Below are 60,948 nucleotides of genomic sequence, written 5' to 3' on the forward strand. Positions count from 1 at the left end.
GTGTCCGTTATACCCTGGGAAGTGTAGTCCATACAGAGTGTGTAGAATATTCCCTTACACCTTTCTAAGGTTTATAAATATGTGGCATTTTAAATAGTGTCGCCTCAAATTAATTAATCGCTTTCTTATCATTAAATGTATTTTGGAACAGCAGTTTTGAATAAGGGAGTTACTTTCCAATTTAAATATGATGTCTATGTTGATATGTCTAATTTCACTACATTATTAGTTAAACAATCATGGTATCAGTTTCAGTGAGTTGACATCAATATAAATAAAAGAAATATTTTGTCTGTACATTGGCCAGAACTCACACTTTCAATGATATATTTACGTCTTTCTGTCTGGATGATGGTAAGTTTGTCTGTCTGTTTGTTTTTTTATGTCTGTTCAGCCAGATTTTGTCAAGGATCATGCAAAACTGGCTGGACAGAATTTAATGAAACCATTTGCCAGTTAAACTTGTGGCAAAAATTCAATCAAAATGTTGCGTAGAAGTGAAGTTATGAGCAGTTATGTGCCAAATTATAAACTACAAGTTTTGTCAGAGTGCTGTGCATGTGTTAAATTGTGGGCGTGTCTTAAATTGACCGCTCCTTAGATCTCTGCCTAAAGTTTAATCTGCACCATCAGTGAAATCTAAATGTGGAGTAAAAGTGATGTTATGAACAGTTATGTGTGGGATTTAATAATCTACTGTAAAATAATCTACTAATGCGCTCCTGTCTCAATGTAAACAAACACCTGCACCAATAGATATTAATTAGAAAAGATAAAGTAAATATTTTGACTGGGATTAGTTCATATTTTCACTTTGGCTGAAATAACAGCACTGAAGTGGTATAAGTGAATTTTAACACGCTGGAGTGGTTTTAAGACAAAACTTCATCTTTATCCTTTTATCTGCTTTTTCCATTTCTCATCTGTGATTCACTCTCCGATTACCGAACAGGGAGTGTATTTGTCTGACCACCAAAGAAGGACAACTTAGTGTAAACAAGGCGTAAGATACTCAACCTTACAGAATGGGATTTCTTTGTATTAATAAGTTAGACAGAGAGTTCTGCTGTACAGAGAGACACACAGACATGGACATGGGCTTCAACCCCAAATAATAATAATAATAATAATAATCATATCACTGATTACATTAAAGATCAGATTATTATTATTAGATTTAACATTTTAACTTTCTACAAACTCTTAAACTGTCAACAATGTAAATGTCTTCCTAAGACTTTTATTTTTATGATAATCACCACGTGATCGCTAGTCCACGCGCCCAATCAAACGCCACCCTGTCATCCGGGTATTCTGAATATACGCGCCATTTGCTAGTTAGCCAAACAAGAAAAACGATATGGTCCGGAAAATATTACTACTGCTAATATTACCACTACTTATTAAATATATAAAAGTTAAACAATAGCACAATAGCGGAAAAAGCGGTTATTACTTGGCGAGGCTTAGCCGCTCGAGCATGCTAGCTGGCTAGGCGAGAGAACGCGGGGGGTTATGGGATGTGTAGTTTTTTAACTGCATAAATTTGCTCGAGGATTTATTATAACACGTTATAAATGCGTGGAACGGGAATAACCAGGCATGGACACTGATCTAAATTAAGTTATACAATTTCGCGCACCTTATTTATTCAGAATTACATTATAAATGTGACTTTTGTTAGAACTATGACTGAAAGGTTTCAGATGGAAGAATTAACTTCCGGGATGTTTCCATGCTTGTTGCCATGGTTACCCGGGCTCGCGCTGTCGGTCTGCCCGCCTCAGCGCTGAGAGTTCACAGGTGTTCGTTTATTGTTTTATTATTTAAAAAAAATAGGTTTTTATTATTTATAAAGTGTATGTGCTGTTCCCGGTGTTTACACTCTCCTCTCTCTGACAGAGGTCTCAGCGGGGAGAGACTCATTTTCCTGCTTTAAGTTGTTTTAGAGTTTAGTAACCTGACAGAACTGAGATGCTAAATGCTAACTGCCACAGCAGAGCGCGCGTGAGTCCTGAACTATTCCTCCGTATTTCACTCACAAGGTTTAGAGTTTATAAATTCATCAGGAAGTAAAAAGAAAGATTTCATTAAAGCTGTTAAATATTACATTTTCCCTTAAAAATATATTTATTAGAATTATCATTTGAATGACTTAATTATTTTTAAAATACGTATTTACTAAAAACAATTCGGACACGACAAATTCTCCCCAAAAATCTGATGGTACTGACGTGCTCAGTCATGTGACTCGGGCTCATTATAATATGTAAATCAGAAACCCTAGGGTTAGGGTTAGGGTTAGGACTAGGGATGCACCGAAATTTCGGCCGCCGAAAATTTTCGGCCGAAATAGCATTATCGGTTTCGGCCGAAACGTAAGAAAGCGCCGAAAATAAAAGCCGAAATTGTCGCCACGCCTCTCCCATCCTCCCGCCTCGTTCGCGCTGTCATTACGCATCAAACACGGAGTATGTCGGCGGTTTGGAAGCACTTCAAAGTTTCAGATGAGGACAGCAAAGTTGCAATGTGCAACGTTTTTTAATACAAACAAAAAGAAAATATTTTAAACATGTTTTTTAATGAAGCCATTTTCGGTTTCGGTATCGGTTTTCGGCCAAGTGCATCCAAAAATTTCGGTTTCGTTTTCGGCCCAGAATTTTCATTTCGGTGCATCCCTAGTTAGGACTAACCCTGGACTACAGTGTGAGACAACTTTTACACACACATACAAACTAACGGAAACACTGCCTTATCTGGAAAATTAACAAGAAACATCTCTGACACTCTAGTACTCACACACACTAACAGAATCACTGCTGTAAAGTAGAAATAAAACAAATTAACCTTCAATTTACCTATAAAAAGAATCGCGATAGAGCAGTGTTTCTGTTTGTGTGTGTGTGTGTGTGTGTGTGTGTGTGTGAAGGCAAGCAGAGGAGGAAAGGGACACTGTCCAATGACGTGTGCGCACACATTAACAGATTCAGTGCAGGCTGACACTGAGAGGGAGAGAGAAAACGGATCTTTAACCTCTCTAATGACACTTGTTTTTGCTTTACACGCACACACACGTGTTATAATAAACAGTACACACACGCTGTACACACATACAAACAAAACATAAAATATGTTTTACGCATACACATGTGGTCACAGTGTTATAGTAAACAGCACACGCGTGCATGGATGTTAATTATACCAGTGAGAAATGCTCACTAAGATCCAGCAGGGGAGACGATTACCCACAATTGGTAAAAAGAGAGAAAAACGTTGGCACAGATGTGATTTCGGCATCAAAACAAAAAGTGCATGCATGATACGTGATATTCGGTACTCGTAAACCAAGACTTGCTCATTTTCCAAGTCTAAATTTATTTTAAAAATCTTTGCTCATCTTGCGGAACACTCGCAAACCGCGTTACTCGCAATCCGAGGTTTCACTTTACTTGTGCTTGTGTAGAATTCTGCATGTTATACACATATCTAAACAAAAAAGTATTTTTAATTTTTCCAAAAAGCATTTCATCTGTTCCATTTGTACACAACAAAACCATATAATATCCAAATACATCTTTAGTTTTTTCACCTTTAACATCTTTAAACGCGCTCACAGCCATTTAACCCTTGTGCTTACTGTCAAGTTGTGTTTTGAGATTTTGGAGGCATTTAAGGTGGTAAAACAACACTGTTTCTTTATAATCCTACAGGTGGCGCTCAGTGGTCGAATTGTAAAAAAAAAAATTGTGTGGGGGGGTAAATTATTGCAAAATAGTACAGCTTTATTAACAAAATGTAAGCTTAATTAAATCAACTTGGAGCTATCAAAACAAAACACATGCCATTGTCAAACTATCATTTGATCCTTTCCATGGCTTTTATCTGGGGAGGATTATAAGAGTAGAATAAAAATATACATAAACAGTAATTAAATTTAATAGTACTGTAGTTTCGTATGACTACACACCAATTATTCTCTATCTCTATCTCTCTCTCTCTCACACACACACACACACACACACACGCACACAAATAATCTAATTATTATTATGGCATTTAAAAAACTATTTTTGACCCTTTTGTACCAAAAGGTCTAATGAAGTGTAATGAAAAAACAAAACCTCTTCTTTAAAATGAAAATGAAATTACACAAATGGGTAAAAAATTAGTTTTTTATAATCATGTCGGAAACTCCAGTGTTAAACTAAATGCTTTGTGTTCATCATGTCTCCGCTGAAAGGTTTCGTGTTTATGTATCATACCTTCAGTTCTATTCCTTAAAAAAAGTCAAAAACTGTGCTTGAAATGTTCTCTTGGTCGTTGCGATGACGCGAACAGCGCAAAATATGACGCAAACGTGCGTGAGCTCGTGAGCAGTGCGTTACAATATTGAGGTTTGATTGGCTATTAGTTTATATATAAAGAGAGTTTAAATATTTAATTTTTATGACAAATGTTTATTTTTTGTGACAAAGTTTAAGACAAATTTTTACAAAACCATCCCCTCTGCAAATCGTACCCTGGTGGTGCTCTCAGAACTTTCTTGTTTATTAATAATAATGATGAAGAGATACGCGCTGCTTAGAACGCTGAAGCTTTGTATTTAATTTAATTTAAAGTTAAATGTTAAACTCTTGTATTTGTAGTTAGTTTGTAGTGTTTAAATGCTGCGCTGGGAATTTAAGTTAAAAAACTAATGTTATAAGGAAACAGCTACATTTAATTACTCATTAAACTTTTTAAAAGGTTTAAAATCTTAACAAAATTAAGGAAAAATGTAATATAGAATCGGGATATTGAAGTATTGTGATAATATCGTATCAGGAGGTGACTGATAATTCTTGTCACAATTTTCCCACTTAAATCAAATGTTTTCTATGACAGGACCCCTGTATTATATTCAAGATTCAAGATTCAAAGAACTTTATTAATTAATATCCCAAAGGGAAATTGTTTATTTTTGGTTACAGTTGCTCACAGTTCAACTTACCTAATTTAAAAAAACACCTTTTCATCCAGCATAAAGTCTTGTGTTTAGTGCGCAGCCCCTAATTCTCTCTCACTGTGTGTGTGTGTGTGTGTGTGTGTGTGATCGCAGTTGTGTTTTGGTTTAGCCGGACGCGAGCGCAGTCAGGCAGGGAACACAAACCGCTGGAAGTTGGCTCCGCCCCTAGCAGGTGATCTCCTGGGACAGGCGCAGGTAGAGAGAGCGATGAGGTCGGGGGTCAACATCCACACACCTCAACGATCCATGAAGTCAGGAGAGCGAGCGGCGAGTTCTTACCATGTTGTTGATGATGAAGCTGATGGAGGTGAGAGAAATTCCTGTAGAATTAAATGGTGTGTATGTGTGTGTGTGTGTGTGTGTGTGTGTGTGTGTGTGTGTGTGTGTGTGTGTGTGAAAGCTGCTTGACAGAGTGAGAGTTGATCCTGAGCCCCGCCGGTTACGCACCATCAGCGTCTCTCTGTGGGCGAGGGGTTTGGCAGATGGCCGTGCCGTATCAGTGCCATGTCACAGAGGGCGAGCCCAGACCCCACTCTGTGTGCGTGAAGCAGCTCTGCCAACACGGTGCCATGGAGCTGGCATCAGCTCCGACCCGGGCTTCTGGAAAGCTGGCACGGGAGTTTATATTTAAAAAAAAAAAAAAAGGAAGAAAAAAATGCAAATAATCGCACAGAGACAGAAAAGAAGAAGACAATATGGCTTTGATCCCAGTGCCAGGGTTTAGCTGACGGCTGTGAAGGGGGGTGGGCAAACCTCTAAGTCCAGCATGGACACAAAAATATACAGAGCGTGTGTGTGTGTGTGTGTGTGTGTGTGTGTGTGTGAGATATTGGGTAATGTCAGTGACAGCACTGTAGTAATATGAACATGGAGGTATTTACCATCGAACACACTAACATCACGCTGTGTACAGAGAGAAATATACACCCTATAAACATCTCATCCTTCTTCACTTTTGGGGAAAATAACATTTAAATTATTAATAACTCTAACATGTATTCTTTCAATTAATAGGTATATTCCCCCGCCCCCTGTGGGTGTATCTTGCTCTGCAGTAACGACTCATTAGTAGTAAACATGGCTCATGGTTTAAGTCATCTTCACACACAATGTTCCTTTTTAAAAATAAGAATAAATGGGTGGAGTTGACACCTGTAAAAGGGGAGGAGCTTGTGTGAGAGTTTACCTTTGCTGAAATGACACATTCTTTCTTCACCATTAAAGCTCTGTAATGTCATGTTATCTCTCAGTCTGACAGACTTAGACATCTCGCTCAGGCTCTCCGTCACCATCGCTCGACCTCAACGTAACCACGGTCACCATAACTCCAAACACAGAGCTGCTGTGCCTCGTCATCTAGGATTAAAAGGTTAAAGTGAAAAGGCGTGGGTGAAGGTTGAAGCCAGTGCTGAGAGATCCTCCACAGCTGATTAATTCTGATTTACTCTCCTTAAAACTCCTTACTGTTCTCGGAGCTTAGCTGGAGACAGGTGTGTTTAGATTTGGCAGGTGGCAGGGGCGTGGCATGGCACATTTTTGAAGCTTTTAACTGTTTATGCAGTTGCGTGTACAGGATCACATCTCAGCTCTCAGGATGCTTAATGAGAACATGCAGTGTGTGAATGAAATCTACCTCTTTGACACACATGTACACACACACACACACAGAGCAGTTTCTTTTACATGTATGTTTGTGTTCCAGCGGACACACTCCAGCAGCAGCAGGACGCCTACTCCAGCCAGAAGCCGCCCCCTCTCCAGGACCCCCCGCCCGCCGCACTCTGGTACGATGCCCGGCGGGCCGCACCTCCCGTTTAGCCCAGAAACAGCTCCTGCTCTCATGGGGCAGATTTCACGCGTACGAGGCCACATGCTATCGTTCTGGACGAGGATCGTCTTTAATTTGGCGTGTCTCTGCACACGGCAGGGGGGCAGAGTGTACAGAGGGAGGTGTAGAAGTAGGGGTTGGACGAATCAAGTGCCAACTGTACTGGCATCAGAAGATCACACGGACACAAAAGAGAGCAGGAGGGTCTAGAAACCCTGCAGCACATCATCAGACATGAAAATGTATTTATTTATTTATTACAGACTTTAATCTGTTTATAGTCACAGTGAATCTTATTGAAGGTCAACAAAACAAAATTTTTTTTGTTCATGTAGAAGCAGACATGCCTTCACTCTTCACACGCCTCTATTTTACTTCTCTTTCAAGAAGTTAGCAATAATAACTTAAATTTTTTTTTTTTATCTAAAATTCAGAGAGAAAAGAACAACAGATGCTCCACTGATGATAAACGTTTATTAGGACGCATTTACAGTATGCACAAAAATATTCAGTACTGAAATGAATAGATGAACAATATCACCTTGTTGTCATCTTTAGGTTTATTTCTCCTGAAAGAAACTCACATACACACTATTAGTGTGTTGATTTACTATGGTGTGTGTACTGTAAGTGTTCGGAGTGTGTGTACTGTTTGGAGTGTGTGTGTGTGTGAAAGCAGGAACTATATATCTTCTACTTCGTGCACACAGTCATTTTTTACTGTGTGTGTGTTTGTAAAGATTCAGAGAGCCAGAGTCAGAGTGTAACTGCTCACTTCTGAATCAACGTGCAGTGAGATATTTATCAGAAGGTTCCAAATCCTTTCAGAATCTTAAACACACTCAGACTGAGTCTGTTTAAGTTTCACACCTGTGAGTGTATTTAACTTCAACTTTCTCTGCAGTATGTCACAGAACATCCAGCTGTCAGGCACATCTGCAAATCCTGAACACCTGTTCTACATGGTGTCTCAGCAGGTGGTTGAGAACGCCCAGCCAGGTAACGAGTCCACTCGGTGTGTCCCTACATTGGCAGAGCTTCTGCTTTCTTCTACATCAGGGTTTAATGCAGGTGTTTTTAACGTGTGTGTGTGTTTGCCTTTTCCAGACGCAGTGCTGGAGTGTCTCGGCAGCATCTGGGAGCTGCACTGTCCCTACCTGTGTGAGTCCGGGACCCTAACCGAGCTCTACAGGAAGTCCAAGAAGCAAAGACACACACTGCTCCAGGAAAGAACCGGTGACGGCATGAATACCAACACCACACTGTTTTACCTCAGACACACACACACATACACACACAGAGATGTTTGACAGGGTCGGTGTAGCACAGTGTGTGTGTGTGTGTGAGAGGAGGAACAAAGCTCATTATTCAGTAAGGATCATTCAGTAATGCTGATATTATTTATCACCTGAATCGCAGCCAGCCTCCGGGCCTTTATTTGCAGATAAGCCTGATTTTTTTGGCGAATTTAATTTTCAGGATTAGTCTTCTGAATCTCACAGAAGGAGCTTCACGCATAACTTTGTGTTTTTTCACAGAAAATGAGCTCCCCTGAGCACTCCGCGTCCACAATAATTCATGCGCTTTCTGCACGGATTTGCATTGGATTACTTCTGTGTTTGTGTTTGTGTGTGTGTGTGCGTCTGTGTGTGTGTGTGTGTGTGTGTGTGTGTCTGTGGGTGGATGTGTGTGTGTGAAGCTATTCACATTATAAACCTCATTTCCAGGAACAGCTGAGATCTCTTTTTTTTTTCAGTCATCCAGATTATTTTATAATAAACGTGACACCAGTGTAGAGCTCTGTGTTAGCGAGTTCAACAGCACCACCTGCAGGTCATAATAAAAACACTGAACTGTGTGAAAAAGCAGGCAATTAGTCTACAGTAGGATTAAATTCCTTCTCTCCAAGAGCGTAGGTTCATACAGCCAATCAGGAACTGCCATGGTAGTCACGTGATCACACAGAGGGACACGCCCCTAGATGTAGCGCAGCTGATGTTTCATACATTACTAGTGAAACAGAATCGACCTGAATTATTCACTCGGTCATTTTCTTTTTATAAATAGGCCTTTAGAAGGAAAAAAAACAGTAAAAATCCATAATCTAAACAAATATTGTCCAAAATAAACAGAAGATAGAGCTTTTTTTCTTGTTTGTTTTTTAGTTTTTGGAATAAACACAACATGAATTGACATTTCACTGCACCAAATATGCCGCCTAGTGTGTGATAACACAGTTTATTGGCTAGTAGCTGGTGAGAAACAGGACTTGGTTCAGGAATGCTTAATTTTCATTATTGATCAGAATGCTTCATTTTTCCTGTCTGTGTTGTCCTCAGTACGCTGTGAGCTCAGGGATATCAAGGTGACGAGCGATAATAAAAAATAAAAAAAACATTGGAAGGAAATACAGCCTCAATCTGGTGTTATAAATTGTTGTCGTTTTGTTTTAATTATTTTGTGTGTGTGTGTGTGTGTGTTCTTGCAGAGAGCAGTGTTAGAGAAAGGTGTGTGTGGCGAGGAGGCAGGGCGACAAAACTGAGACATGATGGAGAAATGGGGAAGAGTCGAGGCAGCCTCACACGTCCCATCCTGATCCGGCTGAACATAAACGAGCCCTCCATCACTAAAGAGTGTAAATCTCACACAGTAAAAGTGTGTGTATGTGTGTGTGTGTGTGTACATGTGGAATAACATGGGAGGGTTTAAAGCCCTCTCTTCATTTATTAACATGTGCTTCCGCCAGCGAGGTGCATCACACACTCGGGGGAAAACGCTGCCGACCTTCTGTATCATACCTGAGCTCGCACACAGGACAGCGGAACAAACACTCAACACACTCACACACAGAGCATTTTTATTAGTTTTTTTTAAATCCCAAAATATCTGATTGTAAAGCTTCAGTTATCAATAATTATACCAGTGTGATGTGTGTGTTTAGTTACTGTTCATTATTCAGTGACGCGTTATGTGAGAGGCTCAAGCAAAAGTGACCAGATCAGCAACAACACTGAGAAATCATCTTTATGGAAGGATTTTAAATGCACTCTCCCTCTCTCTCTCTCTCCCCCCTCTCCCCGTCTACCCCCTCTCCCTGTCTCCCCCCTCCCCCTCTCAGCTCTCTCCTTTGCCCTGAGATCTCTGTACAGGAGTGATGAGTGTCCTGATCAGTGGTGTGAGGCCGTGCTTTCTACCGCCACTCTGCTGCGTCTCCCACGGCTCAAACACAGGTCAGAGTTGTGTTTATTTACAGCATAAACTCACAGATTAAGCCCTGCACACCTGCACACCTCAGTAATCTCATACCTCCAAAGTACATCATTCACAGCAGTTAAGGTGTTTGTGATCCCAGAGTTTGGTGCGAGCAGGAAGGACAGGAATGTTACAGAAATATATATTAAATAAAGTTCTTTTCGTATAGAAAGAGGAACCATTGGAGCCAGACAGCTTCCAGGTGCTTCAAACTTCAGTAGTCTGAATGAACCTACCTGATTTATTAATAGCGCTAGAGCAGAGCTGAGTCGAGAGGGTTCGCCTCCACAGGTGCAGCTTCTGGCTTTTTATATGTCTTCCTGTCAGACGCCCCCCTCGATGTTACCCTGCGGGGGTTAAGATTTCCACAGGGCTTTGAACAGAATTATTCATTTGTAAATTTATCCAGTGATATTTAACTTTCATCCAAGTGGATTTAAACCGTCAAATAAAATGAAAAGTGGTTGTGTAAAACTGCAAAAGAATGTACAGTATTATTTTTAAGTGTGTGTGTGTGTGTGTGTGTGTGTGTGTGTGTGAGGGTGGAGAGTATTTGCAGTACATTTAGATCCTGACCGAGTCGATGTCACATACTTTTCATGTGAAATAATCTGACATTGAGTGAAGTGAGGTAAAGACTGACACCCATGTTCCATCTGTTTTATTGACTCCACCTACACATGACACACACACACACACACACACACACACTGCATGGTAGGTGGTCAGGGGATTTTACTCTCACATCCATGAACATGAAGCGAGTGTTAAAGATGTGAGCTAATGGTGAAGAACACTGAGCCACGCCCTGCTTTAAATAATACTGTTATATCACACACACACACACACACACACACAGTCAAATGGACAGAAGGATGAAAAAATGGACGTACAGACAGCATATTGATGATGGACAGAATGATTTCTAGCTGCACTGGACCTGGACTGAGTTTATATTTAAATAAAGTTAAGCATAAAACTCTCAGCACATCAGACTGAGGAGAGGTTTATGGTGATTTATACACATGAAGAAGAAAAATACTTAAGTTCAAGTTCAAGTAGGCTTTATTGTCATTACAACCATATACAGTTAGTACACAGTGAAACGAAACAACGTTCCTCCAGGACCAAGGTGGTACATGCAACATCAATTTACAACATAAATTAACAGAGACACTAAACTAGCTAACCAAGAGGCCTAGTTAACTGGCTAGCAGAGACAGGACAGAGAGACCTAACATAAATTACAACATAAATTAACAAAAACTAACTAGCTAAGTATAACTATTTTTATAGACAACATAAAGTGCACGTGCAAATGTGCAAACAAGAGCAACAACAAAGTGACAGTGCGCAACCACGACATAACAGAACATAAAATATGGTGTTGAGGTAGTGGGTAAACATAAACATTTCTTAAAAACAGCAGCAAGAATTGAGGAATTAGTGCAAAAATTAGTCCAGTAATGATCATTGTGCTAAAGAGATAAACAGTGAAGCGTGTGTGAGAGGGGTGTGTCCGATCAGCCACAATGCTGGGGGCTTTGCGGATGCAGCGTGTGGTGTAGATGTCTTCAATAGAGGGGAGAGAGACCCCGATGATCTTCTCCGCTGTCCTCACTATCCGCTGTAGGGTTTTGCGATCCGATATGGCACAATTCCCAAACCAGACAGTGATGCAGCCGCTCAGAATGCTCTCGATAGTTCCTCTATAGAAGGTGGTCAGGATCGGTGGTGGAAGCTGGGCCTTTCTCAGTCTTCTCAGAAAGAAGAGACGCTGTTGGGCTTTCTTGTGTAGGGAGCTGGTGTTGAGGGACCAGCTGAGGTCCTTCTCTAGGTGGACACCCAGGAATCAATGTGTGTACTCAATACTCAAAATGTGATAAACAAATAAAAATACAAATAATTATTCACTTACACAGATTAAGAAAATATAAATTTATAAATTTATAAATTACTGCTCTATTAATTTAGAAAAGGACAGAAAGGAAGTGAAAAAAATGATTTGATTATAATCATATGATCTATAATTAGAGAAGTTAGAATCTCATTACTGTGAACTGTAAAGGTATTGTACCATATGGTTGTCTTTTTTATTTATTCACTTTGTAATGATATTTTAAGCACTTTTATCTTTCAGTAATCACAAGCCAGACACTCGTTACAGGCGGGTTTTGATTGAGAGATGACTTTTTATTGGCAGGTGTCTAATGGAGATGATCTCCAGCATCAGTTTTTCGACAGTGTGTGACTTTCATCGAGTTTCCTTTAAGGTGAGAGAGATGGAACAGATGGTCATTTAGGTTATTTAATTATTATTCAAATCATATAGCTTAACCCTTATTTGTTGTTGCTTGTACCGAATATCTTAGCGTGTAATGATGATATGTAAAGTGTGTGGCTGGCCAGCAGGGGGTGCAGTAACCTCAGAGTGGTTCCAGGGTCAGAGTCAGGTCTGCTCTGATCCAATCAGCTCTAAATTTAAAATAGTTCCACAAAAATAACTTTTATTCCCATAATCCAACATAAAGATCTATAAATGTGTGCACACACCCATGTGTTGTTCTCCAGTCAATAAACAACCAGTGTAAAAGGAGGTAGAGAGAGAGGTGGTGATGTAAAATCATCAGCCTCAGGGTGGCGACAGTGAGTCTGCTGCATCACACCACACTGGTGTTGATTATTTCCCTCTAACAGCACCACACAAACACACACACACACACACACAGAGTATTGTTTCTTTCATACATACCGTAGTCTCATGTCTGTGTGTTTCAGTACCAGCACACGGGTCTCCAGCGGGCGTGTGAGCGATGGCTGGAGCTGTCTCTGGTAACCGAGCTGTCACATCGCATCCACCTCAGGGACTTGACCTTTGACCTCCTGCTCAAAACCCTTCAGTGCCCCCGGTCATCATCACATCTAAGCCCTTAGATACAACTCAATGATCATTCACACCTTTCGTAGTACTAATTGTGTGCGTGTGTGTGTGTGTGTGTGTGTGTGTGTCTAGAGTGTTTACAATTAACGAGTACGAGCTCCTCAGGACTGTGCTGTACTGGATCTACCTGCAGTTAAACACCCGAGAACACTCCCTGCCCTCACACAGGACCATCATCGGCTTCTACAGCAGGCACACACACACACACATACACACACTTAGCATACACACATACCGTCAGGAAAACATTTACCTCCGGGGTGGTGACAGTAACTTCATCATCACTCCACACTTAAGTTGATTATTTTACTGTTACAGCACCACACACACAGTGTTCTATTTCCTGTCTCACTTATTTCACCCAGTGTTCCTCAGTGTTACTGTAGTAGTTTCAGGAAATTCTTTAAAAGGTCTTATGAAAGTATTTAAAGAGTAGTTTCTCTCTCTCTCTCTCTCTCAGGGCTTCTGGGATTTTTCTGGAGCAGCCTTTAGGCCAAAAGTACGCTCCTCTCTTCCAGGCTCTTCGGCTGCATGGTATCACAGAGCGTAAGTCTCGGATCTCACACAAGTGTTTGAAATACACGCCACGCTGCAGATCCACGCTATGTGTCATTATTAATCCCAATACGCTCATGTTACACCTAAAGAATTATAATTAGGGTTTTTTTTTTGGTTCTTTTTTGAGTTTTAGATCTTTAGTGAGCAGTCAGTTAGACTTATAGCAACTAAATTCTAACCATAACAACATTTATGCTGGGTGATTAGAATCTCCATCACTGTCATGTGATTTAAAAAGAGCCAGTACAACAGTGAGGAACATTCTTGATAAACCTCTCAGACCACAGTTTAAGAACCTGGTTCTTGTGTACCCTCATTAAGGTCATTAAGGCTCACGACCTTAATGAGAAAATACAAGAACCATCCTCTTATGAAAAATATCTCGTTCAGGATCGTTCGATTTAATGAGTGCGACATTTTAATGACTGCAATAAACCCAGTATAAGATTTTAAACTATATGTATGAATATTTCATCATATCTCAAGATCTGATTAATAGAACAAGACTACAGTATATCGAACATGAAATTATGACAATGTTTAGAAATAGGATAAATAATCTTATATCAACTTTATTTGAATTTTGTAGACAGGAAAAGCCACGTATTTTATTTTAAAACTTTATTTAAGAGAGTTCCTTTTTATAAGATGTTTTTGCAGTGCACTACTTTTAATTCAATTCAATTTTATTCGTATAGCGCTTTAACAATGGTCATTGTCCCAAAGCAGCTTTACAGGATCAAAAGAAAATTATAGAAATGTTTATGAATGAATCAGAATGATCAGATTGTCCCTGAGATGGAAATGGGAAGAAACCTTGAGAGGAACCGGACACAACAGGGAACCCATCCTCATCTGGGTGATAACAGATAGCAGGGATTGATCTGCACTCATACTGTGTGTTAGGAGGCTGGAAGTTCAGTATAACAGGAGATGTGGAGAAGTTCATATGGATTCCAGTTCATTATTGGAGGCTCAGGTAGACTGTAGGAAACTCCAGTCCTGAAATATCGAGCCCTGTAAAGTGCTGATGTTTCAAATTAATTATTTGAGTGACAGTTAAGTTTTATTTTGTCTTTCAATAGTGTTTAGGAGTGTACTTACTTACAGCCAACAAATAAAAAAAAAAACTTTAAAAAGAGTTTCTGTGACAGATGAACTCCGCCCCCTTGTGTGTAACCATCACATAACTTTAGAATATTTCTTAACCCTGTACTCTGATCTCTGAGTGCTGTTAATTACTCATTAGCATCAGGCTCACATAACATTATTTTGTCTTCCTGTCTCTCAGGACAGCACATGGAGGAGGTGCAGAAGATCAATGTATTTCCTCACTCCTGGCTCCACTTCACTTTCTCCAGCCTCGTCTACTCCGTGAGTCTCTAACCAACACAAAACTAACGCGACTTACCCACATGACCAGATTACTCTAGCTTTCCTCATCTGATTCATTGTTAACGTGTTTCTCATTCATCTAATCAAAGTGAAATTTACACTTTTGCTTAAATAATATTCCCGAAACACGCCAAGCGTTGAACACATGAACCGTCAAGACTGTGATCGTAGTTTCATCTGGTTTTACTCTCAGCTTTTCTGCTCGTCCGCAGATCCACAGCGGAGGCAACATGCACATCACCGACTTTCCCAGGCAGGCCGTCCGTTTCGGAATGTCCGTGACCGGGGTGCAGCATTCCCCTCATTCCACAACTCATCTAAATAGTTTTTTAGCTTAAACAGGCATTGTAGAATTATTACCTGGTAGTGAAACTACACTGTTTGGAAGAAAAAGGCAAATCAATCATTATAGGTTCTAGAACTGGCTTTTGTCTAGAAAACAAAATTTGTTAATAGGAACATCTGTGTGTGTGTGTTGTACAGGAACACTGCACTCACACTGTCGCTCTCTACGGCTTTTACTTCCTGCTCAAAGCTTCCAGAGTTGGAGAATCTGAAGCGTTTGCGTTCTCCATGGAGGTGAGAGTGTGTTCTACACTGTACACTATCATATCTACTAACTCTGGCAGAATACAGCATACAAAGTTCCCCTTACATGAAATGCGGTGCCTCAGATCGTTTTTGTTCCCATCATGTAGAGTCATAAACTCCAGTATGACATCATATCTAAAAAAATAAAAAATTCCTTTGTGGTTTTTAATTTTTTTGGGGAAAACTTTTTGGCGACTCATCCTGTACTAGTCTTGTGTGATCACGCTCATGAGTGTGTATGCCCCGCTTCTGGAGGGGCGTGTCTGGCTCTACGGTAGCAGCTTGTTATTAACAGTAAACGTGGTTTTAATGGATGGAGTTGACTTGTGAAAGGGGGCGGGGATGGCATAGGCTGGTGATCATGTGACATTTTTGGATGGAGAATTCCTTATCACCGTGTCCATCTGAACGACTCAGTGACATTATCTTCTACGACCCTCCATAGCCCAGACACGCACGCCATTACTCACAAACACACACAGCGTTTCGCCATCCAGGAATAAAGGCGCTGTTGTGTACATCAGCCAGAATTAAACGAATTCCAGCTCTTTTTGATGTTTTATGGGGATGTATGTGGACTATAAAATAGTAGTTACTCTTTCTTTTCTCTCTCTCTTTCTCTCTGTAGAGGTTAAGACACTGGGACCCTGCGCTAGCCGAGAGCTGTAGGACAACGCAGCCGTTTAGCATGAGAGCCGAGCGCTACGTGTGCTATCAGATCAGCGTGCAAAGCTGTGTCTGTGGAGAATGGCAGGAAAGGAGCAGCGGAGAACTCAATCAAGTGTTTGGCTTGAGTAAGCGCTGCTGCAGGAGCAAGGTAAACAATCACACAATACACACGCACAACAACCCGCAACAAGCCGTGGCGGTTTCCGGAGTTATTCACGTATGAATCTTTCTTCCAGGTGTTCACGGTCGACGGCGTTTGCGTGCCTGCGCTGGTGATGTTTTCCCTGGCCTTCCCATCAGCCTGAGTTACACAAATAACAATAAACACCAGTCTTCACTTACAGACCTTGCGCCACACACAACCTGTGCTTACAGTACATGGCGCGCACGCACACACACACACTCTCAGTGTCATGCCGCTACGGGAAAACAATCAACAGCCTGGTGTGAAGAAGAAACAAAGTTCCTGTAGCACACTGAAGCTGATTATTTTCTTTAAACAGCTAATAACTGAGTGTTTTATTCCTCTTAAACCACAGCAGTGTGATGTCAGATCATAGTTTCTATCCTTTTAGTCACACTTACTGTGAAATAAGTTAAATCCGGTTTTTACTTTAAGTTATAGCAGCTGATTCCATTATGATGATTATGATGATTATTATTATTATATTTTAATCAGTATTCAGTAATCAGTGGAGTGAGCCATTACTATGGAAACGATGGTGTATTAGAGCGAGTTCACTTAAATTGACCTGTACTAATGTTTCAGCTGTCGTTATAGACAATAAAAACACCTTCTGAGCAGAACTCGACAGCAGTGTGGTGTAAACCCTTATGTTAAACACAGTAATCAGTAACAGTATCAGAAATTCCACAGGGTAATTATTTATGTCTGTATTAAAAATTTTTGTTTATTTTGCACTAAAACCCCATATTTCAGCATGTTCACTCGAGGTTCTTTGGTGCGGTAAGAATAGTTTTCCTTCTTCTCTTTAAGTGCGTCAGGTCTCCATTGTTCTTATGCGCTCCTGTTAGAGAGGAAAGGAAGCAAGCTTTGGGCACGACACAGGAAGTACTCCCTGACCCCGTTTACTTTGAGCCCATCACGTTCCTCACTCCCAGACCTCTTTCAGGAGAACGAGCACATTTCATAGCAGATTAGCAGAAAAGAGACAGGCAGGTGACCTCACCTCACCATGGAGAATTTTTATCACATGCCAATATTAATATATATATCACGATAAACTGATTCTTATCAACAGCAATTTGAGCTTAAAGTTCATGCACAGTCCTGTAAAATGGAGATGAATATATTCTAGAAGTGCTTTTGTTACCTTGTGCTTTAATTGCAGGTGTCACATGTTATTACCCTTCAGAGAAACCAAACCTCCTCATTTCACTCAGAAAAGATGGACTAGTTGTACAGAGTTTTGATAGGCAGGGACTGGTTGAGGACAGTGAAGACACACACACACCACATTGTGGTGTGTAATATTTGAAGCAGGAGCAGAGGTGGTTGTAGACGGAGATGAAACCAAAAAAAGGACAAGATTTAAATCTGTACAATCATATTGTTTGTAAAATTGAAATAATCATTAGATTGCAGCTGCTAAACAGTGATACATAAACAAAAATCACTATCAAAGAGTGAGCTGGCATACAACAAAACAAAACAGTCCTCAAAAAACCTGAAAATTGGTATTGCACCACATTTCCCAGCTTATTTTTAGTGATCATAGATACAGGGTGTACTTATTTTCCCAAAAAAGTAAAGCAAACAGTTGATTTGTAGATTTCTGTAGTAGTCAACTGTAGATTTAACTGAATAATAGGTAAGGTATGTTTAGGTTGTAATCAAATGCTGAGAAAAATTGAGTTGTGCCAAATTTGAGTTCATCACCTGAGCACATGGGCTTTCATTGGCTTTGTGCTTCCCCATTAGCGATCATGTGGTTACATCACTGTTATAATTTTATAGCATATACTACAACCACAGGAAGATTGATCACAGTGTAATTATTAGATTATTTAGATTATGGCGAGTTATTGAAGTGTAAATCAGCAAATTAAATAGGGACAAGGAATAAATGTTTGCTTTGTTCCATATGTACTGAGAGAAAAGAAATAAGATGCTTGTGATGCATGAGGCTTTAATAAGCGTTGATTATCTTTCACCTGAAATGTCCAATTCTATCATACTCAGTATGATGTACTTATTATCTCAGAGCAGAAATATGAAGATTTAACCAAGTATAATCCGCAAAATTAGGGAACTGGTATGTTATTTCCTGTTAGTGTGAGCAGGCATGAAATATCTCCCTTACTTTCCAAGTTGAGGGGAGTTTTTTCGGTGATTCCTGGTCTGAAATAGTTGGTTTTATACAGTACAAGGGCACATGTACAACAACATGACTCGGCATCAGTGACCAACACTCATTACAACACTGAAACACAGACCCTGGCCTTGGTGTGGACGCCAGTGTGAACTTTACCAAAGGCAGCCCTAAGATTCTAACATCAAGCTTTCTGTGTCTGTATTCATTTTAGCACACGTAATACTGTTTACTCTCAGGCTGGCGGAGGAACTCTGTCTTCGAGAGAAGAGTGATGTGAGGGTGAGGTTAGAGGTTTGGGGATTTCCCACAGGTTCAGAAATGATAGCACATACCACATAATTCCTTTCGTAATGCTCAGCGATCATTTCCTTGTTTTGCGTGACGGTCTGGCAGCTGACTGCGTGGACTCACACATGCAGAAACACTGTGTCTTAGTCATGAGCGTCTTGGTGAAGTTGCGCAATTAGGTAAAGACCACACCGCTGTGAAGGTGGGCGTACAGTGGTGTGAAAAACTATTTGCCACCTTCCTGATTTCTTATTCTTTTGCATGTTTGTCACACAAAATGTTTCTGATCATCAAACACATTCAACTATTAGTCAAAGATAACACAAGTAAACACAAAATGCAGTTTTTAAATGATGGTTTTTATTATTTAGGGAGAAAAAAAATCCAAACCTACATGGCCCTGTTTGAAAAAGTAATTGCCCCCTGAAACTAATAACTTGTTGGGCCACCCTTAGCAGCAATAACTGCAATCAAGCGTTTGCGATAACTTGCAACGAGTCTTTTACAGCGCTCTGGAGGAATTTTGGCCCACTCATCTTTGCAGAATTGTTGTAATTCAGCTTTATTTGAGGGTTTTCTAGCATGAACCGCCTTTTTAAGGTCATGCCACAATCTCAATAGGATTCAGGTCAGGACTTTGACTAGGCCACTCCAAAGTCTTCATTTTGTTTTTCTTCAGCCATTCAGAGGTGGATTTGCTGGTGTGTTTTGGGTCATTGTCCTGCTGCAGCACCCAAGATCGCTTTAGCTTGAGTTGACGAACAGATGGCCGGACATTCTCCAGTAGAATTCATGGTTCCATCCATCACAGCAAGCCTTCCTGGTCCAGGACCCCAGACCATCACACTACCACCATCATATTTTACTGTTGGTATGATGTTCTTTTTCTGAAATGCTGTTACTTTTTACACGCACCTTCCAAAAAGTTTAACTTTTGTCTCGTCGGTCCACAAGGTATTTTCCCAAAAGTCTTGGCAATCATTGAGATGTTTTTTAGCAAAATTGAGACGAGCCTTAATGTTCTTTTTGCTTAAAAGTGGTTTACGCCTTGGAAATCTGCCATGCAGGCCGTTTTTGCCCAGTCTCTTTCTTATGGTGGAGTCGTGAACACTGACCTTAATTGAGGCAAGTGAGGCCTTCAGTTCTTTAGATGTTGTCCTGAGTCTTTTGTGGCCTCTCGGATGAGTTGTCTCTGCGCTCTTGGGGTAATTTTGGTCGGCCGGCCACTCCTGGGAAGGTTCACCACTGTTCCATGTTTTTGCCATTTGTGGATAATGGCTCTCACTGTGGTTTGCTGGAGTCCCAAAGCTTTAGAAATGGCTTTATAACCTTTACCAGACTGATAGATCTTAATTACTTTTGTTCTCATTTGTTCCTGAATTTCTTTGGATCTTGGCATGATGTCTAGCTTTTGAGGTGCTTTTGGTCTACTTCTCTGTGTCAGGTAGCTCCTATTTAATTATTTATTTAGTGATTTCTTGATTGAAACAGTTGTGGCAGTAATCAGGCCTGGGGGTGACTACAGAAATTGAACTCAGGTGTGATAAACCACAGTTATTTTTTAACAAGGGGGGCAATCACTTTTTCACACAGGGCCATGTAGATTTGGAGTTTTTTTTCTTTCTTAATAACGTAAACCTTCATTTAAAAACTGCATTTTGTGTTCAATTATGTTATCTTTGACTAATAGTTAACGGTTTTTGATGAGCAGAAACATTTAAGTGTGACAAACATGCAAAAGAATAAGAAATCAGGAAGGGGGCAAATAGTTTTTCACACCACTGTATATAAAAAAAGGATACTTAAAATAAAACAGCGGTTTACTTTTTCTTCATTTTAACAAAGACTATATTGCACTCGATTGTGACACCTTTCACGTAAACAAGTGAATTAACAGGTAAATAATCCACTGCAGATGAATGTGTTCCTAAAGCCGGCTTTATCATTTTTTCCCATCACAGATGTATTAAAGGATTCTCTGGGTGTGAGTTGAGAGCAGCACCACTGCAGACACCACTGCAGACATACTGTAGATGGCCCACCATAGTTGTGTCAGTGTGAGAAATGTCTGATGAAAATTACAGCACTGCTACAACACTCGTCTAAACTTCTCCAATAAGCGGGTGACAAATACAGTAGTAGAGATGAAGGTGATGACGGCGATTCCACTCCCGCTGCTGGATCTTCTGGTTTCACAGCAACATCTATAGGGGACAGAAGGTTAAAGGGTAGAATCTATCTCTGGGGGTAATTATGACGCTGAGGAACACACTGCAACACTGAGGGCAAACTGTAAACTATTTCACTCAGCGCATTCTGCCATTGTCTGTGTTTTATTTTATCCCACACATTAACAACACGGTTTGGACTGGTAGTTCTGTAACTGAGTGCACAAAACGCCAGGACGTGTTTACTGATCCCGACTTCATGTCATGTTTGTAAGCTGCTCTGGATGAACAGTCCTGCTGAACACTGTGAAGGTACCTGGTGCAAAATTAAAAAAATACACATCACAAATTTAGTCACAAATTTTGGCAGCTTTGTTTTTTCCTGAATTCAATTAATTAAATAAAAAAAAAGCCCTATCACCATTGTTCCCAACATCCAATCAATGATGACTGTTGTTCCAAGATCTGATTATCATTCTTCACAATGTCCAATCACTGATCACCATTGTTTCCAAGGTCCAATCACCATTGTTCCAACATCTGATCACAATTGTTTCAACTTCTGATCCCTCATTGTTCTTGATGTCCAATCACCATTGTTCCAACGGCTGATCACCATTGTTCACAACATCCAATCACTATTGTTTAAAATGTCCACTCACCATTGTTCCTAACATCCAATCACCATTGTTCCAACATTTGATCATCATTGATCACAATTCTTTTTAATGTCCAATCACTGTTGTTCCATTGTTCATAATGTCTGATCACTATTGTTCCCAGTGTCTGGTCACGATGTTGTTCCGACCATCCAATCACAATTGTTCCAACATTACATCATTGTTCACAATGTCCAATCACCATTGTTCAAACATCTGGTCATCATTGTTCCAACATCTAATAATCATTGTTCCCGGTATCTGATCTCCTTTGTTCCCAACATCCAATCACAATTGTTCTAACATCACATCATCATTGTTCACAATGTCCAATCACCATTGTTCCAACATCTGATCATCATTGCTCACAATGTCCGACCACCTTTGTTGCCAATGTCACCATTGCTCCCAAAATTTAATCATCGTTGTGTAAACATCTGATCATGATGGTACATAATCAACATCTGATTTTCATTGTTCCCAATGTCCAATCACTTTTCTCCCTAACATCTGATCCACCATTATTCTCGACGACCAATCAAAATTGTTCCCAACTTCTGATCAACATTTTCCTAACATCCGATCACCATTGTTTCAATGTCTGATCATCATTGTTTCAACATCATTGTTTCCAATGTCAAATCACCATTGTTCCAACCTCTGATTAACATTGTTCCAACATCTGATCATCATTGTTCACAATGTCCAGTCATCTTTGTTCACAATGTCCACTCATCATTGTTCCCAACATCTGAACACCATTGTTCCCAACATCTGATTAACATTGTTTCCAATGTCCAATTACCATTATTCCAAGATCTAATCATTATTGTTTACAACATCCAATCACAATTGTTCGAACATTTGATCATCATTGTTCACAATGTCTAATCACCATTGTTCACAATGTCTAATCACCATTGTTCCAACATCTGATCATCATTGTTCCAACATCTGATTATCATTTTTCACAATGTCTGATTACCATTTTTCCAATATCTTATTATTATTGTTTACAATGTCTGATCACCATTGTTCCAACATCTGATCATCATTGTTCACAATGTCTAATCACCATTGTTCCAACATCTGATTATCATTGTTCCAACATCTGATTATCATTTTTCACAATGTCTGATCACCATTTTTCCAATAACTTATTATCATTGTTTACAATGTCTGATCACCATTGTTTCAACATCTGATCAACATTGGTTACAATGTCTGATCATTGTTCTTAATGTCCAATCATCATTGGTCTAAAATCTGATCATGATCATGCACAATGTCCAAGCACCATTGTTTCCAATGTCTGTTTACCATTGTTCCATTGTCTGATCACCATTGTTCCAATGTTGATCAGATGTTGAAACAATGTGCAATCATCATTGGTCCAACATGTGATCATAGTTGTTCACAATTTTCAAGCACCATTGTTCCAATGTCTGATTATCATTGTTCCCAACATCCAATCATCCGTGTTACATTTACATTTACATTTAGGCATTTGGCAGACGCTCTTATCCAGAGCGACTTACAAAAAGTGCTTTAATGTTTACAACATTGGATACATACTTACACTGGGTTAACTAGGTTAATAACTAAGTAACTAAGTGTTCCCAATGTCCGATCACTATCGTTCCAACGACTGATCACCATTGTTTCAAAGTCTGATCATGATTGTTCACAATGTCCGATCATCATTGTTCCAACATTTGATCCCCATTGTTCCCGATGCCCAATCACAATTGTTCCAACATTTGATCATCATTGTTCACAATGTCCAATCGCCATTGTTCCAACATCACCATTGTTTCAACATCTGATCATCATTGTTTCCAATGTCCAATCACCGATGTTCCATTGTTTTCGATGCCCAATAACCATTGTTCCCAATGTCTGATCACAATGTTCCAATGTCTGATCATCTTTGTTCCAACCATCCAATCATAATTGTTTCCAACATCCAATCACAATTATTCCAACATCACATCTTCATTGTTCACATTGTCCAATCACCATTGTTCCAACATCTGTTCATCATTGTTCCAATATCTAATTATCATTGTTCCTGGTGTCCAATCACCATTGTTCTGAACATCCGATCACAATTGTTCCCAATGTCCAATCACCATTGTTCCAACATCTGATCATCATTGCTTACAGTGCCCGACCACCATTGTTCCCAACATTCAATCATCATTGTTCTAACATCTGGCATGATTATTTACAATGTCTGATCACAATTGTGTCAACATCTTATCCCCCATTGTTCCCGATGCCCAATCACAATTGTTCCAACATCTGATAATTATTGTTCCCAACGTCCAATCACCATTCTTCCCAACATCTGATTCACCATTGTTCCCGAAGGTTAATCACAATTGTTCCCAACTTCTGATCAACATTGTTCCCAACATACAATCACTGATCACCTTTGTTCCCAACATCTGATTATCCATTGTTCCAACATCTGATTTTCATTGTTTCCAATGTCCAATCACCATTGTTCTATTGTTTTAAATGTCAGATCACCATTGTTTCAATGTCTGATTATCATTGTTTCAATATCTGATCATCATCGTTTACAATGTCAAATCACCATTGTTCCAACGCCTGATCACCACTGTTCCAATGTCTGATTATCATTGTTCCCAGTGTCTGATCACCATTGTTACAATGTCTAATTATCATTCCATCATCTGATCATCATTGTTTCCAATTTTAAATCACCATTGTTCCAAAGTCTGATCACCATTGTTCCAACCTCTGATCATCATTGCTCACAATGTCCAATCATCATTGTTCACAATGTCCAATCACCATTGTTCCAACATTTAATTATCATCGTTCCAATGTCCAATCACCATTATTCCAACCTCTGATCATAATTCTTTACAACATCCAATCACAATTGTTCCATCTTTTGATCATCATTGTTCACAATGACAAACAAAACACCATTGTTTTAGCATCTGGTCATCATTGTTCCAAAATCTGATCATCATTGTTCCCAGTGTCTGTTCACTACAGTTCTAATGTCTGATTACCATTGTTCACAACATCCAGTTACAATTGTTCCAATATCTGATCATTATTCTTTACAATGTCCAATTACCTTTGTTCCAACATCTGATCATCATTGTTCTTAGTGTCTGATCACCATTTTTCCAACATTTGATCATCATTATTCACAGTGTTTGATCAACATCTGATCAACATTGTTCACAATGGCTGATCGTTGTTCTCAATGTCCAATCATCAGTGGTCTAAAATCTGATCATGATTGTTGCCAACATCCAATCAACATTGTTTCTAATGTCCGATCATTATCGTTCCAACGTCTGATCACCATTGTTCCAACATCTGATCATCATTGTTTACAATGTCCAATCGCCATTGTTCACAATGTCCAATCACCATTGTTCCAAGTTTTGATTATCATTGTTCCCAACATCCAATCAACATTGTTCCCAATGTCCAATCACTATCGTTCCAACGTCTGATCACCATGATTCCAAAGTCCGATCATGATTGTTCACAATGTCCGATGATCATTGTTCCAACATCTGATCATCATTGTCCCCAACGTCCAATCACCATTTTTTTAATGTCTGATCACCATTGTTCCTACGTCTGATCACCCTTGTTTCAACATCTGATTACCTTTGTTCCCAATGTCCAATCCCCATTGTTCCTAACTTCTGATCAACATTGTTCCCAACATACAATCACTGATCATCGTTATTTCCAACATCTGATCACCATTGTTCCCAAAGTCCAATAAATGATTAACATTGTTCGCAACATCTAATCACAACTCCTGCATCTACTGCCTCTTTAGGGGTATTTCTCAGGTTCAGCAGGGAGAGACATGCCCTGAAGGTTTTATGTCATTTCTTGAACTTCTGTACTCTGGCCTTCCCACTGAACTGGTGATGGTGGGGGCGTGTGGTTTTGTACTGGGACTCCCACAACTTTAGTCTCTTGGGTTTTCTGTGAACTTACTTAATAGGGGTCTTGTGGCTTTGTGCCAGAACAACTTGACAAAGTCTTGGAATTCTCATGAGCTAAACTGAAGCCTATTGTGTGAAATTAGAACATCAGGAATTTCATGTCCCCCAGATCTTGATGTGAGATTGAAAATGACTGCTGAACTTATTGTGTCTTATTTCAGCCACTAACCTCAATAAATTTTCTATGATTGTGTGCTGAAAGTCTCATTATGTTCAGATAATTCTGCTGTCTAAGGAAAACAAATTAATCTATTATTAAAGATGAACAAATTAATCTTCTGTAAAGGGGTCTCTGGATGACAGGGTGGATATAGCACTTCTCTGCTTTGGGTTTTTGTGTCTGTTGCAAATCCACAGTTAATCATATCTGTTGTACTCTGAGACATCGCAGGCCAGAAAAGTACAACTCTAAGGAGACTACCACTATGGCTATGTAACGTCAATGAATTCCTTTGAGCATTTTAGCTCTCGCTGATGCTGACACAATGATCCGATCTCCTTTGAAGAGAATTCAGTTCGCTATTCCAGTGCCTGCATTTCTCTTCCTTGCGTGTACTGAACTTTATAGATCATACTCATGCAGTTTGTTCAGTCTTCTCAGTATTCTAGCCAGAGCACTGCTCAAAGGCATCTCTCAGATGCCTTCATTTTGCTTTAAGCAGGTTTCTAGCAATGTTTTGAAGGAACGTGAGCCGGGTATTTTATTTTCTCCTGGACAGTTGAAATCTTTTTTTGTTCAGTCTGAAATGTGTTGCTTCTTCTCCAGCACCTGCCCTTGGTCCAAACCTGTGGATGTCATCGATTTATGATTCAGCTCCTATTCTTCCCACAAAGATCCTCGTTACCAACCTGTGGTGAGCCTAAACACGCGACAGACAGACAAACTTACTGCAATAAACAGTGTTTACTGTACACAGACCAGAGCGTTTGTCCAGACAGATCCTTAAACTCCTATTCAACTTCTCATAAATTAGGAACATGTTTTTCGATGCTTTTATCAACTTCACTTTTTCCATCCTGTTTGATGCTGATTAGAATTTCTCTCACATTGTCACTGGACTTTTACTTCCTAATACCCTTTCACCTGATCAGTTTAAGAGTGTTCTCAGCCTCAAAGCAGTGATTTCCCTCTCGGTTCTCAACATCATCACTCTCTCATCTCTTATGAGTCTCATTTCCTCACACATGTGGATTCCCAGTACTGCTTTTACATCCTTTTTAACGACAATGAATTGTATTAAATGTCCGTATCTCGTCTCTATTATTCCATACTCTCTGTATGTGGGGAGTTGGTGGTTTGGGTTCTCGGCCACAAGTTGTGTAAAATGATGATCACCTGAACCCGAGTGCCAGGTTTATACCCAATGTTCTATTTAGAGGTCTTCTCTCCTTCCAGTAAACAGGCTTAAATGCTGCTCTGTTACATTAACCACTTAATCTTTACTACATTTGCACATTTTAATCACGTGATTCCCTTTTTCTCAAACTCCTTATATCACTTTCCATATGCTGTAACTTCCTGACTAGTCGACACATCCCTGTACACGGGTGTTAGACTGAACCTGTTGTAAGGTACGTGACATTCTTTTTAAAGCACACATTACTCCTTGAAATCCCTGATTTTTTCAAATATCAAGCCATCGTATGCTTGCTTTATGAGGACAAAGCAAGGACCGCACCTTTGTTGCATTGCAGCACACACACTCCTTCCCATCCCGATGAAGCAGAACTCTGTCATCTGAAACATCCAGTCATGGTTCTTGCGAAGTTCATTGTGTGACAGATTTCGTCAGTTGAATCAACTGAAGCTCATTTCCATGCCCTGTATTCAACACAGCCAAATTCTAAACTGATCTCATGACCCGACATACGTAGCACTTTTTGATATGCAAAAGATGACCAGCGGATAAACAAATGGCCAGCTGTTACGTCATCTGGTGACTGTATGGGACAGTTTAAGCGTTCCCCTGAAAAGCTTTGCTCCTCACACCGCACCTGTCACAGGTGGAAGCTCAGCAAGAGTTTATTATATTTTATCATCACACACATCCGTGTCACAACTTAGGTGCAACTTTTAAACTTTATTGACATACAGAATGATGTTCCTGGTTAAATAAACATTTTAAAATGAATTAAATTTTTTTAAGTTCATATAAGAATTTTAATTTCAGTTATTAATTCACATCTTCATAATTCTTTAACATTACACTTCTTTCATCATTTTATTTGTTACTATATTTACTGACCGCTAGAGGCCTCTAGTGAGCGTTTAAACGCTTTTCCAGCACAGATTAAAACCTTAACGGTTCATTCATGTTCATTTCAGAATCACTTCAAAGAAAATCTCTTTAGAACTCTCCTCTCCACGTCACGAGCGCCAGACTTTTAACGTACAGCGGCGCCATTGCTGCTCTGGGTTTAGCGCGTCTCGAGCGCTTCTTCGTTGGTGTTTTGGGTTCTGGGCAGAACAGCTTCATTTGTACTGCCACCTACTGAGCCGGAGTGCGGAGTGGCACTGGAAAGGCCTTTAGGAGGATCTAACTTAATAATAATATGAATAATACAGTAATAAATAAAAATATATATTTTTTACATTTTACAGTACACACGCTCAAAATACGCACATTCTTTTGAATATATATTTAATGTGTGTATAAGTGTAAAAAACTTTCTGCTAAAAAAATAACTATTTTTATTTAAAAAAAAAAAATAATAATAATAAAAAAAAAAAAAAAAAATATATATATATATATATATATATATATATATATATATACATTTTTTAATATATTTTTATTATAGTTAGGTTTAAAGGAAGAGTGATCGAACTGTCAAGTTTTGAGATTTAAAGAATTAAAAGGAAAAATAATTATTGCGTGTGTGTTAGTCAGTCTCTCCCGGGTATTCTATCCGGTAAGTGTATCGAGGCGCAACAGACACAACAACATATAACAAGCTTCTTCTTTTAATTCATCTTACAACGAAATTAGTTATATTTTTTTTATAATTTTATATATATATATATATATACAAACCCCACCACCACCAAGTTGCCCCTGTTGGGCCGTTGAGCCGAATGAGGTCCTTAACCCCCTACTGCTGTATGATGAGATAAAAGTGGCTCTGATAAGGGCGTCTGCCAAACGCTGTAAATGTAAATGATTTATATGATAAATATCAGCGGCTTGGTGGGTTTCCTCTGGGTACACTGGTTTCCTCCCACAGTCCAGGGACTTTTACATGAGGTTGATTAGCGCCCACATTGCGTGTGTGTGTGTGTGTGTGTGGCCTGACACCCTGTCCGCTTTATAGATAATAGATAGATGAATGGAATAAAGTGATTCATAATAAAACAGTTTTATCCACGCTTGTCTTGTTCCTGTTTTTGTTTCTCAGGGACTACATTTCCCGTGAGGCTCTGCGGCCCCGCCCCTCCACGCCCCGCCCCCTGCGCGGTGAGAGAGTGTGTGAGGTAGCTGGAGGTAACTCAGGCTCGGAGTCGGAAGTTTGTGTTGGAGATGGGCTGAGAGTCTCTCTCTCACACACACACACACACACACAGACCCAGCACGACGCGGAGCGGCTTCACTCAGGATTTATAAACTCTGTAAGTCATTTCCGGTGAGTGTGTGTGTGTGTGTGTGTCCGCGCTGTTAGCTTTAGCTCATCTCTTGTAACTAGCGTAGGAGCGCTAAAGGCTAAGCTCGCTAATACACACTTGGGCTCGGCTGCTGGGTGTGCCCGGGGTCACACACACACACACACACACGCGCGCGCGCGCTTTATCTGTTCACTACAGCGGCTATACCGAGGGCACTGCGCGCGCGCGCGTGTGTGTGTGTGTGTGTAACGCACATTAAGGGGAAGGTTCGCTGTGACACACACTCGTCTCCTCACACTCCTCTGCGCCTCCTCAGTCTCACCTGGTGCCAGGTGTGTGTGTGTGTGTGTGTGTGTGTGTGTGACCTGTTCCACCTGGATAAGTCTCCCACAATGACGTCATACAGGGACGGGAAAATTCCCACGCATGCGTTGTGAGTCAGATTTGCGCTAAAAAAAAGGCCCATCATGCATTGCAGGTGCTACAGTCCAGAGACGGGAAGACTAAAGCGCCGCCGCATCACTGTCGCCTCAGTACCAGCACGGCATTGTGGGTAATATCGTTGATCAGGGGACTCCCTCACGCGAGTGAACCTCCGACGGGGAGGTCGTCTCCGAGCTCAACGCACCACGTCTAGGCTCCAGACGGTTTCCCGGGCGTGCGCGTCCGAACACCGTGTGATGTGCATTAAGCTGTGAGAAATGTGTTTAAGACGTCCTACAGGTCCGCTCTCAGGTTTCAGCCCTGACGGTAATGTCTTTAGGAGAGGCACGGAGCTCCTTCCTGTCCATCAGCGTCTCTCAGAGCGCCGTCTGCACACCTTCCGACCAATCAGCTGTCAGGACTGACTATGAGTTGAATGTCGATAAATGAACAGCTCATGGTTTTCTTCTTCGTCCTTTTTGTCGCTGGACTTGGCGTCTGAGTCGATGCTGTTTATCTTTTCTTTTTATTTATCAGCGTTTTGCCGCGCGTTCCTGTGTCCGATGGCGTCCGAAAGAAGAAACTGAAAACGAATCAAGCGCATGATGGTGTGAAGATAAGACGTGTCATGTTTGCTCCGTGTGTGTGTGTGTTTTGGCTTGTCTGCAGTGTGGAGAGAGAAAATAAACACACCTCTATCATTCACACCTTTATTCTTTACACAGCTCACCCACAGAACCGCCGCTAACGGCTCTCCACCTCGTCCTCCACCTGACGCCTCATCCGGCGCGCTCAGGTGTCTAACCAACAAAGCAAAATGCGTCATCCTGTAGCAGGGCTCACTTAGATACCGTAAGGGGTTATAAGTGTTTGGACAGTGATACACCTACATCTTTTTTATTTCTGTAAACACTAGCATTACTGTGTACGCGGCGACAGGAGGACAGATGGAGGTTACGCGTGCACATGCTAAAATCTTTGTTTTTTATTTCCTGTGTCGCATCTGACTTTCTGGCTGACTTTGTATGACTGTTTACAAAATTGTCAATTTTTTTGTTTTTTAATAACTTGCACAAATAAAAAAACAGGGTAAAAGGACTTATGTATAACGTGAACAACACAGTGTTACGTAGAATTGAATATGTTTGCTGCTTATAACAAGTTGATTACGAGGAGATGATCAGAGCGCCATCGGAGCAACAAGAACTAGTCAACCACGACGAAAAGGAAGGTACACCTTGTGGTGTTATTTGGTATTACAGTGTAGCATCTGACTGTTACGGGATTTAGGGTGACATAAGATAATAAAACAATGACCTGGCACGTTGGCATTGGGCTTCACTGGCATGGTCTGGGGGGGAGGGGTGTCTCACTGGCATGGTCTCCCACCAGGCCAACTCACATACTCATCAGTTAGTTTCAGATCCACTGCGGTGAGAAAAACACACACACAGACACACACCAACGCTGTCTCACTGTCCCAATACTTCTGAACCTGACTGTATGTGTGAATATAGTGACGTATGTACCTGAGTACTGTAACAGGAGAACACGTAGTTCGGTACTTTCCAGCCCCTGACTGAGACGGTGTGTGAGTGCAGTGCATACTCGTCTCTCTGCAGTGCAGAGTGCACACACACACACACACACACACACACACACACACACACACACACAGAGCAAACTCAGTCCACCTGTGCTCACTTGGTAAACCCACACTTCTCTCTCGCTTCCTTCTGCACGCTCTCACACACACACACACACACACACACACACACACACACACACACGCTGCAAACTTCACAATGCGCTCGAGCAGCAGAGAAGGTGAGAGTGTCCGAGGCAGACAGATTAGTGCGATGATGATGATGATGATGATGATGATGGTTTATGGTGTATCGTTTGTATCCTGAGGTTGATGGTTTTTCCCTTGCTGGCGTGTCCCACAGAGTCAGGGTGGAGGAGAGTGTGAGTGTGTGAGAGATCACACATGTAACCCGACACACTCGCAGCTCCACAACCTGTCAGTCACACTAATGTAACAATCTGTTCAGAGGAGGGTGAATCCTGTAGAGCGATAGTGCCACCCAGGGGTAGGGTGCAGCGCACAGGCTGGAAAGGACTAGAACACAAGGGCACACAAGGAGACAGTGGACATGGGGTCGGGTCCCTGGTCATTATTCTGACTGTGTGTGTGTGTGTGTGTGTATGGAGGGGCGGGGCACTCCGGTGCATCTGTGGAACAATCTCGCTTTAGGAGGCGGAGACTGTACAGACCCAGTGTTCCTCTAAACCGAGGAGACAGGACATGAATTGTGAATGGAGTGTGTGTGTGTGTGTGTGTGTGTGTGTGTGTGTGTGTGTGTGTGTGTGTGTGTGTGCGCGCTGTATGAACGGGAGGGTGGCTCCGCTCCCACATGTGTGGTTCTGGTTCCTGGTATTGTGATGGAGAGCGAGTGTAAAAGCAGAGTGTGTTCCTGATGTGAGGAGGCTGTTGTGTTCTCTTTCACACACACACACACACACACACAGAGAGAGAGAGGTTGTTGTTGTTGAATGTCATGATTTTTCTGTACTCTCCTTGTTCTTAAGTGTGTGTGTGTGTGTGTGTGTGTGTGTGTGTGTTCAGTGTGATGCTCAGACCCAGCGATGCCTTATGTGGATCGGCAGAACCGCATCTGTGGCTTCCTGGACATCGAGGAAAATGAGAACAGCGGCAAGTTCCTGCGCCGCTACTTTATCCTGGACACCATGGAGGGGAGTCTGGTGTGGTACATGGACAACCCGCAGGTACACACACACACACACACACACACACACACTCCTTATACCCTGCGCATGGCTGTAGTCTGAAGGCGGAGTTCTCCTACCTGTTCATCCTCGTCCATGAAGAAGGAACAAACTTTAAATAAACCAAGGAAGGAAAATAGTGAAAGAGAGAGAGAGGGAAGGAAGGAGTGAGGGAGAGAGAGAGGAGGAAGGAGTGGGAGAGAGAGAGGAGGAAGGAGTGAAGGAGAGAGAGAGAGGAGGAAGGAGTGAAGGAGAGAGAGAGAAGGAAGGAGTGAAGGAGAGAGAGAGAGGAGGAAGGAGTGAAGGAGAGAGAGAGAGGAGGAAGGAGTGAAGGAGAGAGAGAGGAGGAAGGAGTGAAGGAGAGAGAGAGAGGAGGAAGGAGTGAAGGAGAGAGAGAGGAGGAAGGAGTGGGAGAGAGAGAGGAGGAAGGAGTGAAGGAGAGAGAGAGAGGAGGAAGGAGTGGGAGAGAGAGAGGAGGAGGAAGGAGTGAAGGAGAGAGAGAGAGGAGGAAGGAGTGAAGGAGAGAGAGAGAGGAGGAAGGAGTGAAGGAGAGAGAGAGAGGAGGAAGGAGTGAAGGAGAGAGAGAGAGAGGAGGAAGGAGTGAAGGAGAGAGAGAGGAGGAAGGAGTGAAGGAGAGAGAGAGAAGGAAGGAGTGAAGGAGAGAGAGAGAGGAGGAAGGAGTGAAGGAGAGAGAGAGAAGGAAGGAGTGAAGGAAGAGCGGCCCAGTGAGCGGAGGTGAAGAAATGTGGTAGAACAGAAGGAAAGAAAGGAGTAAAAAGGAAAGATCAAAGGAAGTGAGGGATAATTAAGAAAGGAGTTAATGATTTATTGATTAATTTAGGGGTGTGTGTGTGTGAGAGGGGAGGAGTTGAGTCACGTACTGACACTCACACTCCTTATTCTCGTTATTAATAAACAATAAACACATTGATTAGTTATAGTAGATAATTTATTCTGTCTCTCTGCAGAACCTTCCAGAAGGAACCCCGTGTGTCGGCTCCCTGAAGCTCACGTACATCTCCAAGGTCAACACCTTCTCTCTCTCTCAAGTCTCTCTCTGTCTCCCTCTGTCTCTCTTTCTCTTTCTTTCTCCACCCCCCTCTCTCTCTCTCTCTTTCTCCACCCCCCCTCTCTCTCTCTCTCTCTGTCTTTCTCCACCCCTCTCCCCCCCTCTCTCTCTCTCTCTGTCTTTCTCTCTTTCTCCCCCCCTCTTTCTCTCTCTTTCTCTATTTCTCCCCCCTCTCTCTCTCTCTGTCTTTTTCTCTTTCTCCCCTCCTCTCTCTCAACTCTGTCTTCCTCTCTTTTCCCCCCTCACTTTCTCTCTCTCTTTCCCTCCGTCTCTCTTGTCTCTCTTATCTCTCTCTCTGTATCTGTCTTTCTTTCTCCCTCTCTCTCTCTTCTGTCTTTCTTCCTCTCTCTCTTGTCTCTCTGTCCCTTTTGTCTCCCTCTCTCTTTTGTCTCTCTCCGTCTCCCTCTCTTTTGTCTCCCTCTCTCTTTTGTCTCTCTCTGTCTCCCTCTCTCTTTTGTCTCCCTCTCTCTCTCTCCCTCTTGTCTCTCTCTCTCGTCTCTCTCTTTTGTCTCTCTCCGTCTCCCTCTCTTTTGTCTCCCTCTCTCTTTTGTCTCTCTCTGTCTCCCTCTCTCTTTTGTCTCCCTCTCTCTCTCTCCCTCTTGTCTCTCTCTCTCGTCTCTCTCTCTTGTCTCTTGTCTCTCTCTCCCTCTGTCTCTCTCTCCCTCTGTCTCTCTCTCTCTCTGTCTCCCTCTGTCTCCCTCCCTCTCTCCTGTCTCTCTCCCTCTCTCTCGTCTCCCTGTCCCTTTTGTTTCCCTCTCTCTTTTGTCTCTCTCTGTCTCCCTCTCTCTCTTGTCTCTCCCTCTTGTCTCTCTCTCTTGTCTCTCTCTCTTGTCTTTCTTATGTCTCTCTCTCTCTCTCTCTCCTTACGATTTCTGCGTGTTGATTAAAGTGTAATTTGTTAATAAAGTGTGTATTGATGTCGTTCCTGCTGCAGGTCAGCGATGCGACTAAACTGCGACCCAAGGCGGAGTTCTGCTTCGGTGAGACGTTTATTCTCTCTGTTTAACGTTTTATTTGGGAAAGTGTCTATATTAGGCTAAGAAACAAACTTCCCAGTCCATCACAGGACACAACACACACACACACACACACACACACCTACCTTCTGAGGAGTCGTGTAAGGTAAGCCTGCTTTTATCAGTGAGTAAGTGTCATATGGGTGAGCTGTACCAGTGAGGGGACGTGTTAGTGAATCATATCAGAGAGTCATTTGTGTCAGTGAATAAATGAATCATAACAGTGAGTGAATCATATCAGGGAGTCATTTGTGTCAGTGAATGAATGAATCATAACAGTGGGTGAATCATATCAGGGAGTCATTTATGTCAGTGAATGAATGAATCATAACTGAGTGAATCATATCAGAGAGTCATTTGTGTCAGTTAATAAATGAATCATAACAGTGGGTGAATCATATCAGGGAGTCATTTGTTTCAGTGAATGAATAAATCATAACAGTGAGTGAATCATATCAGCGAGTCATTTGTGTCAGTGAATGAATGAATCATAACTGAGTGAATCATATCAAGGAGTCATTTGTGTCAGTGAATGGATGAATCATAACAGTGAGTGAATCATATCAGAGAGTCATTTGTGTCAGCGAATAAATGAGTCATAACAGTGAGTGAATCATATCAGAGAGTCATTTGTGTCAGCGAATAAATGAATCATAACAGTGAGTGAATCATATCAGAGAGTCATTTGTGTCAGTGAATAAACAAATCATGACAGTGATTCATTCATATTGAAGAGTGAATCGAATGAGTAAATGAGTCATAGTAAGTGATTCATATAAATGAATGAATCATACTAGAGAGAGAATCATATCAGTGAGTGAGTGAATCGTACAGGCGTAATGAGTCGACAGTACAGTTTAGAGTCAGCAGGTATTCGGGAGCCTCACCCCTGTGGTTTACCACGCACGCTCCGGAGGGACCGTCCTGCTCTCAATAGCAGGAAACAGTTCCCTGACCTTACGTTGACCTTTCCCTGGAGCTGCTGACTTCCACACAGGATGCTGAAGTTCAGATCCGAAACTCCTCGGGAGTGTTTATAGATTCTTATTAAATATTCACATCTATTTGATTATCTTTAGAAATAAAAGGTTAAACACAAGCGATAAGGGTTCAACAGGGCGAGCTTTTCAGTGCCGTGACCCAGTTCTTTAAGGGTGTGTGTGTGTGTGTGTGTGTGTGTGTGTGTGTACATGCAGTAATTCATGTAGACTGAGGTGACTCAGGCTTTGCAGTTGATTCCCAGCCAAACAGTTTCCTGTTTCGGATTACGCGAGTGTTTAGTTCAGGAGACGCGTTGGTGTATTAATAGAATAAAGCGGAGGATGTAGCCAGTGGACAGTTGAGCGCGGTATTAGCCCCTCCTCTCTCCAGTTCTGACGTTTAAGGTAAACTGACGGTAGGTAAGGTAATAAAATAACGCTGAATAAGCTGGTTAAACACATTCGTACTGACTGTAACTGACACTGACGAGTTTTAATAAACTTCATGGTGTGTTTAAAAAGCCGTACCCTGGACACGTACCTGCTCGTCCCACACACCTGAGCTGTCAATCTGCACACTTCACTCAGGGTGGTGTTTGTGCACAGACCTTTTCATCTGGTTCTGTAAATGCTGTGTGTGAGATAGAGGCAGGGTTGTGTAACTGCTGCTCTGATTACCTCTCACACACACTCTCTCTCCCTCTCTCTTCCCCTCCAGTTATCAACGCAGGAATGAGGAAGTTCTACCTGCAGGCCAACGATAAGCAGGACCTGGTGGAGTGGGTGGCTGTGCTCAACAACGCCACCAAGATCACGGTGAGTGAGGAGGAGTGTGTGTCTTAAGAGGTTCAGTTAACGGGTGTCTTGTAGGAGTGACTGATCTGTATTATGAAATGAGTGAATCATATTGAATCAATGAATCAGTGAATCTTATCAGTAAGGGAGTCACACAGAGGTACCTCGCTATACAAACGCCCCGCCTCACCAACATTAAGCTCTGAGATTTTGTCGAATTTTGCTTCATCATGTGACGTGTTTTTGGCATACGGGTGGCCGAACCGAAGTCGCGCGAGACGTTCAACACTCGTTTGCTTCAGCGTAAAGCCAAGTGAAGGGAGTTTACGTAGTTTAGTGTAAGATTTAGTGAAGACGTACTGTAGCACCGCAGGTCCAGAGAATGTTATCAAGGCCGGTGGTGTGAGGAAAAGCAGCCGGTGCCGAGAGGAATCATAAATTAAAGTTAAGTGGGGTTTAATGTCTGTTTATTTTAGATTTTACTTCATTTACATGTCTTTCTTTAATTGCTTTTACAAGTAAAGATATGATTATAGTGTTGGAAATTGGCAATATTGGTAATATTTTTGGGTGACTGGAACAGATTTTTTATGCATTTACATTATTTATGAACAAATCCGTTTCACATTACAACGTTTCCCCTTAAGAACTGTCCTCCAGAACAGATTAAACTCGTACGCCGAGGCACTGCTGTATGAGTGAGTGAATCAGAGCAGAGTGTGAATTAAATCAGAAAGTGACACGTATCTGTTAATGAAGAGATCGTAACGTATGAGATCGTAAACCTCAATCGTGAATGAGTTTCTGACTGAGTGAATCATATCGTTAAGTGAATTGTATTCGAGTGCAGGGCTCGAAATTGCGACCATTTTGGTCGCATATGCTCCCGAAATTTCATCTATGCGACCTCAACATATATTTGGGAGCATTGGTGCGAGTGCATGTAATTGTTGCCGTGCGACCTGTTTTAATTTCTCTACAAATTAAACAGATTAATACGATGACAGTATGTATGTGTTCTGTGCGCTGAATGATGATACGATGACGTTCTGCCGTTGAGATTTTAGATTGGTTAATAATACAGTAGCTGTCAATCATTCAGTCAGGTAACGGCGCTAACTACAGCGGGGAAATTTCAATTTAAAGAGGTGAAGAAGAGGGAAAATGAAAAGAACACTGACTGATATATTTTGCAAACCACATAATGTTACAAATAAGGGCGCTGGATGATAGTGTACCTGGATTATAGTGATGTAGTGAATGTTTATTCACCAGCCGAAAAGGTGGTGTACAGTTTTCGGAGGGATTGGCTGAAAGACTTCGAGTGGCTCCGCTGTGAAAATGGCTCTATGCACTGCATTCACTGTAAAACCTGTGGGACGGAGTTTGCAGGTAACACAGCGTTCACCACTGAATCTACGCACTTTAAGCGCGAGAGCTTGGTCAAACACGGTGAGAGTGTCAAACACAAGAAATGTAGGGACAAGTGTGTAGCAAAAAGTTTAGTTTCAACAGGTTCGATCGTTGAGGCTTTTAATCGTCAGGATACTGCCAGCCGTCCCGCGCAGTTGGCAGAACTGGTTTAACACGGCATACACTATCGCCAAAAAGAGCTCGTCTTTACTAAATTTTAACCCCATGTTGCATGAAAAGAACGTTATTGCCAGGGGTGTAGATTTAGGGTGGACGGAGGGGATGTGTCCCCACCAATATCCTCCGTCCATTAAAATGTCCCCACCAATAATTTAATCCACTTAAAAAAAATCGTGCTGTCAACATTAACCTAGACACGCAGAAAGGGATAAATCACGTTCTCTCCTTGAGTCGTCCCGCCCCCTAAACACATATGAACATTTTGATTGGCTGTGCCTTTCCCTGCTCTCATGTGAGAGCCTATGGCTGCGTTCAGATACAAGCAGCACCAAATGAAGTGCACTTTTTTTCCTTGCAAGAAGGTGTGTTGGGTGATGTACATGTGAGGATGGCGGCAGCAAAAAAAAGAGAAAAAAAAGCTGGACATAAGAAGCTTTTTTTTTTTTAAAGAAAAGTGTAAGTCACTGTAAGTTCGCTAGTGAATCTATCAAAGTCCATCAAAGTAACGACAACAGTTAACGTTAATGCTAGTTTTATTTATTTTTATTTTTTTTACCGCTTTGACTCACATTCATTATAGCAGGACAGGCTACAGTCTGTGAATACGGACTTAAAAATAACAGCAGATTAAACAGCTAAATGTAAAAGTATAAATATGATCCCTGTCAGTTCTCCTAATCTAATGACGACTATTTGTCAGAAATCAGTCTTGTGAAAGAAATTGATGTGCTACATAGTAAAATTGCCATGACTAGAATTTTGTTGACGGTTCACCAATAGACAATCCGCTTCGCACAAATAATTTTTAAAATGCATTCACTGACTTGGCAAACATTAATGATTTGATTCGAGATTTGCACACTAAGACTCAGAAAAAGTGAAATAAAATGATTGCTGTTTAAATGGCATGTGTTTATCCTGTTTTGTCAGGTGACAGAACCTAAACAACTGTGCTGTATATCAGACAGCGATGGAGAGATGGGTCTTTTTGAAGTCATATTGATTCCTTTTGATTGTGTAAAACTGCTTTGCGAAAATGTCAATTGTTAAAAGCGCTGTACAAATAAAATTTAATCGAATTGAATGTTGGTGAGCGAATCGTGTCAGTGTGATTGAGTGAATCAGATCAGTGAGTGATTTGCATTAAAGGTTAGCGAGCTTAGCAGCGTGCTTTAAGGGCGAGTGTCGTATAAAGGGACGTCACGTGATCGAGAACGCAACGTTTCCACCCTTTTCCTTCGTCCTGTCTTCACTGAGTCTCTGCTGTAACGTCTGAACAAGAACTCACCGGTTTCACCAACATTCCACATTATTACATGTAATTATAAACACATAAAAGTCCAGAGTGATGTTTTTACAGCATGTAGCTAGAGTATAAGAGGAATACTTTAAAAAAATCAGCAGCTCTGCTCCATTACAGCACCATGGAGTTGATTGTTTTCTTTTTAACAGCAACACACTACTGTATAAATATCATTCAGTTTAAGATTAAATACACACATGTTCATCTGATAAACAGACAGACAGGACACGTCATGGTAGGGTAGGTAGGTGATGGGAGTAGGACAGGGGGGTAAGAGTCTGAGGCAGGTATGACAGTGAGATGGCTGTAGGATGATTGGCGGTGGTTTAGAGTGCAGTGGAAGTGGGTTAATGTGATTGCTGGGTTCATCACAGCCTGATAAAAGCTCATTATCGATCCTGTGTGTGTGTGTGTGTGTGTGTGTGTGTGTGTGTGTGTGTCAGAGCACTGTGCCCCGCCCTTTTACCCCGCACTTCCTGACCTGTTCCCCTCCCTGTCCTAGTGAAGTCAGAGTGGGGACACACAGGGGCGGTGCTGCAGGAATCAGCCAATCAGACACAAGCTGGTTTATTCCTGACGCTACAGCAGTTATATTTATCTCCAGTGTGTTTAGCGTCAGCGTCATGTTCCTGTTATCACTTACACTACAGCAGCTGTAAACGTCCCCCCGTCACCAGCGTCTCTTTATTTTCTCGGAGTAAGAAATATATATATATATTTTTAATGGTTTTGTTACCAAGCAACCACAGTGTGATAAACACTGACCTGACCGTGTACAAGATCTGATCTAAAAGTCCTCGAAGCTATTTTTCTAAGTGAGAAGGAGAGTCGGGGGATTTCTTCTTCTTCTTCTTCTTCTAGTTCTAGTTCGTTCAGTGAGGAGGGAACACGCCACACGGAGGCGGAAAGGGAGAATCAGCGCGGGTCGTTCATTAACAGACGACAAACAATACGCAGAGACGCGTAATCAGGAGATCTGATCTAATCTGATGGTCACGCCGTGTGAGAGGGATTTTCTCAGATTAGAAGTTTGTCTTCGCCGAGGATCAGAAGCTTCCAGAACACAGAGTGGGAATTTCTCCTCTCGTCCTCTAGTCTTTTTTTTCCCCTCCCTGAGGCAGTCTGTGCAACAGATGTGTCTCTCCACACCCTTCACACACACACACACACACACACGCGCGCAGTGTGTACAGTTGTCACGACAGGCAGGAAAAAGCCCATTGCCTTCTGTAAAAAAAAAAAAAAAACCTGTCGACGTTTTTCCTGCTCTGATTTCTTGTTGCTCTTCGTTTCCTCTTTTGAGTCACTCGCCTTTTTTTCTTTTTGCTTTTTTTCCCTCTCTTATTGTCTGTGCTTTCACACTGTAACCATTCTCCTGAAATTAGTCAGAGGGGGGAAAAAAGCCTCCCCACACACACACACATATACACACACACACACACACACACACACACACACACACACACACACACACAGAGGCTCTTGTAAACTTCCACTCTGTCCCTCGGGCTCCAGAGGAACGCAGGCCCATAAACGCGGTGTGTAAAAGACTCGTCCACGGGGCTGTAATTCCTCACTACTGATCCGGAGGGCGTCGCCTCGTCACTATAAACGTTAATGCTTCGATAACGGAATCTCGTGATGTCACCCTGCGAATGAGCTGTTGATTTAGAAAGCGCCCCTCGCCCCTCGCCCCTCCTACCTTCAGTACCTTCAGTAGCTTCCCATAACCGCAATGTTTTATTCAAACCAAGACTTTGACACTGAGGTTAGGGCAGGTTCTGAGATTGAAACTCGCACCCCGCTGGTCACGGGTAACGGTAGTTAACTTACCCCTTAAGGCTGCCGGGTGTTGGGCGTGTCTTAATCCTGTCTCTGTGTTCTGCAGGTGCCCAAATCATCTGATCAGAGCGGGCAGAACCCGGCCGAGGCCTGCGTGGAGGTTCTGGGTGCCATGAAGCAGGTCTCGTACAAGACGGAGATCATCGGAGGAGTTCCCATCATCACCACCACGCAGGTCAGTGTAGTGACGCCTGAGCTCGAGGAACCGTGGTTCATCTACAGCAGAGGTGTGAGACGCAGGAGACAGGGACTCTGAGGAGATAAAGTCTGCTCTCTTTACAACAAAACAGAATAATGTTCTCCTGCTCTGTGTGTTTGCTGAAGCGTGTGTACACACACACACACACACACACACTTCTTATTGTGTGTTAATTAAACAAGCTTATGTGTGTGTGTTAAACGTTTGTAACTTTCAGCGTGTCTAAAGCTCATCCTGAAAACAAAAAAATAAAAATAAATGTCTTGAAGGTTGTGTGTGTGTGTGTGTGTGTGTGTGTGTGTGTGTGTGTGTGTGTGTGTGTGTGTAGGAGAAGGGCGAGGGGCAGAATGGGGCAGAGAGAGGGGCGCTGAGGAAGCCCCACCCCCAGACGCCGTACTACCTGAGCCGAGCCGCCCAGGACCAGTCTGTGGTGAAGGCCGGCTTCTGTGTCAAACAGGGCGCGGTGGTGAGTCGACACACACTCCCTAATGTCCGGCTCCATTCACCGGGTGCCAAAACTTACGTCAGGATTTACTCCTCAGCTCTTCAGATCCTCATCTTCTGACTTAATCTCCTCATTTCCTCTCTCTTCTCCTTTCATTAAGTCCTCGTATTTGTCTCATGTCCCCATGTTCTCATGTCCCCATGTTCTCATGTCATCTCCCCATGTTCTCATTTCATGTCCCCATGTTCTCATTTCATGTCCCCATGTTCTCATGTCCCCATGTTCTCATGTCATCTCCCCATGTTCTCATTTCATGTCCCCATGTTCTCATGTCATGTCCCCATGTTCTCATGTCCCCATGTTCTCATTTCATCTCCCCATGTTCTCATCTCATCTCCCCATGTTCTCATCTCATCTCCCCATGTTCTCATCTCCCCATGTTCTCATGTCATCTCCCCATGTTCTCATGTCATCTCCCCATGTTCTCATGTCATCTCCCCATGTTCTCATCTCATCTCCCCATGTTCTCATGTCATCTCCCCATGTTCTCATGTCATCTCCCCATGTTCTCATCTCATCTCCCCATGTTCTCATCTCCCCATGTTCTCATCTCCCCATGTTCTCATGTCATCTCCCCATGTTCTCATTTCATGTCCCCATGTTCTCATTTCATGTCCCCATGTTCTCATGTCCCCATGTTCTCATGTCATCTCCCCATGTTCTCATTTCATGTCCCCATGTTCTCATGTCATGTCCCCATGTTCTCATGTCCCCATGTTCTCATTTCATCTCCCCATGTTCTCATTTCATCTCCCCATGTTCTCATCTCATCTCCCCATGTTCTCATCTCATCTCCCCATGTTCTCATCTCCCCATGTTCTCATGTCATCTCCCCATGTTCTCATGTCATCTCCCCATGTTCTCATGTCATCTCCCCATGTTCTCATCTCATCTCCCCATGTTCTCATGTCATCTCCCCATGTTCTCATCTCATCTCCCCATGTTCTCATCTCCCCATGTTCTCATCTCCCCATGTTCTCATGTCATCTCCCCATGTTCTCATGTCATCTCCCCATGTTCTCATCTCATCTCCCCATGTTCTCATCTCCCCATGTTCTCATGTCATCTCCCCATGTTCTCATCTTCCTACATCTGTGTATTCTCACGTTTTCGTCTCATCTCTCCTCATCTCATCTCTCCTCATCTCGTCTTCTCAGAGTCGGGTTACACACGTGACTCGGCTGGTTCAGATGATTAAAATCACCTGCATGTAGTTGATCTTAGCGTCTGAGACACGGGGTTTCTCCAGCGTCTAGACGACCAAATGTGAAATAAAACACTAATAAGAGTCTCTCGTCTCCTCTCCTAGGGTTAGCGATACATAACCGTCTTATTAATTACTGATCCTTTACAAGGTCATTCATTTTTTTTTTACAGTTCTGAGGTGTGTGTAATTTAACTAGTAAAGTAATGTAGTGTGTGTGTGTGTGTGTGTGTTCTTCAGATGAAAAACTGGAAGAGACGATACTTCATGTTGGACGACAACGCAATCAGTTATTTTAAGTCAGACCTGGTGAGTTTTTATTTCTCTCTCTCTCTCTCTCTCCCTCTTTCGTATTTTTTTTTGTCTCTCTCTTTCTTTCTGAAACACACAGAGCCAGACTAACACTCAGACTAACACTCAGACTAACACTCAGACTAACACTCAGACCTAACACTCAGACCTAACACTCAGACCTAACACTCAGACCTAACACTCAGACCTAACACTCAGACCTAACACTCAGACCTAACACTCAGACCTAACACTCAGACCTAACACTCAGACCTAACACTCAGACCTAACACTCAGACTAACACTCAGACTAACACTTCTCTACACTTGTTACTGTCTCACTGGAACTGGTCTGAAGCTGTGTACGTGCTGCCATCCGTGTGTGTGTGTGTGTGTGTGTGTGTGTGTGTGTGTGTTTAGCCAGTCTGCTGTTCCAGCATGTTGGAATACGTGTTGTGAATTCCATTCCTCCTGGTTGGTGTGTGTGTGTTATAGTCTGTAGTTTACAGGTCAGAGCTTGTCATTGCTTACACACACACACACACACACACACACACACACAAGTATTCAGAAGAGATAAGTTGATTGTTTTTGCCGTCAGTCTACAAACACACACACACACACACACACTCTCTCTCCTCACACACAGACACCTATAAGACATTTTGATTCCTACACATTTCACACACACCTCCATCATTTTAATTGTTTAAAGCTGCTTTGCGACAGTGACAATTAGGAAACACTGGGGTCTGATCACACCACACACACACACACACACACACACACACACACACACACACACACCACTCACACACTCACACACACACACACACACACACACACACACACACACACACAAACTATAAATACCAGTTAAAGTACGTATAAATGACTCTCCACAAATAGACAGAAATATTTATTATATTTACATTCATTCACAGACTGAAGCTGCATTTACAGATCATTAGTGAACATTCCTGCATTTAAATCAACCCTACAGTCACGTGTGTGTGTGTGTGTGTGTGTGTGTGTGTGTGTGTGTATATACAGAGTCAGCCAAAAGAATGTATACACACTTCAGGGTATAATATAATAGTATGATGTATAATATATTAATATAATACCAATAATTTTATCCTGTATACAAATATGTAACATTTTGCGATAAATTTAGTATTAAAATATACAAGTTTTTTATTAGCTAAATTTAATCCTAGTTAAATGTAATTTTCTATTGTATTTTTTTTATTTCTTTTATTTATATTTCTTTTTTTATTATAAGTTTTAATTCTTGAATTTTTCTTTTCCTGAAGTGTAGCCATTTTTTTTGACTGACTCTGTAATGTATGTATATGTATACACACACACACACACACACACACACACACACACACACGTTCCGTCCTGTTTATAAGTTGGATTTGTTTGTAAGTCCAACAAAGTAAGTCTTACACCCATCTCACCCACATGGAGTCAGCGCGGTTTCGTGTGATGCTCGTCAGTACGGCAAATCTTTCCGTGTGAAAAATTCAACATGTTTATTATTTTGGCCGGTTCTCATGGAAGCTTGTGGACCGCGTGGAACCTCGCGGAGCATTGGACGGTCACCCGTGGACTCTGTTTTGTTGTGGATTTATGAAATTTAGATTATTGACCATCAGGACAGACAGTTTTTATCATTGCTCTCCTGAACTGATTTATTGAAACCGGTGAGGCTGACTCACACATGCACACACACACACACACACACACACACACACACACACATATATAATTAACCAGACTTTTTATACATTCACTTATACACTGAGAATATTGTTTATAATTGTAAATGTTGGAATCTGGTGCACTGCAGTGTCTGTTGTTTGTACGAAACACGTGAGCTACTTCCGCGATTTGTTCACATCTGTTAATGTTTATAAATAGCAGTTTGTTCGTATCTGCGGAAATTCGTAACTCAAATGTTCATAAGTCTGTAGATATCTCAGTGGGATAAAGAGATTCTGTGGAGTTAACAAGGCCTCTGGTTCCTGCCCTTCACAGGGGAGTTAAACTCATTAGAGCTGTGTATGGTTACACATATTAGATATATAAATATATTTGAGTTTTAAAGCTATAATGGTTAGTGATGTGGCATGTGTACGCACACACACACACGCACACACACACACACACACACATGCAGATGTAATAACATAATCACCTTCAGTCATTCTGTTGAGTTTCTGCTCATGTGATGATTGGCTGAAAGTGTAGAAGACGTCTAATGAATTTAATCTCGTATATACACACACACACACACACACACACACACACGTGCAGGGATGTTGACACAAGTCGAGTGGTTTGTAAAATCAGTTTTTATCAGTCTGTAAATGAATAGAGTAAGAAACATCTCTGTATGTTGCTGTGGAGAGTCCAACAAAATACACACGTGAAACAGGACACTGATCTGACTGTCTGTGAGGGAGCACTCTCCGTGACCAGGTCGTGTGTGTGTGTGTGTGTGTGTGTGTGTGTGTGGACCTGGCAGACGGAGTAAAGCTGTGTGTGAGACTCTGAGTGTTCCTAAGAGCATGGTGCACTCAGGCAGGGTGAATCAGAGTGTGTGTGGAACCAGCAGGACGCAGTAAACCCATAAGCTCAGGACTGGACCGGACCCAGGTCCAGAGAGATGTATTTAAACACACGTGCCTATATTAATCCGTTCCCCATACAACTTCCTGTTTCCTCTGTCTTTTATTTTTAGGAGAGAGAGCCGCTGCGTGTTATTCCCCTGAAGGAGGTAACTAAAGTCCAGGAGTGTAAACAAAGGTCAGTGTCAGACCTGGGGGAAGTGCGAGTGTGTGTGCATCTGTGTCAGTGTGTGTGTGCGAGTGTGCGCGCGCATGTAGGTGTGTGTGTGTGTGTGCAAGAGAGTGTCTTGAGAAGGTGATGTAATCTCTCTCTCTCTCTCTCTCTCAGTGATTTGCTGATGAGGGATAACCTCTTTGAGCTCGTCACTACCTCAAGAACGTTTTACATTCAGGTGAGGGGGAGAGGAGGGGTTGGGTTCTAATCTCACAATCAGCACCTCAGTCTGTCTAATGAGGAACTACAGCATAAGCAGAGGATCTGGCTCTATCTCTTCTACCCTGACACTATTTTTTCTCACTTCATTATTAGACTGACAGCCCGGAGGAGATGCACAACTGGATCAAGGCCGTTTCAGGAGCGATCGTAGCTCAGCGAGGCCCCGGCCGCTCCGCTGCCTCGGTACATACCCCACACCCCTCCTCAGTCACACCTCGTTAGCGCTTCCTGACTGGATTATCTGAAATTTAAAAGTGCCTACAGGTTAATGGCGATCTCTCCTTACCTGAGACGTGAATAAACCGCTCATATTTATCAGGTAAAGCTGAGGACCGCCTCATTTATATAGCTAGACACGTGAACACGTGCAAACACGGAATAATACCCGGAATAATACCCCAGCTCCAACACTTCTGGAGGTTCCAGAGCTCGATGTGGTGATGTGGTGATGTGGTGTGTGTGTGTGTGTGTGTGTGTGTGTGTGTGTGTGTGTGTGTGTGTGTGTGATGCTCATACTGCATCAGAGGTTATAGACGAGTAAAGCCGGGATGTGTTGATACTCGTCCTGGTGTCTGATCCAGTCCAAGCTCACTTACTCATGAGCACGCTCAGGTACCGACCTCTAGAACACACACCAACTCCTGACGATATGTAGCGGTCGAAACGACAGCGTCGTCCTACAGTACAGACGTCTTCAACATAAACCTCAGCAGCTGATCCCCAATACAACAAACTAAATCAGACTGTTCAGCTAACGTGGCTAACTCCAGCGCTTCGGTTATATAACGCGCTGTTAGACCAGAGAGACGAGATTAAATTTAATATTCTGTCATTAACACTGCCGAATAAACCAGACTTTTTACAACAGCGTCCACATAGTTGGAGAGCTGATGTCTTAGTCCCTTATTGAGATTCATGATCCAGGGGTCTCTATCGGCGTGACGAATATTTACACTCGTTAATAACAGAATAATAACAGGAGTAGAGAGTAAAAAAAAAAAGTGTTGTATAAAATAAGTGTACGTAAAATAAAAGTGTGCAGACATTCAGTCAAACATAAAGTGAGACTCGTGGACATTATTAAAATGTTACATTAAATAAATTAATTAATTTAAAAAAAGCATATATACGCTTTGTCTCTGTCTGTTTTTGTCTGTCTGTCTCCGTCCGTTTATCTCTCTGTGTCTGTCTGTCTCTCTCTCTCTCTCTCTCTCTCCCCCTGTCTCTCTGTCTCTCTCTCTCTCTCTCTCTCTCTCTCTCTTTTTCCTCCCTCTCTGTTTCTCCCCCCCCTGTCTCTCCCCCCCTGTCTCTCTGTCTCTCTCTCTCCCCCCTGTCTCTCTCTCTCCCCCCCTGTCTCTCTGTCTCTCTCCCCCCTGTCTCTCTCTCTGTCTCTCTCTCCCCCTGTCTCTCTGTCTCTCTCTCTCTCTCTCTCTCTTTCCTCCCTCTCTGTTTCTCTCCCCCCTGTCTCTCTGTCTTTCTTTCTCTGTCCCTCTCTGTCTCCTAATCAAGCTGTGCGCTATGTTGTTGCAGATGCGTCAGGCCAGAAGGTTCTCGAACCCTTGTATTCAGAGGTATACGTCCCGCAGTGGCGAACGCAGCACGTATGTGTTGAGATCGCAGCCCACCTCCCCCTGGCCTTCCCTTCCTCTGTTTGTTTGCATCCCAGCTCCGAGTATAACGCAGTAGAGCTTCCATAGATCTATTAGATCTGATTAGTTTTTTTTTTTTTTTTTCCGCTTCCCTGCTTTTTTAACCCACAGAAAATACCAAAAGCAAACAGACTGACTAAAATCCACTCTCATGTCACGCCTGAATGACTTCTGATCCACGACGCCGTGTCACGTGCCATGCTGCGCCGTGAGCGCTGCTCTCTTACACTGACACTTCCATCCATCCATCCATCCATCCATCTGTCAATCAACCCATCAGTCTCACTCCTTCTCCAGCATTTCTCCATCACAGCTGTTTGTTCTCAGACTAAAAGGAAAAGCAGACGGCTCCGTGTTCCTTTCTGTCTTCATTTTTCATTTTAGCAGAAACTTTTACATGATGTTCAAAATATTATATTTGTGTTTTTTTACAAACACCTTCCCAGTTCGTGGTGATGATAAAAATATAAATATATCCACGAGCTGTGATCGGGGGATGGGTGGGGGTCGTGGACAGGAGGATAAGAAGCTCTTGCTGACTGTCAGATTTCTCTTCTCAGGTTCAGGTGCTGTTACCGAATTATGTGTGTAAGATGTTTTAATTTAATGAGAAGAAAACACACAGTTCCAGTACGGAGCTCTGTCTTTACCTTTGGTGCTTCGGCCCCTTATCAAACGCTGCTCTTTCTTCTTATTACATTACACATTTTACACATGAAACTTGTCTAGCCTCCGGGTTCTGGGGTCGAATCCCAAGTAGTGTTAAATGGAGAGCTAGTGCACTACAAACCCCCTTGTTCCACACACCAAGTAGTGCCCTTGATCAGGGGTTAGAGAGGAATTTGGGATTCAGCCTTGTGTTAGATGCTAGTTAGCTTTGTAGCTAAGCGTTCACAGAGGCGATTGAGAAGGACTTAGAAGTGATTAGTGCAGAGACGGCGTGTTGTTTAAGACGCCATAACGTTATCAGATGTGTGTTCTTACTGAAAGTGCTTCTGTGACTGGGTGTGAATGTGGGTTTAGTCAGACAGCTGCTCTCTCCTCAGTACTGCGGACCGTACAGACCTACTCTCACCCACGCTGAGACACACAGGTAGTGTCATTAACCACTGGACAACACCTGGGACACGCCCACTCATACACAGAGTTACACCTCACAGTGCTGTTACTGTCTGTTATCAGCACTCTGGGAATATCCCTAAGAGAGATCTTATAGATCTACATAAAGTCTTAATGATATTTAAATTTCCTGCAGGAGCCGAGGGTTTGTGTGTGTTTTTTTTTTTTTTTTTTTCTCTCTCTCTGTTTCCAGAAGTGAAAGGGAAGTTATGCTTCTGGTTTAATAAAAAAAAAAAGAAAACGGACAGTTTAAAAATAAGAAGTCTTGTTCCTCTTCCACTTACTGTTTATAATCTTATATCACATTTTACAGAATACTGATGTAGTGATAAGGTGGACGTGTGATTGTGTTAAGTTAAAGAGGTGTAAATAGTTTTACAATAATGGTGTAAATAGAGTATTTTATCGACTGGATGGTGTAGTTGCTGCTCGCCGTACACTCGTCTGTGTAGTGTCGTACACACACACACACACCTGGCTGTGTGTGTGTGTTCTCTAGTTGTGTGTTGTCCGGATGCGCGGAGTGTTTTAATTCACTGGTACGGTACCGCCTCGTGTCCTCTAGTAGTCGTAGTAGGACGAGCCCCGGGTGTGGAACGATCTTCTCCTTTTCTCTCCCTGTGATCCTCAGCTTCTGTCATCATTCACCCCGAGCACACCATCCTGTTCACGCTGCACACTCAGCCATTAGTGGTTTAAGTTTTATATAACCGTTAATATATACATATATACATGTGTCTCATGATGTTCGTAGTTCACTTCCGGCAATGCTAACGCGTTAACCTAGCGGTAACCCTTAATGGCTTTGCGCTACGTTTTCACTTTATCTGCATGTGCGCTATCCCCTCGTCACACGTCTGAAAGCCTGGGTTTGACTAAACCCCCGTCTCCTTCTAACTCTTCCTTTTAAAGACTTCAGCCTGCTACTTTCAGGCCTCGCACTGAGCTTCACTCATCTGAATGCAGATGATCATCAATATTATTATTATAATTATAATAAGATCTGCTTCACATCACTCTGTCGTAGTTGAAGCTGCCGCTGCTCCTGACGCTGCCGTTCTCTGAGCTTCAGCACTGATAATGAAGCTGCCCCTTCCTGAGCTTTAACAGCACCAGCGTATGCTTTCCTCACGCTACACCAGCACTACCACCGAAGCTGCCACTCCTTAAGCTTCTCCTGCCACTAGCTCTGTGGCTGCCACTCCCCTGCTGCTGTAGCTGCCACTTCTCAAAACATAAACCAGCACTTTGAGCTGCCACTAAGCTTCTGCTTTCTCCTAAAGCTGCTGTTAGCTCTGAAGCTTCACTTCCTGCCTGAGCAGATTATAGAAACGTTACCGTGTGTTTTATCACTGACTGAATTATTGTTGTTATTTTCTTTTCTCTTTTTTTCTTTTCCTTTTCTCCCCCTTCTGCTCCCTCCCCTGTACAGGAGCGTCGTGAGCACGGCTCCGTCTTTTACTGCAGCGAGCAAGGCCCCCCAGTCCCTCGCTCACCCATCTCCGCCGAACTCCACTTCCCAGAATGCACCTTCCCAGCGGGCCATCAGCATGGCGTGGGACGAGCCGGACCTCAGCGGCCTCCTGCGGGGCAGCCCGCGCTCACGGCTGTCGCTCCAGGAGGCTCCTCGCCTTTTCTTCAAGTAAGCGATAGCGGCGAGGCGGCGTCGCCCTGGGAGCGGAGGAACAGCCCAGAGATCTGCCCCGCTGCCGTTAACGACTCGGACGAAATGCAAATTACGGAGGTGTAGAATGAAACCCAGAGCCACGCCCACACCGAGACACAACACGGCGCAGACTGACCGGCGCGCTCCAGACGGCCGCCGGTCTGTATGTGCAGCACAAAGTGGACACGGTAACACAATCAGAACTGTAAGAGGACACACAGGGACTCACACAACACGCGGGATTTAAACCTCCGGGGGTTTTCTGATCAGCGCCCCCAGACACACGCGCCTTCTGGTGAAGACAGTTTGCGAGGGATTGACCTGAAAACGTTTGTTTATCCCCCCTCCCATTTTAAGCACAAACTCCTCACCAGACCGAACGAAACGGCTTCAGAACCGAAGACTCGACAACGGAGACTTTGGAACGAAATTAAATGATTAATTTTTTTCCTCTACACCTTCTCTCTCATGGGGTACAGATAGGTTTCTTCCTGTCCTGGTGTTTTTTGCCTCCTAATACATTCAGTTGCAGTTCTCCCTGTTAAACTGAATGGGGCGCCGTTTTCTGCTTCTCTTAAATCATTTTATTTAGTTTTTAATGTTTCAGGACGTTCAATGTGAGAGTTTCCATGTCGCATCAAATCTCCAACAAGTCAGTACCACTACCTGTAAGATAAAAATATTTTGGAGAAGACGTTGTTTTATTTAAAGATCTGGACATACACACGCACACTGACTGTAACTATAGAATTTATTTTAGAGCAGAATCAAAGGACAAACACTTTTGTTTGTTTTTGTCAGGTTTTTTTTTTTCTTCTGGTGTTCGTGAAAAGCACCAGGACGCACATCTGCTCCGTACGGTGAGCTCGTGACCACGCCTGTGCAAGGTGCTGGGTAACGTCATGGCGCCGTCGCTGGAGAGAATCACACTGAGAGCTTTACACGGTGACGCCTCGGACCTGCCAGGTGTCGTCACTCCGACACTCACCAGGAACACAACTGGGATGATGAACACATCTGTCTGGAATGATTGACAGTTGTGTATGTATAGTGAACGCCTCGCGCCCCACGCCTGGAAGCCCTCCCCCCCCCCCCAACCTAACACGGCAACGTTTCGGGTACGGCGCTCTCATCCGGACTCGACAGACGAGCTCCGTTCATGTGAAACTAAATTTATAAATACACGTATAGAATTAAACCCAGTTAAATGTGATGATGAGTTTTTACAGGTCTGGAGAGCGGTGAAGACACACATCCCGCTGAACCTTGTGAGTCCTGATGTTACGACAGACAGACGGACGGACCGCTTCCCCTGAAACTGTCGATCTGACGCCGGAGGAGAGCGACTGTACACTCTGCTTAGCGTATTGTTAATAATAAGAGCACACTAACTCCACACTAACGTTAGTCGTTGTTTTGATCCCGTAATCGTTTAATAACCGCTCCACCCCGCCCAGGACCAGCGTCTTTATGTTGTAGTTTTGTCAGAATTGTTTGTTTGTTTTTGTAAAGATTTTTACCTGACGGGACGGAACTTCTGTCGCTCTGCACCGCGGTGGCGGTTCACCCGTCGACCGCGCCACACAAGTCCGCTGTTAAGTGCCTGCATAGTTTCCTTGTGACTACAAGCTAATTTAGATTTCTCGAGTTGTGAACCTGACATTTGTAAATCGTGTGCATTTATTTATTATGTGAAAGAGTTTAAAAATTAAAACTGACCAATTTTAAATAGTGCACTGCGTGTCTTGTCTTTTGTCTCCTGCTAATATCTTTATAAGTTTCTTTAAGCAATGAAAATCCTTCCTCTTGCGAGTCAACACTGCCACACCCTCTGAAGCTGCCACTACCCAAGGGTCTACCACCACTTTTTACTGCCAGTAAAGTTTCTATTCCCAATGTTTTAGTCCCAGTGATGCTGCCACTCTAAAGTGTTTACTGCTATTAAAAAAAAAGTTTGTAGACAAGAACAATATCACTTGAAACTTGAAACAGAATTTCATTCCTGATGACAGTAAAGCAGTGTTTCCCAGCGTCTGAGCCCCCTATTGGCTCGTAAGGGTCCTGCAGGTCAGCCACGTGAGGTCATTTATAACAAATAAATAAAAATTTAATAATTTGGTTTCAAATCCCCATAAAATACTTCTGATTGTGTATTTACATATAAAAAGTAACATGAACTCCATAAAGCAAAGCCATGGGATTTAAGTAGCGTGATATTCACTGATCTTAGCCGCGTGCAGTGATCAGAGTCGATTAAAGGACGCAGAAGAGGTTCACTTGCTCACACTGGGACGCAGACTTCTTAATTTTGTGAACAGCTGCAATTCTGGCCTTAACAATTTGTGTTTGTACAGTAGAACAAGAAGGTTAACAGCACCATCAGTGACTTTTATCCTTTTCAGGTCATTTTGTTATCTGATCTCTAAAACACACAAGTCTGAGTTTGAGAAACACTAACGTTGGTGTTCACAGTCGGCCATCTTGTGTGCTGTTCAGTGTTTGTGGAATTTGAGTTTGGGTGTTATGATGTGCGCACACTGCCCTCTACAGATCACTGGTCCTATTTACACACACACACACACACACCCTGTGAACAAGCCTGGACTTACCCCTCACCGTGGCCCTGGGTGGCATTCAGCCTAGATCTGGGCAAGTGTGTGTGTTCTGTGAACAGCGTTTTGTGGGTCAGAGGTCAAGCTTACAGCAGAAGTTAAATAGGCTCTAGCACTACCTCTGGACTTTTGACCTCACCAGACCATGAGCTTGTTGTTCATGCTAAGCCGTAGTTAAAACAACTTCAGACACTTAACTTCAAACAGAAAGTCTATTTCTGAACACTTTCAACTTCCAGTCTAATGCCACTCTGCAAAAAAAAAAAGCCCACAAGGGTTTTGTTTGATATTCAGCACAGCTGAGACTGAGTGTGGGGTTGGGTGTGTTCTGGGGCGCTCTGACCCGGGATCAGCCCTTCATGATGCTTGGGGTCGGAGGACACAGACCGCTCACACTGAGCAGCAGTCCTGCCTTTAAAAGAGTTCATTCATTTTAATTAGTTTTTTTATTTTTTATTAATGAACGTTTGCATTTTAGGTGGTAAAAGGTTGCAGTTCCTCTGTAATCCTACAGGTGGTGCTTTAAACTATTCACACATTGGCAGCTGCATTGGAAGCACATTCACATGTTAAAAAGAGTTCTTCATCTCGCCCAAACCCTGGTTCCTTTTGGCCCAGCCATGGCTCTGATATACATTTAAATTAGATCAGCTGGATCCTGTCAGCCGATAACAGCACTGTGTTTTTCACACAGTCCTAGTGCACATGAACTCATTACCCATCTTCCTGAACTAAGCATCAGCACTTTCACATGCAGCTGGATTCCAGACTCTTCTACTAGTAGACCTCAGTCTGTTGGGTTTGGCAAGCACACGTCCTCTAAACTCAACCTGCCATCCCACAGGGGTGTGAGCTGAGACCACTCCTCTATTCCATGACTGTGTGCTTCTGCAGAACTCCAATATCATCATTACATATGTAGATGATACCACAGTGTTAGGTCATTAACAACGATGAGTCGGCCCACAGGGAGGAGATCCACAGCCCACCGCTTGGTGTTTTCCAACAACTAGATCGTTCCTAATGCTAAGAAGACCAACGAGCTCATTTTATACATCTAAAAATTAGAAAGCAAAGAATGTTCTCCTTTCTACATTAAAGGGACTGAGGTAAAACACGTCTCCAGCTTCAGGTTCCTGGCTGTTCTCATCTCTAAGGATCTGTCCAGGCACAATAACACCTCATTTATAGTTAGAAGGGTGAGACAGCGTCTTTACATCCCAAGGAGACACAAGAGAGATACTCTGTACCGTATACGATCTCTATATAAATGTAGATGAATAGTCAGAGAACTCCCCGTCCTAATCACACGACAATACTCGCCACCCTGAAAAATTAACAGGTTCTTCAAAGGGGCTGGACCAGACTCTGTCGTTTCATTCACCCTGAAGCACTGTGCTGATCAGATCTGACCCGTATCCACTGACATCTTCAACATGCCAGGTTCCAGCCTGCTTTAAGTCCTCACCGCTATCCCTGTTACCCAAAAAAGCAAAGAACCACACAACTCTATGACTACAGACCTCATGCTGTCGTGTCTCAAAGGCATTACAAATCTAGCTCTGAAGCACCTGCAGTTAGCCTGCAGGTCTGTAGAGGACGCTGCTATGGCTCTTCACTTCACTCTTCAGCACGTGGACTTCCCAGGAAACTACACCAGGATCGTCTTTTGCATTTCAACATCCTTATCATTATCATCATCGTTGTCATGATCCTCCAAACCGTACTGCAATACAAGCTCTCCCAGGTGAACATACCAGACTCCATTTGCAGGTGGATTACAGTCTTCCTGAAGCTTGGGAGGCACATCTCTTCCTGTTTTCGTATCGTTGCCGCGAAAGTTTGCGTTTGTGTTAGCGTTTAAATTACATACTTTTTTTCATTTATACAATAATTAATATTAATAGCAACTAGTTTTTACATCTCACACTATTTGGCTTCGCCTTTTTCTGCGCTTTTTTGGAGAACTCGCGAGTTTCTTTTTCTAAAAACAACAAACGGAATTCAGCTCAAACAACTACAACTCCGACTCAGGTACGTTATCATGTCCAATATTCAGCTCGTTCAGTGTGTGGAGTGCAGGATGTTTAGACATTCTTCCTCCGTCGTTAGTAATAATTTTATTTGTGATAGGTGTGTGTTAGTGAGCACTCTGACGGAGAAGATATCAGTGTTAGAGGAGCGCATCCAGACTTTAGAGAGGGTTAGAGAGCGTGAGAGCAGTGTTATTCCTGTAGCGGACAGTCAGGGTGCCGCAGGCGGAGAGAACCAGCCCCCGACTCCGGCATTAGAGCCCTCACAGCGGGGCGAGTGGGTGACGACTCGGCGGCATACTCGTTCAGCCAAAGCTAACGCTAAGGCTAGCCCACCGGAGCACACCTCTTCTGCGCTTCACGTGTCCAACAGGTTTGCTCTCCTCAGTGATGCACCCGCTGAGAAACCTGAAAGAGCTCTGGTTATAGGAGACTCTATAATGAGACACGTGAAATTAGCCAGGCCTTTAGGGGCACCAGCGGCAGTGGTTAGGTGTATCCCGGGAGCCAGAGCACCGGACATAGCAGGTAATCTTAGGGCTCTAGGACAGCACAGGTTCTCCAAGATAGTGGTACATGCTGGAGCTAACGATATACGCCTTCGTCAGTCAGAGGTTAGTAAGAATAACTTTATAGAGGTGTTTAAATTAGCGAAGGCGATGTCCGATGGAGTAGTATGCTCTGGTCCCATCCCAATGAGACGTGATGACATAACTTACAGCAGGTTATGGTCGCTGAACCGCTGGATGTCCAGGTGGTGCTCCGAAAACAACGTGGGCTTTATTGATAATTGGAAGACCTTTGAGGGCAAAGCTGGCCTGTTAGGGCGGGACGGTGTCCATCCCACTCGGGAAGGTGCTGCTCTCATTTCCTGTAGTATAGCTCATAGTCTTAGAAAAGGCCTAGTTAATCGGTGACAATCCAGAGCCCAGGCCAGGGAGCAGACAGACAGGCTAACACAACCGTCTGCTAGCTGCATAGAGTCGTCACTCAGGGTTCACTCTATTGAGACCGTGTCTGTTCCCCGAGCTAAAATCAAATTTAGAAAGACTCAGAAAGTGTGTTTTAGTAATTTAATTAGCATAAAGACCACAAACTTGGATCAGACTGAATGCGCAGCCGGCACCTCTGATCTGAAGCTAGGACTGTTAAATATTAGATCTCTCGCATCTAAAGCAGTTATAGTTAATGAAATTATCACAGATCAGGAGTTTGATATACTCTGTTTAACAGAAACTTGGATTAAACAGGACGAGTATGTAGCTCTAAATGAAGCTAGTCCTCCTGGATACAGCTACATACACCAGCCTCGGTTAACTGGTAGAGGAGGAGGCGTCGCAGTTATTCACAATGATAATTTGACTATTGTACAAAAACACGGACACAAATTTAATTCATTTAAAATTCTTTATAGTAACATAAGTGTATTTAACTATATTAAGTCAGCTCACTCGATCCCGCTAATTGTCATTTACAGACCTCCAGGGCCGTACTCGGAATTTCTTAGTGAATTTGCAGATTTCCTCTCAAACCTAGTCGTTTCTGTAGACAAAGTGTTAATTGCTGGAGATTTTAATATTCATTTTGAAAACCCAGAAGACCCTCTGAGAACTGCATTTATGTCTATACTGGACTCGGTAGGAGTAAATCAGTGTGTAGTAGGACCCACTCATAAAGCAGGTCACACTTTAGATTTAATAATATTATTCGGATTAAGTATAAGAAATTTATTCACAATACCACTATCTGAAGTTATCTCAGATCACTATCTTGTCTCAATTCAAGTGTGTCACAATAATAATGTACACACAGCGCCGCGCTACCGTATGAAACGTACATTCACATCAACTACCAAACAGAGTTTTATCAGTAATCTCCCAGAGTTCCCAACTTCGATTAGATCACCGTCTGACCCCACAGAACTCGATCAGGCGACTGAATATTTAGAGTCGACATTTCGCTATACCCTAGATAATGTAGCTCCAGTCAAAAGAAAAATTATTAGAGATAAGAAACTTGCTCCCTGGTATAACGATCACACGCGCACCTTAAAACAGGCCGCTCGGAAATTAGAACGTAAATGGCGTCAAACTAAATTACTAGTATTTCAAATAGCATGGAAGGAGAGCATCCTGAACTATAGAAAAGCTCTTAGTGTAGCTAGATCAACATATCTCTCCACTCTTATAGAAAATAACAAAAATAATCCTAGATTCTTATTTAATGCTGTAGCCAAATTAACCAGAAATAAGACCACTGCAGAAATCTCCACAACAACAACATGCAATAGTGAGGACTTCATGAACTTTTTTAATAATAAAATTGTAAATATTAGGCATAAAATTGAGGTTTTGAAACCGAACAATGTAATTGATGCAGATGTTAATCTAGCCATGTCAGACCAGAACCTAGAATACTTTACTCCCCTTGAAGAGAATGAACTAATTTCACTCATCTCTTCTTCAAATTCATCAAACTGTATATTAGATCCTGTACCGACACATTTTCTTAAACAGATAGTACCAGCAATAACAGAACCCCTGTTGAGAATAATTAATTCTTCACTCAGCATTGGATATGTTCCAAAATCTTTTCAATTAGCAGTTATCAAACCAATAATTAAGAAACCTGACCTCGACCCCTGTCAGCTGTCCAGTTACAGACCAATATCAAACCTCCCCTTTATCTCTAAGATCCTGGAAAAGATAGTAGCGGAGCAGCTATGCTCATATATACATAGAAATGGCATACATGAACTGTATCAGTCAGGATTTAGGCCTCATCACAGTACAGAGACAGCGCTCGTTAAAGTAGTAAATGACACTCTATTGGCCTCTGATCAGGGTTGTGTAACTATGCTTGTATTACTTGACCTCAGTGCAGCTTTTGACACTGTTGATCACGCTATTCTTCTTCACAGATTAGAAAATGTAGTGGGAATTAAGGGTACAGTCCTCTCCTGGCTCAGATCCTATCTGACCCATCGTTATCAGTATGTAGACTTAAATGGTGATTATTCTACATGTTCTCTAGTGGAGTTTGGCGTTCCGCAGGGTTAAGTTTTAGGTCCACTGCTTTTTTCCCTTTACATGCTTCCTCTGGGCAACATAATCCGTAAGCATGGTATTAGTTTTCATTGTTATGCTGACGATACACAGTTATATGTCTCAGCAAAACCGGATGAGAAAAAACAGCTTACTAAAATTGAGCAATGTGTGCAGGACATAAGAAATTGGATGCTAATTAACTTCCTTCTGCTAAATCCGGATAAGACAGAAGTTCTAGTCATAGGACCGCATACAGCTAGGAGTAAAATTTTAGATCATACCGTAACTTTAGATGGCCTTTCTGTTCCATCAAATGCAACAGTGAAAGACCTTGGTGTGATTATTGATTCCAGCCTTTCATTTGAAGCACATGTAGATAATATTACCAGGATAGCATTCTTTCACCTCAGAAATATTGCCAGAATAAGAAATTTATTGTCGCTAAACGACGCAGAAAAACTAGTTCATGCTTTTATCACCTCTAGGACTATTGTAATGCCTTACTGTCTGGTTGTTCAGCTAGATGCATAAATAAGCTTCAGCTAGTCCAGAATGCAGCAGCGAGAGGCCTCACTAGAACCAGAAGATATGAGCACATCACCCCTATCTTATCTTCACTCCATTGGCTCCCTGTGAAATTTCGCATTGATTTTAAAATACTACTCTTGACATATAAAGCATTAAATGGTCTCGCGCCGCAGTACCTGAGCGAACTGCTAGTGTCTTACGATCCGCCACGCCTACTTCGATCAAAGGATGCAGGCTGCTTGTCAGTACCGCATATTATGAAAACTACAGCAGGGGGCGGAGCTTTTTCTTACAAAGCCCCAAAGTTATGGAATAGTCTTCCAAATAGTGTTCGGGACTCAGACACAGTCTCGGTGTTTAAGTCCAGGCTAAAAACCTATTTATTTAGCCAAGCATTTTTATAAATAGATTAGCCTTAGGTAAAGGAGCAGATCTGGGGGACTCATGGACGTAGAGTATTATGGTGAACTGGTATGTTTGGATGCTGTCTTCCTCACTCTCATTGATCACTCAGGTTTGCTGACGGTGAGGTGATTGTTTGCTTTACATCTCAGTTCCCCCTCATGTTTGTGTTTCCTTCTGGCTCTCCCTTTTAGTTATGCTGTCATAGTTAGTCCTGCCGGAGTCTCTGCTTGCACTCTGCACTAAATATACATTCACATTATACATTGTGTGACTGTGACCATACCTAACTGCCATCTCTCCTCTTCTTCTCTTTCCCCCCCTCTTTCTTTTTCCTCTCTCCTCCTGTCCCCCCTTTCACTCTTTCTCTCTCTCTCTGTCGAGCTACACATGTCGTTCCTGAGCTGCCAGTGATCCAGACTCCCTCTGCCCTCCGGACCTGTCTGACCCATCCTGGTGCCCCGCTTCTGGCTGAAGATCTCGTCACATGGATGCCCCGTGTGTCTCTCTGGGATGCGTCTGGTGTCTGGGAATGATTCTTTCTACCTAGAAAATGGTTCTGGCCTTGACTGGTGTTGACTTGACTGGCCTTGACTGGTGTTGGCAACTGTTTCTCTGGGGACAGCGGTGACACACGGCGCATGTGGCAGGGCTTACAAGCCATCACAAACTACAGGGCGACATCACCTGCCTGTGACAGTGACGGCTCCCTCCCAGATGCGCTGAACAACTTTTATGCTCGGTTTGACAGGCAGAACAACGTGGCGGCGAGGAAGACCACCCCTCCTCCGAACGACCAGGTGCTGTGTCTCACTACAGCTGAGGTGAGGAAAACTCTACGCAGAGTCAACCCACGTAAAGCTGCTGGACCAGACAACATCCCAGGCAGAGTGCTCAGAGAATGTGCTGAACAGCTGGCAGATGTTCTCACCGACATCTTTAACATCTCTCTGAGCAGCGCCGTCGTTCCCACGTGCTTCAAGGCCACCACCATCGTCCCTGTGCCCAAGAAGTCTACTGTGTCCTGTCTCAATGACTACCGTCCCGTTGCACTCACACCCACCATCATGAAGTGCTTCGAGCGGCTCGTCATGAGACACATAAAGACCCTGCTGCCCTCCTCACTGGACCCACTGCAATTTGCGTACCGTCCTAACCGCTCAACGGACGACGCCATCTCCACTACACTCCATCTTGCCCTCACACACCTTGACAAGAAGGACACATATGTTCGAATGCTGTACATAGATTTCAGCTCAGCATTCAACACTATCATCCCCCAACAACTGATTGGGAAGCTGAACCTGTTGGGCCTGAACACCTCCCTCTGCAACTGGATCCTGGACTTTCTGACCGGTAGGCCTCAGTCAGTACGGATCTGGGAACTGCACCTCCAGCACCACCACACTGAGCACTGGGGCCCCACAAGGCTGTGTGCTCAGTCCCCTGCTGTTCACACTGCTGACTCACGACTGTGTAGCAACACACAGTTCGAACCAC

At 42.6% G+C, this 60,948-nt stretch overlaps 2 protein-coding genes across 6 annotated transcripts; both read left to right on the forward strand.

The window, feature by feature from the left end:
- Window positions 1-1,860: 1,860 nt before the first annotated feature.
- On the forward strand, window positions 1,861-17,430 carry btbd16 (BTB (POZ) domain containing 16). 2 transcript variants are annotated; one of them, XM_053490994.1, is made up of 16 exons: window positions 1,861-2,007; window positions 5,099-5,312; window positions 6,708-6,789; window positions 7,738-7,832; window positions 7,941-8,069; window positions 9,322-9,468; window positions 9,952-10,063; window positions 12,289-12,358; window positions 12,864-12,994; window positions 13,099-13,218; window positions 13,487-13,572; window positions 14,876-14,958; window positions 15,192-15,266; window positions 15,463-15,558; window positions 16,199-16,387; window positions 16,476-17,430. In XM_053490994.1, exons 1-16 carry the CDS (start codon window positions 1,975-1,977, stop codon window positions 16,542-16,544), a joined length of 1,731 nt encoding a protein of 576 aa, XP_053346969.1. In that variant the 5' UTR covers window positions 1,861-1,974; the 3' UTR covers window positions 16,545-17,430. The 2 variants fall into 2 exon arrangements, with proteins under 2 accessions (XP_053346969.1, XP_053346970.1); XM_053490995.1 differs by lacking the exon at window positions 15,192-15,266.
- An 11,737-nt stretch (window positions 17,431-29,167) lies between these two features.
- On the forward strand, window positions 29,168-52,560 carry plekha1b (pleckstrin homology domain containing, family A (phosphoinositide binding specific) member 1b). Of its 4 annotated transcripts, none has more exons than XM_053490999.1 (13): window positions 29,168-29,313; window positions 32,360-32,520; window positions 33,489-33,545; window positions 34,524-34,569; window positions 36,304-36,401; window positions 41,165-41,293; window positions 41,646-41,783; window positions 43,267-43,335; window positions 46,070-46,134; window positions 46,285-46,348; window positions 46,486-46,575; window positions 47,923-47,993; window positions 50,593-52,560. In XM_053490999.1, the coding sequence occupies exons 2-13, from the start codon at window positions 32,380-32,382 to the stop codon at window positions 50,804-50,806; spliced, it is 1,182 nt and encodes a 393-aa protein (XP_053346974.1). In that variant the 5' UTR covers window positions 29,168-29,313; window positions 32,360-32,379; the 3' UTR covers window positions 50,807-52,560. The 4 variants fall into 4 exon arrangements, with proteins under 4 accessions (XP_053346974.1, XP_053346976.1, XP_053346973.1 ...); XM_053491001.1 differs by having other exon boundaries at window positions 47,923-47,963; XM_053490998.1 differs by lacking the exon at window positions 47,923-47,993 and having other exon boundaries at window positions 29,168-29,327.
- Window positions 52,561-60,948: the final 8,388 nt, after the last annotated feature.

This window comes from Clarias gariepinus, unplaced genomic scaffold (assembly GCF_024256425.1).
Source record: "Clarias gariepinus isolate MV-2021 ecotype Netherlands unplaced genomic scaffold, CGAR_prim_01v2 scaffold_38, whole genome shotgun sequence".
NCBI classification, from domain to species: domain Eukaryota; kingdom Metazoa; phylum Chordata; class Actinopteri; order Siluriformes; family Clariidae; genus Clarias; species Clarias gariepinus.

What these genes read in the sequence shown, in the direction of transcription:
- btbd16 (XM_053490994.1), top strand. Translation starts at nt 1,975, where the DNA reads ATGCTAAATGCTAACTGCCACAGCAGAGCGCGC. An exon ending in TGATGATGAAGCTGATGGAG is followed by an intron (nt 5,313 to 6,707) that starts GTGAGAGAAATT and finishes TTTGTGTTCCAG; the next exon opens with CGGACACACTCCAGCAGCAG. An exon ending in CCCCCGCCCGCCGCACTCTG is followed by an intron (nt 6,790 to 7,737) that starts GTACGATGCCCG and finishes CTTTCTCTGCAG; the next exon opens with TATGTCACAGAACATCCAGC.
- plekha1b (XM_053490998.1), top strand. Translation starts at nt 32,380, where the DNA reads ATGCCTTATGTGGATCGGCAGAACCGCATCTGTGGCTTCCTGGACATC. An exon ending in GTTATTTTAAGTCAGACCTG is followed by an intron (nt 43,336 to 46,069) that starts GTGAGTTTTTAT and finishes TTTTATTTTTAG; the next exon opens with GAGAGAGAGCCGCTGCGTGT. An exon ending in GTCCAGGAGTGTAAACAAAG is followed by an intron (nt 46,135 to 46,284) that starts GTCAGTGTCAGA and finishes TCTCTCTCTCAG; the next exon opens with TGATTTGCTGATGAGGGATA.